This window comes from Chionomys nivalis, chromosome 9 (assembly GCF_950005125.1).
Source record: "Chionomys nivalis chromosome 9, mChiNiv1.1, whole genome shotgun sequence".
Lineage (NCBI taxonomy): Eukaryota > Metazoa > Chordata > Mammalia > Rodentia > Cricetidae > Chionomys > Chionomys nivalis.
This window is the reverse complement of record NC_080094.1, coordinates 9,636,861-9,708,169: the sequence shown is the minus strand read 5'-3', so window position 1 is coordinate 9,708,169 and position 71,309 is coordinate 9,636,861. Positions and strand designations below refer to the sequence as shown.

General features: G+C 48.7%; 1 protein-coding gene across 3 annotated transcripts; it reads right to left on the bottom strand.

Moving 5' to 3' along the window:
- Positions 1-10,636: 10,636 nt before the first annotated feature.
- Positions 10,637-67,008, bottom strand: Zfp64 (ZFP64 zinc finger protein). 3 transcript variants are annotated; one of them, XM_057781821.1, is made up of 9 exons: positions 66,842-67,008; positions 63,079-63,312; positions 53,048-53,209; positions 51,868-51,930; positions 45,642-45,893; positions 19,584-19,733; positions 18,583-18,645; positions 15,594-15,845; positions 10,637-11,795 (listed from the first exon to the last, which is right to left on the bottom strand). In XM_057781821.1, exons 1-9 carry the CDS (start codon positions 66,885-66,887, stop codon positions 11,080-11,082), a joined length of 1,938 nt encoding a protein of 645 aa, XP_057637804.1. In that variant the 5' UTR covers positions 66,888-67,008; the 3' UTR covers positions 10,637-11,079. The 3 variants fall into 3 exon arrangements, with proteins under 3 accessions (XP_057637804.1, XP_057637806.1, XP_057637803.1); XM_057781820.1 differs by lacking the exons at positions 10,637-11,795; positions 15,594-15,845; positions 18,583-18,645; positions 19,584-19,733 and adding an exon at positions 36,987-38,588; XM_057781823.1 differs by lacking the exons at positions 45,642-45,893; positions 51,868-51,930; positions 53,048-53,209; positions 63,079-63,312; positions 66,842-67,008 and adding an exon at positions 26,973-27,136.
- Between the last annotated feature and the right edge of the window lie 4,301 nt (positions 67,009-71,309).

The following is a 71,309-nucleotide window of genomic DNA, read 5'->3' as shown; positions in this document are numbered from 1 at the left end:
GATAGGAGAGAAACGATTTCTGCAAGTTCTCATCTAAAGACCATGTGAACCTGGCCTGTGCCCCCACACCTACACACATAAATGAAAAATGTAAGAACAAATAACCAAATAATTCTGGATTCGGCACTTTTTTTTTTTTAATTTTATGTGCATTGGTGTCACCTTTTTTTTTTTAAATCTTATGTGCATTGGTGTTTTGTCTGCATGTATGTCTCTGTGAGGATCCCTGGGACTGGAGTTACAGTTGTAAACTGCCATGCGGGAGCTGGGAATTGAACCTGGGTCCTCTGGAAGAGCAGCCAGTGCTCTTAACCACTGAGCCATCTTTCCAGCCCCAACATAAGACTTTTAATAACACTTCAGTGCTGGCTGGAGAAGGCTGGTCAAGGAGTTTTTCTATTCCTGATAGCTTGTTCCGGCATTCCTTTCTAAACACAGATAATTTATTTTGGGGATTCCTATAAAATCACCACAATAGGTGATTTACATTCCAGACCTGGAGAAACCCATCCTTCCCTCCCCCACCCCACCTCCCACTCAAACTGTCTTCCAACTCCAGACAGGGAGTTTTACAGATTCAAAAATTAGAAACCCGGGTGAAGTGGGATTCCCCCCAAGCAGTTTCTCCCTCGAGGGTTAGTGCCTCAGAATTTGTGTCATTCCTTAGCTAGCATCGTGCTGAAGCTGAGGAACTTATGGGGTGTGTGCAGAGGATGGCCACTTCTTCCTCCCTGAGGCGTGAACTGTGATAATAGCCACAAATAGTCACGGTTTGGTTGTTGGGTGGATGCAAACTCATGCCAGGTAGTCAAACATTTTCTTGCCTCCTTCCCTACGCAAAAATAAAATAGAGGGCTGGAGAGACGGCTCAGAGGTTAAGAGAGCTGACTGCTGTTCCAGAAGTCCTGAGTTCAATTCCTAGCAAACACATGATGGCTCACAGCCATCTATAATGAGATCTGGTGCCCAGAACACTATATACATAATAAATTAAAAAATAAAATAGAATAAAAAGCTTAAATTAAAATAAAAAAGGAAGAATAAGTCAGAGGAGGATAAAATGAGCAAAAATTAGTTAAACAGATGGCAGAAATGAAGGACACTGAGGTCTTTGCTTCAATGGGGCTGATTTGACTGTGGTGGCTTGAGAGAAAATGGTCCCCAAAGAGAGTGGCATTATTTGGAGGTGTGGCCTTGTTGGAGGAAGGGTGTCACTGTGGGGCTGGGCTTTGAGGTCTCTTTTGCTCAAGCTTCCCTCAGTATGATTGTCAGTTAGGACTTGGAGCTGTTTCTCCAGCACCACATCCACCTGCACACTGTTGTACTCGCCATCATGATGATAACGGACTGGACTTGTGAAACCGTAAGCAAGCCACTCCAACTAATTGTTTTCCTCTATATAAGAGCTGCCACGGTCATAGTATCTCTTCACAGCAATAACAACCCTAACTAAGACACTGACACTCTGTGTTGGGCATACCTCAAGCTGGAAGAGGGGCCCCAATGGGTGCTAGTTAAAACAATTACTTACACTCAGAGGACTGGAATTGTTGAGAGCCATTTTCTTGCTTTTACAAAAAAAAAAATCTGATTTGTTTACTTTTATGTGTGTGATGTTTTGCCTGCAGGTATGTCTGTGCACTGCATGTGTGCCTGGTGCCACAGAGACCAGATGGTGGTGTCAGATCAACTCAAAGGGCGTTGAGGCCAGGTGGGCAATTTAACGAAACCCTGTCAACAAATTAAAAGAAAAAGGAGGCGTGGGGGACACAGCTTAGCGTTGGAGTGCTTGCTGGCAAATGTGAGGACCTGGGTTCAAAGCCTGCATCAGCCACAAAACAAAACCCCCAAGCCCCCACACCCCAAACAAAACTTTCAGAATTCTGGCATTGCTGTAGGTGAGCATGCTGTATTGCCCCACCATATGTGTACCCCAGCTTCTCTTGTGTAACCATAACATATTTGTTAGAATGAAGAAATTAGCATCAGTACAAAAATAAAAACCTGGGGCTGGAGAGGTGGCTCAGTGGTTAAGAACCCTTGCTGCTCTTACAGAGATCCTGAGTTCAATTCCCAGCAACCACATGGAGCCATAGATGGCTGTGAGCCACTATATGAGTGCTGGGATCTGGACCCAGGTCCTCTGGAAGAGCAGCCAGTGTTTTTCATCATCTCTTCAGCCCAAGAGCAGAACTACTATGGTATATTTCTCTGGAGTCTACCCAGAGCCCAAGTGGTAATACTGGGTCCTCAGCGGGGTGGGATGGGGGGTGGGGTAGGTGAGGACCAATAACAACAGTAAGTGACTTATCTGTGTGGCCCATTTATGAAGGTTCAAACAAAGTTCCAGGGCTTCAGAGGACCAGGTGTGCCAGACCAGCTGGCAGAGCAGGTGGGGCACATCAGCACCCTGTCACTTTGTCCACCAGGCAGTAGAGGAAATGGGAGATTTGTCATAACACTGAGTCATTTCCCCCTGTCCCTTCTGACCACCCAGCTCGGTGGCCACTGCCCTTGGAAGCCAAAGCCAAGTTACTTAGTGACACCTTAAGGGGAGGTGGAGTACTGGCAGCTTCCCCACTCAGAGACCCCTCCTCGGGGGCGTGGCCACACCGAAATAAGAGACTAGACTTTGAGTGAGCATCAGGTGATGCCTGAGGAAGCTGTGGCTGTGGCTTAGCAGGCAGAGCCTTTGCCTAGTGTGCTTGAAGCTCTGGTTCCATCTCTAACGCCTTTAATCCCAGCCCTCAGGATGCAGGGGCTAGCCCCGTCTACATAGTGAGTTTCAGGCCAATGAGTGCTATATAGTGAAACTCTTACTCAAAATAAATGCAATAAGAAATCAAGCAGGATCAAACTTTAAGAGATTGCTGGAGGACGGCGGCTTCCCTACCCCCGTCCATCTCCCATCTCCCAAGGCCCCTCCTCCTCCTCCTCCTTCTTCTTCTCCTTCTCCTTCTTCTCCTCCTTCTTCTTCTCCTCCTTCACAACGAGCTCTGTCTGCAGATCTGTCTACTTATTTGATCGTGGTTCCCAGTTCTCACAGCCCTTCCGGATCACTATCTTGTTCCACTGTCAAGATTTACATTTAAATGTGGGAGTCTGAGCAGCCCTGAGAGGTAATCAATGGAAATGGTTCCCTCTTGGCCAATTGCAAGTGGAGTCATCACCGAAAACCAATTGTGCTGGCAGCGTCAGGTCACAGGGAGCACACCCTGTCCCATTAGAGGGGGCAGCATTTGCTGAGTCCTAGGATCTATGGACAAGTGATACTTTATGTCGCTTGAGTGAGTCAAGGGATGTAGGATAAATTCCCAATACTCTTGGTGCAAAAAGCCCAAAATTTTAATAGCATGCCTTTTGGATGGCTACTATAAAATTTTTGCATTCAAGTGGCCAAGTTTCAAATGAGTTGATATTTACAAAGATTACTGTGTTGTTGGTCGAGGGTTGGTGGATTTTACGGCTGTGTGTTGACACCTCATTCAGGACCTAGTAGGATATGGTGGCTCTCATTGTAATTCCAACAGCTGAGAGGCAGAGACAGGAGGATCACAAGTCCAAGGCTAGCCTCATCTACATAGTGAATTCCAGGATAACCTAGACTGTGTCCGACACTCCCATCTCCAACCTCTTCTTACAAAAGAACATGCAGTAATTTGAGGCTTTTTTTTTTTTTTAATAGGGTCTCACTATGAAGAGTCTTGATTTTGGCAATCGTCTTATCTCAGCTTCCTCGGTGCTGAGATTATAGGCATTTACCATCATGACCAGCTGAGATTAAGTTATATGTGTCTGTGTCTATGTGTGTGTGTCTGTTTCTGTGTTTGTGTCTGCCTGTGTGTGGGTGGTGTGCGTGCTTGTGTGTTTGTGCATGTGTGCATGCATGGGTGTGTCTGCACACATGTATGTGTGTGCATACATGCACACGCCAGTGTGTGTAAGTCAGAGGACAACCTGCAGGAGTCGTTGGTCCTCTTCTTAATGCTATGTAGGTCCCCAGGCTCGAATTCGCATCACCAGGCTTGGTGGCAAGTGAACCCACTGAACCATCTGCATGGCCTGAGATTTTAAAATTATCACCACTTAATGCAAAACTGTGGTCCTAGACAGACTGTGTGTGGGGGGAGGCTGTGCCCCAGCCATGCTCACACGTGGAGGTCTGAGGACAGCTTGCAGGAGTGGCTCCTTCCCTTCCATCGTCGGGTTCTGGAGATTTTGATTAGGTCATCAGGTTGGCGGCAGGTGTGTATGTCAGGATGCATGCGAGGGTCAGGAGAATCTGAGGGCTTTGGTTCTCTCCTCCCACTCTGTGGGTCCCAGGTTGTTGGATTGTTGGTGTTGGCAGCAAGCACCTTTACGCAACGAGCTATCTTGCTGTCCCAAGGTCAGAAATTTTAATAAGCTCATCAGTTTGGAGGTACACCCCTCCCCCTTTCTTTCTTTCTTTCTTTCTTTCTTTCTTTCTTTCTTTCTTTCTTTCTTTCTTTCTTTCAAGATGGAGGCCCTATCTAGATAGTCTTGGCTGGCCTGGAACTCGTGGAAATCCTTCTGCTTTGGTTTCCTGGGTGTTGTGATTTAAGGCATGACACCTGGCTCTGAACTAAGAAGCAGTTCATTTTAGCTAATGGGATGGCACACACAGGAGGTCAGCCTGGTCTATAGAGTGAATCTCAGGACAACCAAGCTACACAGAGAAACCCTGTATCCAGAAAGAAAAGAAGGAGGAGGAGGAAGGAGGAGGAGGAGGAAGGAGCAGGAAGGAGGAGGAGGAGAAGGAAGGAGGAGAAAGGAGGAGGAGGAGCCAACTCAGTGTCCCACACTACTGGCCACTCAGCATCCGAAGAGCTTTGTTAAGTCATCTCACCAGAGGCTAAACTAAAAGCTTCCCTGCTGTAACTGACAGCTACGGCCTGCCTCCAGGGAGAAGAAGGAGAAAGTGCTATATTTAGGAGCTAAGGGGTAACAGCCTAAACTAGCCTCCAAGGACCACAACTCCAGCGGCTGCAGACCTAGTCCTTGTCACACACAATTTGATTCCTTGCATTTGTCTGCCGACCTACAGAAGTCACAAGTGCTCACCAATGATACCCAAGTCGTGTTTGCCTCCTGGAGGCGAACAAGTACAGATGGGAGCTGGCGAGATGGCTCAGCTGGCACGGGAGCTTGTCTGTCTCTGTCTGTTCGTGTCTCTGCCTCTCTTTGGGGTCTTGTGGTGGTGGGGGAAGCATGTGTGGACCACCTCATCAGTGTCGAGATCAAAAGACTTGCAAAAGCCAATCTATTCTCTCCTTCCACAGTATGGTTCTAGGGATTGAAATCAGGCCACCAGAGACAGACAGACAGAAAGAGAGAGATAGATGTAGGGGGGAATCAAGGGGGTGTAACAAAAACATTTAAAAAAAAAAGATGGATAACAGCCAAGGAATAAGACCTGAGGGTTGACCTCTGACCTCCAGGGACCTCCAAGTGTATATGCACACACATGTGCACACCTCTCCCCAGGAACAGGCACAGGCATGTGTATGCCCAGACACACAAAGGAGAAGGCCAGTTCCAAGGTTAATAAGCTCACCCTGTCCTCAGAGTGTAGTTGACAGCCTTCACCCAGAGTCTCTTCCAGGCTTTAAGAAGCCACAGAGCTGCCTCCCAACATCCTTTGCAGCACAATGACCATGAGATTGGATGGAGACAAGGAAATACCAGAAAGCAATTTTCTAGGTGTCTTCAAGGGAAAGGGAGCACACGCCATCCTTCCTAGAGTTTACACCCAGGGCCTGGTGTTGAAGGTGTGGACACAGGGAAAAGGCAGATAGAGAGCCCCCAGCCAGGGGCGAAAGCCACCCAGAGGCAGGGTTTCCGACACTCAACCCATTAGCTTATCACAGCAGGTGGCTTCCGGGAAAGCGGAGCAGGGATTCCCAGGGCCTGAGGGAAAGCAGCTGTTAGTCAAAAGGCTCGGATGTTCAACTAGGAGATGAACGCGGCTGGGGCAGAAGGTGCAGCGGAGTGCGGTGACTGACCGCGTTTGGTCATGGGTCACACTGGTGCTTAGGTAGGCCGGGCACTCACACTGAATGTGCTTGACATACACACTCTGCCAAGAAGATATTTTTAAAACGAAGTTTCTTTGGGATTGCTCTGTCACCGCCTACCCAGATCTGTCACTCTAAGTATCGTTACTGCTACTGACCGTAGAGAAGCTCTGGGCAGGGAGAAGAGCATCAGGGAGGGCTGGGTGTTGGCTGAGCCCTGCCTCGGGCGCGTGGTAGAGACGGGGCTGAAATCTCAGTGAATAAGACAAACCTTGTGACACAAACATGTTCAAAGCCAGAACTGGAGGCTCGGAAGATGGCTCAGTTGGGAAAGTGACAGCCAAACAAGCATGGGGATCCTAGCTCTGTCCCTAGAAGCCACATCAAAGAAGCCAGGAGCACATGCAGTGTTGGAGAGACCGCTCAGTGGATCCCTGCCTGCACGCACTCCTCCAAAGGACCCAAATTCAGTTCTCTGGATCCTTGTCAGGGGGCTCACAAATGCCCGAAGCCCCATCCCCAGGAGATCTGATGCCATCTTCTGGCCTGCATGGTGCTGTATGCATGTGACATGAATGTCTCTTCTCTCACATATAAATGAAATGGTGTGTGTGTGGGGGGGGGACAGGACACATTTCTTACTCTGCAGGAGGAACAAGAGCTCAAGACTAATCTCAGGGCTACATAGAAAGTTCAAGGCTGGGCTAAGACAATATCACTGAGGGAAAAAAAAAATGCCAGGAGTGGCAGCACTGGGGGGTGAGGGTTGGGAGGAGCTGGGTCAGAAACAGGAGGATCCCTGGGCTGGATGATCAGCCAGCTTAGCCTATGCGCTGGGCTTCACACCAGTGAGAAACCTTGTCTCAAAGTCTGGATGGCATCTGAGGGAAAAGTAACATCCACGGTTGAACTCTGGTTACACATGTATCAGAGGGAGAGGAAGGAGGGAGGAAAGAGAGAGCGCCAATCCTACATAAGCCAGCTCTACACACTTTATACACAGGAACCCTGTGTACCTTTGCAGAACCCACCTCATCCTAATTTCCAAGCAAATCCTGGGACAGGAGCAAAGTGGTGACTCACGGGACTGCTAGGAAATACTCAAGCTTAGGAAATACTGCTTGGGGCTGGAGAGATGGCCCAGTGCTTAAGGAGCACCACTTGCTGCTCTTTCAGAGAACCTGAGTTTGATTCTCAGCACCCACCCTGAATGGCCTCTAACTGCAGCAATAGAGGATCTGATATCCTCTTCTGGCAACTGTGCTAACGATACACACACTCTCAGGGCTTGGGATGTGGCTTCCTTGGTAGTCTGCTTGCCTAGCATATGCTGAACCCTATAAATTGGCTTGGAGCTGTGTGCCTATAATGCCAGCATTCAGCGGATAGAGGTAGGGGGGATCATGAGCACAAGGTTTTCCTTGGCTACCTAGGGAGTTAGAGGCTGACCTGAGATACATGCTATGTGAGACTGTCTGAGAAAGAAGAGGCAGAGGAGGAAGGGAGGGAGGAGCAGAGAAAGCAGAATCACAAACAACAGACTTGGAGCCTGGGTTGCGGCCCCTCACCTTGGACCTGATGCTAAAGTCTTGGTTCCAGCTCTGGAGCGGATTCTTAGGGGCAGTCAGGGTAACCCAGAGTCAGGGCTTATGTGTCACCTGGTGGTGATGCTACCAAGAGTTGAGGCAACTTCTTTCTTGGACCCCCAAGTGAAGGAGTGAGAGTTTGTGCCCTATGGGCTCCTAGCTCTGCCTGGAAGACTGAGAGAAATAAAGAGAAGAGGAAGCCAGTTTTCCAGCACGCAGCCCGGACCCTAGCTGGCATGAAACAGCCCTTCCCGAAGTGCTTCCAAGACTCTATCTCTCCCCCGCACCATTGAGACAGGGCCTTGCTCTGTAGCCCAGACTGGCCTTTAACTCACGACACTCCTATCCAGTGCTAGGACTGTAGGTACACATCAGTCGGCTCCGGTACCCCAGGCTGGCCTCAGGCTCTCCTAATGAGGACCTTGAACTTCTAATCCTCCTGTCTCCACACCTCCTCATTGCCTTTGCCTGGTGTGTGTGGAGTTCAAGACTAGACCAGGGTTTTGAGCACACTGGGCAAGTGTTCTTCTTCAACTGAGCTATTCTATACCTCCATCTTTTTTAAGTATGTAGCTCAGGCTGGCCTGGACTCTCTTAGCCTGCTGAATGATGGGACTATAGCCTGCAACACCACACCCAACTAAAGGTCCTTTTAAAAATTTATTAAAATAAAAAAAAAAATCAGCAAACTTGACTGTATTTTCTGTCAACCCAATTCATGAACGCCTGTGAGTCTGGCCTCTTCGGTTACATTCTGCAAGCCATTTTTCTGTCGATTTAGCTCAAACGACTGTTCTGGAGGGATCGGGTGGCGGGTAATGACCTGTTTCCATGGCATTTCACTGCATGACTTGCTCATTCTGTCTTGTCACCTTTGGTTGCTTTTGTGTTAAAGCTGTGGCTGCAGACATTGCTCAGAAGTTAAGAGCACTTGTTGGTCTTGCATAGGACCCAAGTTTGGTTCCCAGAACCCACATGGCAGCTCACAATCATCTGTTAACACCAGTTCCAAGGGATCTTTCTGAATGCCTTCTTCTGACCTCCACAGGCACCTGGCACATATGTAGTACACAGACATACATGCGGACAAAACATTATACATAGAAGATGAAATCTAAATTCTGAAGAACAGTGCAGAGCTGAGTGGTTGCAAGGGAGCCTTTGTAGCCCCAAATGCCTAAAACAGGCGACACCTGACCCCAAACTTTCTGCTCCCCTGTGTCCTGTGAATCCAAATTTGCTAAGTAAGCTGGCTGTGGTGGTGGACACCATTAATCCCTGGGGCAGAGGCAGACCTCTGTGAGTTCAAGGTCAGTCTGGTCAGTGTAGTGAGTTCCAGGACAGCCAGAGCTAAGTTGAGAGACCCTGTCTCAAAAACAAAACACAAGATGGGCGGTGGTGGCACACACCTTTAATCCCAGCACTTCGGAGGTAGAGGCAGGCGGATCTCTGAGTTTGAGGCCAGCCTGGGCTACAGAACAAGTTCCAGGACAGGCTCCAAAGCTACACAGAGAAACCTTGTCTCGAAACAAAAAGCAATCCAAACAAACAAAAAAGAACCCCCCCAAAGTCAAACAAAAACCAAATAACAAAACAAAAGCAAAAAACAAGGGGGCTGCAGAGATGATGGCTCAGTGGTTATGAGCACTGGCTGCTCTTCCAAAGGACTTGGGTTCAATGCCCAGCACACATGGCAACTCCAGTTCCAGGGAATCTGACACCCTCACACAGACATACATTCAGGCAGAACACCAATGTGCATAAATAATAAAAATAATTAGATGTTGGGAGCTATGAACCCTCAAATTCTGAATTCCTTGTAAACAGCTTGTTTTCCCCTGATCTGAGTGCCTACAGCTGTTCTGAGCACGAGACCCTCGGGAGTTCCTGATGGCAGAGGAGTGGTTTCTGGTGCGTGGCTATCCCTATATAAGCTGCCCCTGAACACAATAAAGGGGGCATTCTTGGGGCATTCTGGCATCAAGGATGACCTGTGTCTCTGTGTGTTTCTATTTTCAGCCCCTTGCCCGGTTCATGAACTGTACGGTGGCGCGTAGAGTGTAGACAGGCATGGTGCGCCACAATCAGAAAACAAACAAACTTGCTAAGTGGTATCAGGCTAGCTCACCAAGTCCAACTCACATACAATTTCATATTAAACAAGGGCAGCGCTCGAAGAAAACCAGCTGGGGCAGAAAACAGAATTCCAGATGACTAACAGGTGAATCTATAGAGCCCCTGCCTAGAAACCCCTCAGTGAGGAGCTGGGGTGTGGCTCAGTGATAGAGCCTCTGCCTATAATAAACTTGCCTGAGGTCAGAAAAGCAAAACAGTCACTGGCTCTTACCTCAGCTTGGTTGGACAATGGCGATCCTGCCTCCAGGAATCTCAGAATGAGACTGTGTGGGAGCTGTCTCCTCCCACTTTATAATCCTCTCTAGGGCTGGGATTAAAGACACACACCACTGTGATTAAAGGTATGCACCGCCCGTTTCTATGGCAACTAGTGTGACTACTGGGATTAAAGGTGTGTGTCACCACTGCCTAGTCTGTAAGGCTGACCAGTGGGGCTGTTTTACTTTGATCTTCAGGCAAGCTTTATTTATTAAAATACAAATGAAATGCTACTTACATAATCTGGACGCTGGAGCTTTGAGGACAGGTCTGATCGGAGGACTGAGTTAGGGTCCTCTGTATTACATGGAAGACCCCAGTCTTGGTCTGCTCCACTCACCTGGGACATTGTCCAGAACAACCTGGGCCCCAGACTTAACTTTTTTCATTTGCGGTTCAAATTCAGTAACATCCGACGGGAGGCTGTTAGGGCTAGCTTGATCTTTGGCGCCACCATCAGTTCAAACTGCGTCTCGCTTCCACTGGGAGATCCTAGGAGCCTCTGCCATCAGTTACTGACTGGGGTGGGGACAGCCTGTCTAAGGATGATTGTAAAGCCACTCATATCCCTCTATAGAGTTCACTTTTTATTGCAAAAAACACAGAAAAGACACCGCACAAATGTATAAGGCCAACACTAACAGTCATACTCAAGAAAGAGCTTTACCTATACCCTGATGGAGCACCGACTCCTTTCCCCCCACAGCTCAGTTTAGATGCGGTGTTCTGGGTTTGCCAGCTTAATAACTCCGCCAGAGACCAGTCAGTTTCAAACCACAATCCACGCAGAGCAACTCTCCCCAACGGGGCAGAGGCGTGCTTAGTGGCTCCCACCTTCGAATGACCCAAGCCACAGTGCATCATCCAAGGAGGCAGCTGGACCGTGGGCAATCGTCTCTGTGGCCTCCCTTTGGCACCTCTGCCCTCCTGGGTCAGCTGCTCCGCTGCTGGAGGCTGGTTGGGGCTGCCAACTCTAGAGGAGAAGACAAGGGGTCCTCCTCATGGTGTCACCACGAGGGGCTGGCACCAGCGTTGTTCAGATGCCTAAGACCACTCACGCTGCTCTAGAGGTCATGACTGGGCTCCAGGGTGCTCTCCAGCTGCCCCACAGAGACCAGCGGACTGAGCTGCCCCGAAGCAACGCTTTCTGAGGGGAAAGTGACCAAGTTCGAGTTCTTATTCTTACCCCAGTCGCTGTGCTGCTTCCGATGGCACCTCAGAGAGTCGTCCCTGACAAAGGAGGCGCCACACTTGTCACACTGGAAGGCCCTCTGGGTGATAATCTGGGCCACGTGGTGGGGGCCGCTCTCCTGTGGCCCACCCTTGCCCTGCCCCTGCGGGGCCCTGTTCTCCGTCTTGGTCCCTTCCCTGTGCACTTTGTCCATGTGCTTGGCCAGGCTGCTGGGCCGCTTTGTGTCAAAGCTGCAGAAGTCACATTTGAAGGGCCGGTCTTTGCAGTGGACCCTGCTGTGCACGCGCAGGGCGGCCGGGCTGGAGCAGGAGTAGTTGCACTGGGGGCATTTCTCGGGGTGGTCAGCCTGATGCAGTCGGCTGTGCTCCAGCAGGTCCGCCCGGTCCCGGCCCTGGAACGCACAGTGCAGACACTTGAAGGTGTGCTTGATGCGGACGTGCGACTTGAGGTTCGCCTTCATGGTGCAGCGGACATCGCAGAACTCGCATTTGAAAGGCTTCTCCCCCGAGTGAACGATCATGTGGCGCTTCAGATCCGAGCTGATTTTGAACTTGGCGCTACAGAGCCAGCACTGGAAGGGGGTGTCCCCTAGCAATGGAAGGGATGATTACATTAGCGTGGACAGGCAGCAGAGTTCCCACCTATACCAGACCAGGAAACGGCTGGGTCTTTTGAACCGTGCCTTGCAACTTCCCAATGACAACACTTACCATGTTCAATAACTCAGTACCTGTTGCCCGTTTTAAGGATGAAGCAACCGGCACTCAGAAAGCTCGAGTAGCAGGGGCCCAAACTCAGTACCATGCCCCCACCAAGTCCACACTCAATTATACTTGGGTTCTAGAAACGCAATATATGTTGCATATGAGTTCTTCAAATAAGATTTACACACACAGGGCAGGCAAGGCGGCTCAAGTTAAGAGCACTGCTTAGTCATGCAGAAGATCCGTGCTCATGGTAACTCATGGTAACAGAGCATCCACATGGTAACTCACAACCACCTGTAACTCCAGTAGCAGAAACTCGGACGCTCACTTGTGGCCTCCACAAGTACTGCACACATGGTACACATACAAACACGCAGGCAAAATATCCATACACATTAAAAAAAATCTTTTTCAAGATAGGGTTTCTCTGTGTTAAAGTCCTGGCTGTCCTGGAACTCACTATGTAGACCAGACTGGCCTTGAACTCACGGAGATCCATCTGCTTCTGCTTCTTAAGTACTGGGCTTAAAGCCATGCACTTTGCCTGGTTCAGAATGGAATGATCTAAAAAGCTAACACACAAAGGTGGCAGGCACCACGCACTGGGGGCAACCGGTGGAAAAGCCACAGCTTTCCAAGGCGGTGCAGTTGAGAATTTTCTCTGAAGGCCTTGTAGAGGTTTTTGGTAATCATAGGGATGGCTACTTTAGTTGTTATCAGCTACAGAAAAGCCCCTGAGTCATCCTTGCTCATACTCAACAGCCGCGTGCCCATGGCAACGACCTGCTTTCCCAGCAATACCTTCTAAGGAGAACAGGGGCCCACACCAGAACCGAGTTTCTTTTTCTTCTCTTTGCAACAAGTTCCAAATTGTCAGGGTGGTTTTTTATTTATTTTATTTATTTATTTATTTTATTTTTCAAGACAGGGTTTCTCTGTGTAGCCAGTCTGTTTTGTAGACTAGGCTGGCCTTGAACTCAGAGATCTGCCTGCCTCTGCCTCCTGAGTGCTGGAATTAAAGGTGTGTGTCACTGTTTGACTTGCAAGATTCTTTGATTAATTTTCTTCCTAGACTATTCAGAAATAATTCTAATTTCTGGCATTTGATCCTCTTTTTTTTTTTTTTTTAGTTTCTGGGAAGTTTTGTTAAATAACTAGCAACTCTAGTCCCTCCCACCCTTTTATTGGAAACAGACCTTTTTGTCGCAAAATATAACCTGATTGTAGTTCCCCTCCTTCTGCTCCCTCCATTTCCTCTCCACCCTACCCCTTTCATCCAGGTTCTTCCCACTAGAAAACAAACAGGCTTCTAAGGGATAATAATAATACAATGAAACATAATACGATAAAACAAAAACCAACACATTAGAATAGGACAAAACAAAGAGAAGGAAAAGCACCCAAGGGGCGGCACAAGACCCACTGGTTTGCACACTTGGGAATCCCACAGAGACACTTGACTGGAAGCTATGATAGGTGTGTAAATGACCTACAGGGCAAAAAGAGAGATCACTAGGCAGTGGTGGTACCTGTCTTCAATCCCAGCGCTCGGGAGGCAGAAGCAGTGGGATCTCTGTGAGTTCAAGGTCAGCCTGGGCTACAGTGTGAGTTCTAGGACAGCCAAATCTATATAGAGAAATCCTGCAGGTGTGTGTGTGTGTGGCGGTGGCAGGGTGAAAATAAATAAAATGAAATAAACAACAATAAAAAATAAGATAAAATTTAAAAAAAATTGACATGATATTACAAGACAAGGAACCTCCAAAGATGCCACGGAGTTTGTTTTCTGTTGGTCATCTACTGTTGAGTGTGCAGTCTACTCACTGAGATTCACTTGGAGAAAAGAAAATTTTCATTTGCAAGTGGTTCTCAATAGGAGGTAGCTTTGGGTTAGGGACTCTCCCAGCTCTAGGACCCCATCTGGTGCAGCCCCGTGCAGCCCCTCTGCATGCTGTCTAGCTCTCTGTGAGTTCATGTGTGTATTGACCTTGTTGATTTAGAGGGCCTTGTCTTATTGGTGCCCTTACCCCCCACCTAGCAGCATTACCTTTAATTCATGTCTTTTTGTTTTGTCTCCTCATGAACCTTACCTGTATTTCTGCTGGCAATAGAATCAATTTAGCCAAACTCTTCCTAATTCCCCAAGTACTCTGGCTTCCAGGATTCATTGCTGGGCCTAACATATTTCATTTCTTTACTCAATTAAACTCTTGAGTCTTTGAACAGACGACTGTTCCTCTTGTACATGGGATAGTTGTGCTGGCTATAGAATTATATGTTCACTTATCGAGCTGGTTTCAAAGCAGAGAGCCCAAGTACTTCACACCAGAAACACAAAGGGAGGAGATGCCCTAGCTGCTGGTGAAGATGCATGAACAGGTTCAATCAGTTGTATATTTGGAAAAATAAAGCTTTATTAAATTAAAAAAAAAGAATTATACATTCATAGTCAATTACTTTGTGACACAGTGTGGTAATTTGAAAGAAAATGGCACTTAAAGGGAATGGCACTATTAGAAGGTGTGGCTTTGTTGGAGGAAGTGTGTCACTGTGGGGGTGGGCTTTGAGGTCTCCTATGCTCAAGCTATACCCAGTGACACACACAGTTCACTTCCTATTGCCTGCAAATCAAAATACAGAATTCTCAGCTCTTTCTCCAGCACCACGTCTGCCTGTGTTTTGCCTTGCTTCCCACCATGATGCTAATGGACCAAGTCTCTGAAACTATAAGCCACCTAAAGAGTTGCTGTGGTCATGGTGTCTCTTCACAGCCACTGAAACTCTAAGACACAGGATCTCATGTATCCCAGCCTGGCCTTGATCTTCACTCAATTCTGACTGCCAGAGTTGCTTTAATCTCCCGTTTGCTGGGACAACAGCTGTGCACCACCATGCCTGGTTTATGTGGTGCTGGGGATGGACCCCAGGGCTTCACACATTCTAAACAATTGCTCTAACTTGGCTACATTTCCCAGTTCTTTTTTGTTGTTGCTTCTTTGAGACAGGGGTTTCTCTGTGTAGACCAGGCTGGCCTCAGACTCACAGTGATCCACCTGTCTCTGCCTCCCGAGTGCTGGAATGAAAGGTGTTCACCACCACTGCCCGGCTGAACTCAGCTTCAAATGCTAACACATTTCTATGATCTCGCCATCTTCTATGAGTTTATTGAAATGCTCGTATCTCACTGTTAATGCCTCAACCCTCCACCTACTTGTGTGTGTATGGGTGTGCACTATAATGGGTTGGTTTTATCTAGCTAACATTAGTTTTGTGGAGTCCTACCTACCAAGAAGTAAGGGGAAACATTCCAGAACAAGACGCGTATGGTTTGCAAATGCATTCAGTTGGCTCTGCTACATAAATGAGGCCTGCCAGGCAGAGAGTAAACCAAAGCACTAAAAACATCTAGCTGGCCAGTCATTTTTATTTGAGACGCATCCTTTGACACGTGGTTGCTGTGATGGGTAGCCATCCCCACCTGTATTCTATATGGTTACAAAATACAGCCATCACACTGATCTGCTGAAAACTGGTGTTTTGGCAAAGACGGTTGAACAAGTTGCATCGGGTCAGATTCCAAATTCCTGTGCTTCTCCTGGCAACTCATCTCAGTCGCTTGTGTCATAAGGCAGCACCCAATAGAGAAAGTAAAGCAGGGGCTCCTGGGGGAGGGGCTTACCTGTGTGCGAGCGCAGGTGCACGGTGAGCTGGCTGGAGTTGCGGCTGGCGTAGGGGCAGAGCTGGCACTTGTAAGGCCGCTCGTCCGAGTGGATGCGCAGGTGCTTCTTGAGGCTGCTGCTGTCCACAGCTGCATAGTCGCATAGGTGGCACTTGTGTGGCTTCACGCTCGTGTGGCAGCGCATGTGCATAGTCAGGTTGTCCTTCCTGCTGAAGCACTTGTCACAGAACTCACACTTGTGCGGCTTGTCGCCTTCAAAGACATAAGGAGTCAAGGTTATGGGGCTCTTGGTCAGGGCTAGGTCTTAGTTCCTCTTCCCATTACTGCGATACCCAGTGATTACCCTGTGATACTGTGATTACCCTGACAGACCCAACATAAGGGAGAAAGGGTTTGAAGCAGTTGGTCACATTGCAGCCACAATCAGGAAACAGGACCCAATGCCTGCAGCTGCTCAGCCCCTTTCTCTATTTAAACAAGATTCCAGTCAGGGAACTGTGCCACGCAGTCTTCAAATCTCAGTTAACTCCATCAAGGAAATACCCCAGGGCATGCCCAGAGGCCCGTCTCTTAGGTAGTTCTAGATTCTGTTGGGCTTCACAGGGTGGTGGCACAGATTTGAAGCAGCCCCGTCACCATTTCAAGGATCAGACCCTCCCCAGTTTCCTTATCCCCAGCATGCTTATACCAAGCAGTTAAACACCATCAGAGAGTCCACTTCTCTAGGGCCACCCACGGTACTGTGAGCACCGGAGGCCAATCAATTTTGGGTGTAGTTTTCTTCTTCCCACTAGACGGCAGCAGTGCAAACCCCAGCTCATGATGAGTGTTAAGCTATTCTCAGGATACGTCCTGGCCCTGAATTGGTCTCTGTGTTGGCAGAGCCTCCTGGTGCCTGACTGCCTCACCCACTGAGGTGAGGCAGAATCTTCCTTATTACAGAGGAGGAAGGCGAGCCTTCCTTTCAGTCCATCGGCAGCAGAAATCAGCAGAGGTCCAGGAGACTCTGTGATCTCAATGCTGCAAGCTCCAAGGTAGAGCTGGGCAGTGGCCACCATCTCCTGCTCCCCTGGATGCTAGGGCAACACCATTAAATCTCCACTCATTTCGCTAGATCAGAAGGCTCAGCTCCTGGGCCACAGGCAGAGGGGTGCTGTAGCCATCCCCAGCCTCAATCTTGCTTCCCACTGTAGAGATTCATAGATTGAGACCTTGGTCCCAGAGAAGGCAGAGCTCTTAAACTGTGCTCAAAAAGGAAGCAGTTGGATTTCACATAGGAGGTACAGTTCACAGAAAGCAAAAACCAAAATGGTTAAATATACATGCAGGATTTTTTTCTTCAAGGGAAGAAAATGATGGCCTCCTGGTCAGTCGGAAGGCTGAGGTGGATATTGTCTGACGACCTGGGGATCTTTTGCTATTCTATGGAACCAGCCTTTACCCGAATGCCCCAGAGGCTGAGAATTGCGCAGGCCCTAATCCCGAGCTTTGTCTCTCAGAGAATGGAACCCTCCTTATGAACTTTGCACGATCCGTCAACAGACTCCATCTTTATGTTTAGTATAAATTGCTCCTCCCGGGCTGGAGAGGGTGGTTCAGAGGTTAAGAGCATTAACTGCTCTTCCAGAGGTCCTGAGTTCAATTTCCAGTAACCACATGGTGACTCACAACCATCTGTAATGAGATCTGGTGCCCTCTTCTGGCCTACAGGCATACATGCAGACAGAACACTGTATACATAATAAATAAATCTTAAAACAAAATAAATTGCTCCTCCCTGCTGATCCCTGACTGTGTATCAGTCACTAGAGCCCCTTCTCATGGTGACGGTCACAGGTGCTCTGTAGTAGAGGTGTCCTTTGCAAGGGGGTTTCCACGTAACCATCCCTGAAGCTTTAATGTAATCGCTGTCACCTGGAGACTTTTCCCCATAGTTTAAACAATAAACTGCTCGGTTGGGCTCTGCCAGTTTTTGACCTGGCGCCTGCTCATCTCACGTGGATCTGGCTGTGACATTTGCAGGGACACTAACAACTTAAGCCACTCAACTTGGTTTCATTAGCAGCAAATGAACCCACACTCTGGCCCAGAGAGGCACTCAGAAGGGATATACTTTAAAGAGCCAGACAATAGCCGTTTTGGACTTTGGAGCACCAGTCTGTGCCCTCGGGTCCATCACTGTAGAGCCACATTAGCCACAGAGGAGAGCTAGACAAAGGGTCTGGCCGTGGCTGAGACTCCTTGGGTTGAAGATCACACATCCTGTTGCAGAGAGAAGTGTATCCAGCCAATGCAGCTGCGTATAGCTATGAATGTGGACCAACAAAGCACTTAGATTTTACCCCCCTGTAACTGAAGCATGTGGTTCTGGAGTGTGGACTTTATAGACAGTACTCTGCCACTATACCAAAAGGATGAACACGGGGCTGGAGAGATGGCTCAGCGGTTAAGAGCACTGAATGCTTTTCCAGGGGAGCCGGGGTCAATTTCCAGCACTCACATGGCAGCTCACAACTGTCTGACACCCTCACACAGACATACATGCAGGCAAAACACCAATGCACATAAAACAAAAATTAAGGGCTGGAGAGATGGCTTAGAGGTTAAGAGCATTGCCTGCTCTTCCAAAGGTTCTGAGTTCAATTCCCAGCAACCACATGGTGGCTCACAACCATCTGTAATGAGATCTGATGCCCTCTTCTGGCCTGCAGGCATACATGCAGACAGAACACTGTACATAGAATAAATAAATAAATCTTGACACACCAGGAAGTCACAGCCAGATGTTCCTTGGTTTAAGCAGCCCGTGTCCACCCTCTGTATGTGCTGACCAGACTGGTCCTGAAGCAACAACCATCCTCACATCCCTTCCTTCCTGTTCCAAGCTCTAGGCTAGATGCCACCAGCCACAGACACACTCCTGGGTCCCCAACACTTAATCCACTTCCTTGTATTCCCCCCCCCAACTCCTGAGTGAATGGATACGCACCTGTGTGGATTCTCACGTGGCGGTCCAAATCTTTCATGCCGTGAATGGTTTTGAAATGACAACCTGGAAGAGAAGCAAAGCTGGCTCTCAAAATGCCCCAAATTGCCACGGCTTGGCTTTGACGGACGCCCACCCATACTGTCATTTCCTGCTTTCAGTACGGCTGCCAGCGAATGACAGCCCCTGCCAACCCTTCCTCACAGAGCCGCGTGCCAGGTGTTCTGCTCAGCCTGGGTCTAAGGCCAGAGTCTTGCACGAGGCTTAAAGAAAGGGGCTGGCACTTTTGGTGAGCCGAGGGGATAAAGGGCATTTTCATCTTCCTTCTGTCTGGCAGTGTGGCAGTGCTGGGGATGAGACCCAGAACCTTTGGCATCCCAGGTAAGTGCCGTGTGGCTGGGACACACCCTCAGCCCTCATGCATTTCCTTCTTTTCCTTCTTTTTTACAGTATCTGGCTGGACTGAACTCACTACACTCACTAGGTTGTCCTTAAACTTGCAGTAATCCTCCTGCCTCCATCTCCTGAGTGCTGAGATTTCCAAACCCATTCCTTTCGCATTTTAAATAATTTATTATTCTTATGTGTGTTGGTGTTTTTCTTTTTCTTTTTTTGTATGCAATGCTGTCTATGTGAGCATGCCGGGTTCCCTGGAACTGGAGTTGCAGATGGTTGTGAGCTGCCATGTGGGTGCTGGGAATTGAACCCAGGTCCTCTGAAGAGTAGTCAGCGCTCTTAACCACTGAACCATCACTCCAGCCACCTTCTTGAATTTTTGACTTGATGTTTCAACTTAAAATGGGTTTATGGAGACGTGACTCCACCCTCAGTTAAGGAGCAGCTGTGAACGCAGTCTTTGTAGCTCTGGCACTGCAGCGGCGGGACCCGTAAGGACCTACAGGACCCCTGAGGAGGACAGGTGCCAACTGTGATTGACCTGCGGGGACTCCCTGCACTGGGGCTGGGCAGGGAAGGGGCTGCTACCACCAGGCTTGACCCTTTACCTGGGTAGCAGCAGTTAAAGGTCCTCTCTCCGAGGGTGCCCGTTTGTTCCTTTGCTTCTGAGGGTAGCGAGACAGCAGGGGTCTGCTGGGTGTCACTGTCTTCAGCAGCGAGGTCCGATGGTTTCGGGACTTTGTCATCTAGTGCAGAGGCTGCAATGGAGATAGGAAGTTTGACTTGGCTTCTCAGGACGTTGTCATGGTGAATCTGAGAAAAGGGTAGTTTTGGGCCGTTTTCATTTTTTCCAATCTTGCAGAGGACTGGAGTTGGGGTCCCAGCACCCAACTTACAACTGCCTATCCAACTTTAAAGGATCCAACAAACTCTTTGGCCTCCACAGACACCTGCACACCATGCTCATACACTGACACATGGCTACACACGTACTAGAGCTTGGATTAGGACTCAGTTGGTAGAGGATTTGCCCAGCACGCAGGAAGCTGTGGGGTCAGTCCCCATCACTGCACAAACCAGGCCTGGTGGTGCAGGTCTGGGATCCCAGCATTCGGGAGGCAGAGGCAGGCACATCTCTGTGAGTTCGAGGCCAGCCTGGTCTACAGAGCGAGTTCCAGGACAGCCAGTGTGTAGCTCACGATGCCCAACTGCGCTCAATGCGCTACCATACAGTTTGAGCCTCGGGCAAGGGGCTGGAGATTGAAACACAGAAAGACAATACAGACAGAGACACGGACCTCTAGTCACTGGTAAAGAAGCCCCTTATTAAATAGCACCATGGAGGCTTATATACCCAACACAGTCAGGTGGGCCAACAGGTGAAAACCTTATCCTCTGATCCTCAAGGCAACGCAACACGTGCTCGTGAAGCAGAGTTGGTAAACAACTTTGACACAGCTTTCAGTAACTCAAATCAGAAGGAAAGTAAAGATCTCTAGCAGGGAAGAGCAGCTGGAGGCCAGGACTCCAAATGGTCCCAACACCAGGGCTGTCCAGAGAAACCCTATCTCAAAAAACAAGCAAAATTTCAAGATCATCCTTGGTTGCCTAGCTAATCCAAGGCTAGCCTCGGCTCCACATGAACCTGTTTCCAAGAAGAACAAAGAAAAAGAACACGGCATCACGATACCTGAAGATAAATGACCAGTGAGCAGGACACGTCACAAATACACCAAGATCGAATGCCCGGTTGGTTTGTTTGGAGACTGGCTCACGCTATGTGGTCTACCTTAGCCCTGGATTGCCTAACACAAGCCTGGTCTTGAAGTTACAGTGGTTCCCCTGCATCTGATTCCAAGTACTATATGCTCTACAAATTCTCAGACATAGCTTTGTTTCCTTTTTTTTTTTTAAATATTTATTTATTATGTATACAATGTTCTGTCTGTGTGTATGCCTACAGGCCAGAAGAGGGCACCAGACCTCATTACAGATGGTTGTGAGCCACCATGTGGTTGCTGGGAATTGAACTCAGGACCTTTGGAAGAGCAGGAAATGCTTTTAACCGCTGAGCCATCTCTCCAGCCCTTTGTTTTCCTTCTTAAAACTTAACTTGCATGTATGTATGTGTATACCACATGTGTGCAGTGCTGACAGAGGCCAGCAGAGGATGGCAGGTTCCCTGGAACCTCAAACACGCGTAAGCTACCAGGAGGGCAAACAAATGTTCCTAACCACTAAGCCGTCATTCTAGCTGCTAAAGATGTTAATTTTTTTTTTTTTTTTTTTTGAGACAGGGTCTCACTATGTAGTTCTGTCTAGGAACTCACTATGTAGACCAGACTGGCCTTGAACTCACAGAAATCCACCTGCCTCTGCCTACCCTAAAGATGTAGTTTTGTGAACAACTTCCTATTCACCAGTGGGATAATATTTTGTAACAAATAATAAACATGAATTATAAGAAGCAGGGGGAACCCAAGAATTCTTATTAGACACAACAGGACATGGATGATAAGGAAGGGGGCGAGGAGCCCAAGGCTTCTTATAAGACAAACAGAACACTGGTACACCAAGCTGCTTTATTTTTATTTTACATTATGTTGTACGTGTGCACATGCGGGGTTGACATATGCATACACCAGAAGATAACCTGTGGGAGTCGGTTCTCTCCTTCCATCATGTGGGTTCAGGGGATTGAACTTGGACCAGCAGATTGGCAGCCTGTGCCTTTGTGCACAGAGCCATCTGGAGGGTCCATGCAGCAGCTCCCCCTCCCTCTTCCCCCCCAGACAAGGTTTCTCTATAGCTTTGGAGCCTGTCCTGGAACTCGCTCTGTAGACCAGGCTGGCCTTGAACTCACAGAGGTGCACCCCAGGCAGTTCTGCAATGCTTAGGCTCACTTTAATGCTGAGCTGATTTGCTCCAGTTCAACCATGGGTCACAGGCCACGCTGGAGGCATTGTGCTTGCCAGGATAAAGTTCTTCAACAAATTGCTCGAAAGAAGGGAGATGGAGAGAGAAACCAGAGACCTCACAAGCTGAGGACCTGACACATGGCGGGACCTTATCTGGTTCCTGATTCAAACATGCCACGCATGCCACCTGAAATGGTGAAATATCCTGTGTTGACAGATGGGTTTTAGATTAGAGGCGGTGCATGAATGAAGGCGAAGAAGGCATTTAAAGCATCCCAGCGCTTTAGGGATGAACGCTGACATGCTTGCAAGCGGAATGGTACCGTACTTTGGTTCAAACACAGCTGAAGGGAGAGGACACACATGTGGAGGACAAACCTAGCTGGCTCGGAGGAGCTGCCTGCGGGACCTCAGCAGTGGGTCTGCGTGTGTGCTGGGTGCAGCTCTAATATAGCGAAGAGGGGGGAAACATGGCTTTGTGTGGATGTACATGTGTTTGTGTGTGTGCAGGTGTGCACACACGGAAGGCAGAAGTTCAGTCACTTTCGATCTTAGTTTTTGAGACAAAATCCAAGCTCACCAATTTAGATAGACTGGTCGGCCGGTGAGCCCCAGGGATCCATCCTTCTGCCTTCACCTCCCCAGTTCTGGGGTTATAGATGCACCCCACAGACTGGCTTTTACATTGGAGCTGGATGCTGGGGCTAGCCTGAGAAACAGTGAGATCTCCCCTCGAAAAAGAGGACATGGGGACTGGAGAGTTGCTCCGTGGTTAAGGGTATTTGCTGCTCTTGAGGAGGACCCGGGTCTGATTCCCAGCACCCACATGGCCTGGAACTTCAGTCCCAGAGACTCGATGCCCTCTCTTCTGACCTCTGAGGGCACCAGCACCGAATGTGGCACACACACATTGCAGGTACACACGCACACATACACAAAATCAAATCAATAAATCTGAAAAAGAAAAAGAGACTCTGGGTGGCTGGAGAGATGGCTCAGAGGAATAGAGCACTGACTGCTCTTCCAGAGGTCCTGAGTTCAATTCCCAGCAACCACATGGTGGCTCACAACCATTTGTAATAAGATCTGGTGTCCTCTTCTGTACTGCAAGATACATGAAGGAAGAAACCTATATACATAATAAATAAAAATCTTTAAAAAAAAAGAAAAAAAAAGAAAAAGACTCTGTGGAGCTTTGAGAGATGGCTCAGTCAGTAAAATGCTTGCCATGCAAGATGAGGACCTGAGTTCAATCCCCAGAAACCACTTAGAGAAAAAGTTGGAGGGGACGGAGAGATGGCTCAGTGCTTAAGAGCACTAGTTGTTCTTCAAGAGAACACAGGTTTTCTTTTTTCGAGACAGGGTTTCTCTGTAGCTTTGGAGCCTGTCCTGGAACTAGCTCTTGTAGACCAGGCTGGTCTCGAACTCACAGAGATCCGCCTGCCTCTGCCTCCCGAGTGCTGGGATTAAAAGTGTGCGCCACCACCGCCCAGCTGACTCTTAGCACCTTAACAACATCTGTAACTGCAGTTCCCAGCAGTCCGACCTGATGCCCTCTTTGTCCTGTTTCGGCACTGCAAGCACATGATGCACAGATACACACCCATACATATAAGATAAAACGAATACAATCTTAAAAAGAAATAACTGGGTGGTAGTGGTGCACACCTTTAATCCTAGCACTCAGGAGGCAGAGAAATAGGCAGATCTCTGTGAGTTCAAGGCCAGCCTGGCCTACAGAGAGCTTTCCAGGACAGGCACCAAAGCTACAGATACCGTATCTTGAAAAATCAACAAAGAAAAATAGATAAATAATAATCAAGAAAGTTCTGTGCACAGGCATGCACGAGCTTGTAAGCCCAGCTTTGGGAGGCGGAGAGAGAATCCCTAAAGGAAGGACAGCGAAGCTGGTCTCTGGTCCACACATACACACAGGAATCCATGTTTGGAGGCCAAGGCACAATTCTTTTGCTTCCTGAGGACTTCCAGGGTGCCTACGTCAGAAGCAAGTCCACAGCTGGGCACCCTGTCACAGGCATCTGGGTGGATCCTCAGGGGATAAAAGATTAAACAATACCCATTCCATTTTTAATAAGTTCCTGAAAATTACTGAGGGAGGGAGAGGGAGGGAGGGAGTGCTGACAGGTAGTAGCTCCCAGCTGAGTGTGTAGTTGGGCCACCTATAGAAGTCTCCTGGTGGGGGCTACGGCAGAGCTGCTGATATTTTCCCATTTCTAACAAGTTCCCAACTGGTTGGTGGTGATGGTGGTGGTGGTGGTGGTGGTCTGGGCTGACATCAGACAATTTGTGCTTCATGAGAAATGAGGAAAGTGTCTCAGAAATGCTAAAGGTCAAAGGGCTGGAAGTTTTTAGATTATTCAAACCAACCCTTATCTATCCGCTGGCCCTGGGAAGGTAAGCAGTAAATCTTAGCTACTAAACAATTCACACATTAAAAAAAACAAAAAAAAACCCCATGAAATTCGGGAGAAATTCCTATCTTCACAGTAGCCATGTCGGACTAAACACTGAAATCTAAATGAGGTGTTAGACCGTATACAGGGAGCCAGCTAGTGAGTTACAAACTCTGGTTGTCTCTGTAGCTGTGTGGCCCTGAGTTAGTCGCTCACCCTCTCTGTTTCTGCACTCCCACATCTGTAAAAAGGAAATGGTGGCTTCTGCCTCACAGGTCAGCTGCAGGCTAAGTTCACTGTCGCATATTAAAGAACGCTGTGCACAAGCTGGCACATTTCCCATGTAGACTTAAAAAAGAGACAGAAAGGCTGAGGGCTGAGAGGCCAAGCCTCTAGGGTTGTGAGTCACCTCAGCAGGCTAGGCTGGTGGTGTCCCCTGCGGCTGCTTTGTTATTTCACTGATAGAATTGGGCATTTTAAAAAATGCTATTTGTTTATTTATCTACTTACTATTTGTTTCGAGACAGGGTTTCTCTGCGTAGCCCTGGCTGTTCTGGAACGTCCTGGAACTTGCTTTGTAGATCAGGTTGGCCTCAAACTCACAGAGACCTGCCTGCCTCTGCCTCCTGAGTTCTGAGATTAAAGGCATGGACCTCCAACTGCCTGGTTTAGACCAGGCTAATCTTGAATTCAGAGATGCACCTGCCTCTGTCTTCAGAGTGCTGGGATTAAAGCCTTGTGCCACCGCCTGGACAGGGTCTCACTACGCAACCCTGGCTGGCCTGGAACCCCCTATAGAGACCAGGCTAGCCTCAAATTTACAGCCCTCTGCCTGCCTCTGCTGAAAAAAACGCTTGAGGGTTGTGAGGCCTCTGGGCAATTAACAGTGGTTGGACTTTGAGGGAATACAAAGGACCTTTGCTGGGTGACACAGACCTACCAATTACCACCCACCAGTCTTCAGAGGGCACTTTCTGAAGCAAGGGCTAGGAGCCAGGACTCCTGACTGGGAGGTCGGGAAGACGGGGATCTGGGGTCTCCCCCTCCCCACACACAGCCAGCAAACCTTTTGCTGCGAGAGGCAGTAACTCTGCCTCCTACATTGGACTCTGCACTTCTGCCCTGGGTTATTCAGCAGGGAGGGCCCTCTAACTTTACCCAGACTGTGCCAACTGACTGGACTTCACGGTGGCTGGCTTATGGTACCCCTTATTAGGTTTTAGAATATAATCTATTTAGAAGACTTCTTATCAAACTACTCCCCGACCCCTCGGAGAGATGCTCACTGGAACCCTGGCCAATTCACGGGGGGAGAATCTTCCCAGAGATTGATGGGGAATGTGGTTTGAGACCAGAAGAGGACAGAGTACCCACATCCCGGGAAGCCGCAGGTAGGAGGAGACGGGAATAAAGTCCATCTAAAATTCCTCTCCCCACCCCCAAGCTTCAGAAAGAAGGGACAGGAGGAATCTACAAAGTCCAGGGAGCAAGAAAATCAAAGAGAGGTGCCCAAGGAATGCCGAGCCCCACCCTCCCTGGGGGCATGTGCCTGAGGGTGACTGAGGAATTTACAGACGCTTAAAGGCTCCCCTTTCCCTGGCTCTTCAGGAGTAGGGTGTGTGGGAGGGGGAAGACCTAGGGTACTTAGAGGGGAGGTGTCACTTCGCCGCTCCCTACTGGTTCTGGTCCAGGCAACGATGGAGGTGGGTGGGGGAAGCGAGAGCCTCTTGGTTTCAACCATGCTGCCCCCCCCTTCACTGCTCCACGCACTTCCCAGGGGTATCATGTCCTTTACCAGGCTCCAGCCTCTCAGACCCCCCCCCCCCGCCCCCGTTCACTCACACTCCCTTAACACATCCTTCAGGTCCTTGGAAGATCCCCTCTCCGAGAGGTGGATAGCCACTTGAAACCCGTCTCACCCTGCCCGTAAAGGCTTCTCTGTTTTGTCGTCTTCGGGTGGAGAAGAGCTAGCCAGTATCTTGTCCTTGGATTCAGTTTCGTCCCTCGGGCTCTAAGCACCCCTCCACCTCCACCCCCACCCCCGCGGCCAGTGTGGGAAGCGAACCCGCAGCTCTCAGCGCTTTCCCGGAGATGGCAGTCGACCCGCAGAGGGTATAATCGACAAGCGCTCATAATTCACAAAGACCCGCACACGCGCCCAGGTTTGTCTGGGGACTGGAGCTGGAAGCTTTGCACACCATCGCGCGCACCTCCCCACCCGCTTCCAGTTCTGACATCTGCAGGGCTCAAGCGACAGGGACTTCCGAGCAACTGTCTCCAAGTCCCAAGACTGGAGCTGGAAGCTTCGCGCACCATTCTAAGTACTCCCTCATCTGACACTAACGGGGCACAGGGTCAGGGATATTAGCGCAGCTGTCCTCGGTTACTTGGGCTGGAGTTGGAAGCGTCTTGCACCATTTCACGCACCCCAACCTTCCCCTGCCTAGATATGAGACCCACAGGGAGGTCCAGGGACTGGGGGTTGTTGGAGGACATCAGAGCAGCAGTCCCCAAGTCCAGGACTGCGGCTGGAAGCTTCGAGCACGATTCCGCGCGCCCCTTCCTCCGTCCAGACCCGACAGCCACAGAGTTCCCGGGGTGAGGTGTACATCAGAGAAACTGGGGACGTCGGAACCACCGTCCCTGGCGTCCGTTGGCTACTCACCCGGCTCCCCGGCTACGCGCGGGACCGCTCTGCCGGGCTCGTTGCACTCGGGCTGCGGTTCCAGAGAGCACAGGTGCTGAGGCTTGGCTTGCTTGCGCCGCGACATGGCGCGGAAATGAGGCTCCCGGCGGGTCCCCAAGAGTGGCCTCCTGAAGAGCGCGAGTTTCCAGACTTCGGAGGCACACCCCCCCACAGGCCGGATCGCGCATGTCCCGGCCCCGCCGCCTGTCAGCCCGGTAGGACGATTTATCAAGTGTCCTGACAGTCGCTTGGCTGGCAGCCAGAACCTCAGGGGTCTCGGGAACCCCGCTCCCACGCATGAGCTCCGGCTCCACCCCGGCCCCGCCACACCAGAATCTGCATTTTAACAAGCTCCCCAGGTGATGCGCGCGCACGCTCAGGTCGGAGAAACCCTGTCTGCATTTTAACGAGATCCCAGGTGATTCGTTGACTCATTAAAATTGCAGAAGCGCCAGCCCTCTTCCCACTTTAATGCGCTCCCTGAGTCGCTGGGGAGCTCGTTAAAATGCAGATTCTGACTCGGTGAGTCTGGGGTGGGGCCCGAACGTCTGTATTTCTAATGAGCTCCCACGTGAGGCCGTGGCCGCTGCCACGCGGGCTGGAGAGCTTTTACATTCCCTCTTAATTAGTCCAGCCTGGGACCGCGGTCCTGGGCTATTTCTCACAAAAGCTAGCAGGGATTTTCTCATGCACAGGCGAAGGTGGAGAAGGAGCTGGGTACGTGGTGCGTCCTTTCACCTGTGCATCCGGGTATACAATTTAAGGACAGGGTGCCTCTAATTTGCAGGGTGCACTCTTTTCTCTGCAGTCTTTTTTTTTTTTTTTTTTTTTTAAAGTAGCTGTGGGCTGTCGAGATGGCTCAGCGGGCAAAACCGCTTGCCACCAAACCTGATGACTGAGTTGTTCCACAGGGTGGTAGGAGAGAACTCATCCCTGTAAGATGTCCTTTGGCCTCCACAAATGGGACAGCACACAGAGACACAAACACAAATACATGCAGTAACAAATTAAAAGGTAGATTCTGAAAGTCCTGGGTTCAGGAGGAGAGCCCTGCAACTTGTACTCTTATTCTGTCCCGCGTTTCTGCCCCGGGACTCAGGGTCTAGGACCACACAGGAGGGGCCTTTGGGGCCAGCCAGGGCGCAGGCCCCACCCACTGGGTGACTGAGGCGCGGTACGGTCCCGGGGGTTTTGGCTAATTGACATTTCGTGCTCAGACTAGCTGGGACCTTGTGGAGATCCGAGGGGGACCCCTCCTTCCACCTTCTGAACGACGTCCAACAAGGATCGGGAAAGCCACCTAAGTCCCCCTCAAGGTGTTTACTTTCTTCACACTGGGAAGTTACTTAAAACAGGGCTGTGCCCCAAGCCTGCCCAAACTTGAGAATCACGTGGTGGCCAAAGCTCAGAAAGACCCAGCCGCGCTCAGCAGCGAATTCTGCGGTGGGGACCTGAGACTCAGTATTTTTAAATCAAGGCAAATGAGACAAGGAAAGGAGGCTTTATGGGTTCAGAGGGCTTAGCAGCAGGGGATGCGGCGCGCGTGTATTTGGCACTGGCTGGGCTGGCTTTCTTAAACTTCCTTACGGTTTCCTGGGTGTCAGTCTTCCCAGGTATGTGTAAGCAATGCTGGGTGAACTCACTTAAGTTTAAACCCTAAACATAATTTAATAAAAGTTTTCTTTGTTATATGTGTGCAGCTATACCTCTGCTGAACCATTTAAATTTTTTTTTTAAGATTTATTTATTAGCCGGGCGATGGTGGCGCACGCCTTTAATCCCAGCACTCGGGAGGCAGAGGCAGGCGGATCTCTGTGAGTTCGAGACCAGCCTGGTCTACAAGAGCTAGTTCCAGGACAGGTTCCAAAGCCACAGAGAAACCCTGTTTCGAAAAACCAAGAAAAAAAAAAAAGTTGAAAAAAAAGATTTATTTATTAAGCATACAATGTACTGCTGGCAAGGAAGGCACCAGATCTCATTACAGATGGTTGTGAGCCACCATGTGGTTGCTGGGAATTGAACTCGGGACCTCTGGAAGAGCAACCAGTGCTCTTACCCTCTGAGCCATCTCTCCAGCCCTAAATTTTTTTTTTTTAAAGATTTTCTTTTTAAATTCTGTGTATGTGTGTGCATGTCTTGCACGTGTCTCCAGAGGCATTGGTTTCCCTGGTTACAGGGAGTCCTGAGCTGTGACTGAGCCCTGGTCCTCTGCACTGCTGAGCTGCTATCTATCTCATCCACACTCTTTACAGTCTGGTGTGATGGCCTGTGCCTTTGTTTAATCCCAGCACTTGGGTGGCAGAGGCAGGAGGATCTCTGTGTGTTCAAGGCCAGCCTGTCTACACGGTGAGTTCTAGGCCAGCTAGGGCTGTGTGTGTGTGTGTGTGTGTGTGTGTATGTATGTAGGCTAGAAGCAAACCTGTAGGAGTTAGTTCTCTCCTTCTTCCATGAGGGTTCCTGGACTCCAACTCAAGTTGTCAGGGCGGTGTCTAATCCCCCTTACCTGCTGAGCCATCCCCCTGTCCCACAAGCAGACAGATTTGAAAACACACACTGTGCTCTGGATTAGTCTCTCCCAGGACTATCTCAGGATCAAAAATCCTCAGGACAGAAATCCCCTCAGGAAACTTGGAAAAAGGGTTAATTAAGAGTGACATTGGGAGACACTTGATTCTGTGTTATACCTGGGCAATGGGCAAGCCCATTTCCTGCCCAGACTTCTCACAGGACCCAGGAGTCCCCTTCTCATCTTTAGTGCATACTATCTGTGAAGATCCCTCTTCTTTTTTCTGGTTTTTCGAGATAGGATTATTTCTCTATACAGCCCTGGATGTCCTAGAACTTGCTGTGTAGACCAGGCTGGCCTCGAACTCTCTAACTCAGATAGGCCTGCCTCTGCCTCCGGAGTGCTGGGATTAACAGCAGGTGCCGTCATGCTGGGCTAGATATTGCGAATATTGTCGGTGTTTATCCACTTGACTACTGTAGGATGATAGTGGTGTGAGAACGCCATGATTTATTCACTTGCTCCCTGGGCAGCTGTACGTCTGCCAGGCCTGAGCTAGTGTGGACTGGGTTGCCAGCGTGCAAGATCATCCCCAGAAGTGTCCTGGTTTCTCTCGAGTGGATGCAAGCACCACCCTAGGATGCCAGGAGAGAGAATGAGAAAATGATCACACCAGTGCCCCCACCCCAGCAAGGGAGAGGAGACCACGGCCCAACACAGCCTTCCACACACAGTGTTCCCAACTGTCTCACTTCTGTTAACTGTACTGATGAAAATGGTCACTCATAGCATCGTAATTTGCATTTTCCCTGTGTATATGATTCCAAGAAAGAATAAGATGAAAATTGAAGCACAGTTAATAAAAACTCAGAGAGAAAAATTGGCATTCAACCTGAAGGCCAGAAAAGTAAAACAGCCAGGCACTGGCTCTTTCGTTGCAGAGGAACTTGGGGTGACTGTCCAGGCAGCCAGCTGTTTTGTCATTACTCACAGTTTTTGGAAGTCACTTGCTTGCACCTCCTGCTTACTCAATTAATATTTTTCCTTCTTGGGTCTCTGAGGAAGTTGAAGATTAGATAGTTATAGTTTTCCTTGTTTATCTGATGCAGAAAGCAAGTTATGATAGAAAGTAAATTAGGTACAAGACTTTGGACCCACAACATAGGATAAATATGGAGTATTTTCTCTAAATTTGTCAAATGCAAATGGACTAGACATTTTTGATGTATTTATTGCCTGTATATATTGTATATAGTTATTGTACTTAATGTATATGATTTTTCTTATATTAGTTATAACCTTTTTATTTTAGATGGAAAGGGGAAATGTAGTGGCATTTCAATTGTATTTTAATAAATCTTGCCTTAAGATCAGAGAGTAAAACAGCCCCACTGGTCAGTCTTACAGACCAGGTAGTGGTAACACACACCTTTAACCCAGTAGCTACACTAGTTGCCATAGAAACCATCCAGTGCATGCCTTTAATCCTGGTAGTGCATACCTTTAATGTCAACCCTAGTGAGGATTATAAAACGGGAGGAGACAGCTCTCAACCACAGTCTCATTATGATATTCCTGGAGGCATGATCGCCATTTTCAGGACTAAGGTTAAGGTAAGAGCCAGTGGCTGCTGTTTTACTTTTCAGGTTGAATGCCAATTTCTCTCTCGAGTTTTTATTAATCATGCATCAGGAAATTATATTTTCCACCAATAAAATGGCAGAACTGATTATTATTTATTTGTTTATTGAGACAGGGTCTCACTATGCAGCCCTGGCAGGCCTGGCACTCACAACCTGCACCAGGCTCACTTGGATTGAACTCACTGAGATCTGTCTACCTCTGCCTCCTGAGTGCCAAGATTAAAGTTCCCTTTCATTTCTCAGTGGCCAGTCCACTTAGGCATGTATAGGTCATGCTGAGGGCACCACCCGGACTGGGGAGATGGCTCAGCAGCTAAGAGCACCTGCCACTTTTCCGGAGGACCTGGATTCGATTCCCAGCACCCAGTGATGACTCTGCTTCCAGAGGATCTAATGGCATCTTCTGGCCTCCTTGGGTACCAGGAATGTGGTGCATGGACACGTGCAAGGGACACAACCATACACATCAAATAAAGATAAAAAATTTAAAGGCATGTGCCACCATATCCAGCATTTAGTTTTAAAAGGATGCTATACTATTTTATAAAGTCTATCTAAAGTTCTAGCCAGTTTGTCTGTCTGTCTGTCTGCCTTCCTTCTCTTCTCCCTCTGTTCTTTCTGACAGGGTCTCCTATGTAGCCCAGCCACCCTCCTACCTCAGTGCTCAGGGCTGGGGTTTCGAGCCTGCTTGACATCTGGTCAAAGCTCTAGTTCTACTTTTATTACTAAACTTTATTACTGAGTTTATTACCAAGTTTTAATGACTTGATTTCAAGGATCATTACTAAAAATTATAGAAAACGAACCGCAGGGCCCATGCTCAGGAGCCATGGTTGTTACCTTTCACCCAGTTTTCCTATCAACTGGTTTTTGTTTGTTTAAATCTAGCCGATAATTCTGAGTGTGTATGTGTGTGTGGTATGTCTGAACATATGTGTCCAGGTCACACATGCCCAGAGGCTTGAGGAGAACACCAGGTGTCCTGAGCTGTCTGTCGCTTTTGCTCTCATTGAACCTGAAGTCAGGCTGGCAGGCAGCAAGCCCCGGCATTCCGCTCTTGTTTCCTCTCTCCTCTCCCAGATGATGGAGATACAGGCTTGTCCATGGACCATGCTCATTTTTACACAGACACTTAGACCCAAGCTAGGTCCTCTGCTTGTGCAGCAATCACCCTGGCCTGCAGCTGATAAATTTTGATTCTCCTGAGGCTGGAGTTACAGGCAATGGGGAGCAGCATACTATGGGTCCTGGGAACTGAACTTGGGTCCTCTGTAATAGCTGCCTCTTCGGGCTTTACATTTTTCAACAATTTAAACAATAAAATTTGGCTTACATGTAAAAATGATAACCATGCCATTTCAGGACAACCCCTGGCTCCGAACAAATGACAAAGCCTAACCCGCCTTTGAGACTCCCTCCTGTCTCGAGGCGTGGCACATTCTTGGATTCGGCAAACCCATCACCTCTCCCTCCTCTGCCAGCCTCTTCCACTACTTCTGATTTTTTTTTTGTAAGCTTCACTTATGAATTTCATCACCTAAATGATATGGTGCACAGTCTTGCCTTCTTCATTGAGTGTTTTCCGTGCCTGGAATCTGGAAGCGTGTGATTCAGCATGTTACCACAGGTAGCTGCGTCTGTTTTCATTCCCCCGTAATCCAGCGTGTGAGCACACCACACTGCGCCTTGCTCTGCCAAAGGACACTCTCTGGCATGGTAATTATGAGCAATGCAGGTATGTACATTCCTGCACGGATTCTCGGTCCATGCATAGACGCTTCTCCATACCCTGAATCTGCCCTGAACCAGCTCCCCGGGTGGCTCAAACAAGAGAAGCAGAGATCAGAATCTGCTCTATAACAAGGTCCCCAGAGTGTCACGTGGGCTTTATCGGTTCACACTCTCATCCATACGTTATTTTAAATAAAGAAGAAATAGTTGGGGGGCCGGACCGACAAGGTAGTTAGGGGCTTTGTAAAAGTCTTTGCCCTTCAAGTGTGACACACTGAGTTCAATCGTCAGAAAACCCACAGTGGAAGGAGAGAACCAACCCCACAAAGGTGTCCTCTGACCTGCACACACACACTGTGGCATGCAGGTACCCCACACTCCCACATAATAATAAAGAATTTTATAAAGTGGCTGCCTGGGCTGGCCTGCAGCACAGTTGGTACAGCACTTGTCTGGCATGCACAAAGCCCTGGTTCCACCCCTAGCATGGAAGGAACTGGTGCCTCACAGCTCTTCTCTCTGCACTCAGGAGATGGAGGCAGTGGGGATCACGAGTTCAAGGCTATCCTTGGCTACACAGAGAATCCAAAGCCAACCTGGGCTACCTGAGACCCTGTCTCAAAAATAAACAAACACTGCCAGTTCCATACAGCACAGCCTTAAAGAGACAGAAAGTCATATTCTTGGCTGACAAGGAAAAAAGTGGGGAGCAGGCATGAGGGGCTTGTGGGGTCGGCTCGACATGATCTAATTGCCCTCTCCTCCTCTGCCCTGTCTGTTGCAGTATGGTGTTTGTTTATCTTCAAAATCCTATGTTGGAAGGGACGTGATTAGGTCATGAGGTTGGGGTCCTACTAGATGGATTAGTGTCCTTCTACAGGAGACCCTATGGGCGGTGGGTACAGTCAAGGTACATTGTGTAAGTGCATGACATTTTCAAGGAATAAATAAAAATATCATTTAAAACAAATAAGAGACACCAGGAACACCCAATGAGGACAAAGCTGGAAGATGTATTTGTGAGAAAAGTCTTTCCCACATGTTGACCTCCACCCTGGCACTTCAACCTCAGACTTCTTAGTCTCTAGGATTATAAGAAAGGATTTGTTGCTGTTTGTGAGCTACCTGGTCCTCTGCACTTTATTACGGTATCTAAACAGACTAAGGTGCCCTGGTGAACCCAAGGCAGGCCCCTTGGCTGGTTTGGGAAGGTGACCTAATCACTCTTGGCTTGAGGGAACACAAGGGTGGTACAGCAGAGGTTTGCTCATGCTTCTGAGGACGGAAAGTCAGCACTTACATAAGCTCAGGATGGCTTGAAAACCCATTTTACCTGTATTTATATTTCCAGACTTTGGCTCCCGCCCTCTTCTGGCCTCCAAGGGTACTGCATACACACGGTACACAGATGTGCATGCCGTCAAAACACATATACACATAAAACAAAAGTGAATAAATATTTAAGAAAAAAATATGAACAACAAAACCCAAATGAAAACCAAACCAGGGCGGGCAAGGTGGCTCAGTAGGTCAGGCACTTGCTGCCGAGCTTCGTAACTTGACCGGATTTTTCCCTTTGTCGGAGGGAGGGACCTGACTCCTGCAAATTGTCCTCTGACGTGACCACTGGGTGCTGAGACACATGGGAAGCGCCCCACCTACTTACACACAAAATAATTACAAACCCCACATATTTTCTAAGTCGCATTCTCAGACCCAAACCATTAACATTAGGGAGCAGAACCAAAATCCTTTCCCAAATTTGAACTACTTAAAAACTAAGGAACATGGCTTTAGCTCCCGGATTTCATTTCCTTCTAACAACTCCCTAAAACAAACAGCAAGATAGCCGGAAGTTAGGAGAAGGGTACGGCATTTACGTCTCCGGATATGAGATGTTAGGGCAAGGGTACGGCATTTACGTTTCCGGGTATGAGACATTAGGCGAAGGGTACAGCATTTACATTCCGGGTATGAGACATTAGGCGAAGGGTACGGCATTTACGTTCCGGGTATGAAACATTAGGCGAAGGGTACGGCGTTTATATCTCCGGATATGAAACATTAGGCGAAGGGTACAGCATTTACGTTCCGGGTATGAGACATTAGGCGAAGGGTACGGCATTTACGTTCCGGGTATGAAACATTATACGGCATTTATGTCCCCGGGTATGAGACATTAGGCGAAGGGTACGGCATTTACGTTCCGGGTATGAGACGTAAGGAGACGGATACCGGATTTACGTCTCCGGGTATAAGACGTTAAGTGAAGGGTGCGTACGTCTCCGGGTATGAATGTGGGGGAAGTGGGCCGATGGGTTTCTAATCTTGTGCACTATGAGATTGCCTGTATTTTACATACATTAGAATAGGTAAGTCATTATTATTGCTCATATAAAAATAGAGAACTCTGACGAAGAGCGAAGACCCAGAAGTAATAATTATGCTCAGGTCACGGTGGTGGCACACCCATTTAATCCCAGCACTCGGGAGGCAGAGGCAGGTGGATCTCTGTGAGTTCGAGACGAGCCTGGTTTACAGAAAAACTCTGTCTTGAAAAACCAGAAAAAAAAAAAAAAAAAACGTGCTCAGCTATCAATAACCCAGAAAACATAGGAAGGAGACAAGCCCAGCTCTAAGGCTCGCCAGGGGACTCGAACTTTGCATTTAAGGGTGTGTTATCCTGTCTCCCCCATCCCCCAGCTTGGTCTTCGACTTGTTACCTGCTTGAAGTTAACCCTGAATTTGTGATCCTCCAACCTTTAATTCCAGACCACTGAGACCATGAGCTCACAAGTGCTACCGTGGGGTGGGTGTGGGAACGGAGCCCAGATCTTCTTGCATGTTAGGCAAGCACACTATTGACTTAGCCCAGAACCATAAAGTTTCAAACACCACTGTGTTCTGTATTTCCCCAGTTTATTACCGCAAACAAATCATCTCTTCATATAAAAGTGAGGTGGTTGCGTGACCACTTACCCCCACCCCCCAGAGGGTTTCTCGGAGCGCTGGGATTAAAGGTGTGTACCATCATCGCCTGACCCCTAAGTTTTTTGTTTGTTTGTTTTTTAATAGTGACCGACAGTCCTACCCTGGAAACCAGAGACACCATTCCTACTTTTAACATCTTTGGTCTTTCTGGCTTGATCTTTGGCGCCACCTAGTGAACAAACGTCATTTCAATTCAAAAGGGAAATTTGAATTTCTCAGTGTGGCTCATGCTTCTCAACAACGTAATGCTTCTCTCATTTAGACCCTGAGCAGTGATAGACATTTAAGAAACCACATCTTGGAAAACCCAGTCAAACATTACTAGGATCCCACACCCTGTTTACATCTAAACAGAAATGTCAGGACCGTCATGAGGTTTGCAATTTCAAAACAGAGTTGGGCTGGAGCCACACGTGGCGAGCAGCACACAGGCCTGTAATCCCAGGAGGCAGAAGGCCAATCCTCTGGGTCTTGAATTTGAGGCTAGCCTGGGCTACAGAGTGAGACCTTGTCACAAAAACAAAAATAAAGGCGAAGAAGTTTGGGTCACTTGAGACATGGAATGTATTAGACGCAGCTGAAGGAGGGAAGTATTTAAGAGAAGACCCCAGACCCCAGCTGTGCCAAGTCCCCCACCATGACAGAAGAGTCTGCAGGGCTGGGGAGATGATCACAGAGAGTATGTGCACGGATTCAAGTTTCCTTCCCAGAACCCAGGCCAGCTCATAATCACTGGTAACTCCGGCTCCAGGGGGATCTGATGCCCTTTCTGGCCCCTGTGGGTACCCACTCTCATGCACGCACATGCACGCACGTGCACACACACACACACACACGAATCTTTACAAAATAAGTTAAACTTCACAATCCTATACCTATGTGGAGCTGCAACAAACTATCACTAGGGAATATATTTTAGCCAGGCGTTAGGACACTGATCCTTTCGGATCCTCGTCTCCAACACTCTTGTTAGAAATGGGTGACACAGACTTGGATCTATGGAGGAACAAATAGGGATCCATGCACTACACAAGTACTCGGGATTCTGTATGTGTCTGTAATTCCAGAAGGGGCTCCCGAGAAGCTAAGTACCATCACCTACTATACAAACCGAGTGCAATGGAAACCCCAAATCCAAACACCTTTATTCCAGTTGGAGAATCAAATCTGGAAGATGGAAAATCGAACGGTTAACAAACAAACAAACACATCCAGTCCCTCCCGCAGTGAGCTCCGACTCCTATTGGAATCAGCAGTGGCAACCTTTAAGACAATGTAACAGCTTGAAGGAGGAATCAGGATGGTCTCCATGTTGTTTCTCTGTTAAAAAATTACATAAACCATATAAAATACAATTACGAGGAGCCAAGGGCCTCTCACAACATTCTTCTTGTAGTTTCTCTGATAGCAACCCTCCCCTCCAGAATGTTCTGGATATCTGAAGTACTTAGTCTGGTATAGAATCAGCCGGGCAGAGCAGGGCAGGGTGTGTGGTCCCATGGACGATGGAATAAGTCTGCTTGGGCAGTTCTTGCTGAGAGGAGAATATAGAAGGTGCTGTGGTGGCCACTGTGATGCTCTGGCCTCCGTCGCTCACCACGGTCACTTCTGCAGTTCCCTCCTGAATCAGAGCGTTAAGGCCTTCCAAATCCGAGCAAGTGATGCCCGAACTGGCAATGAACGTCTGGTTTCCTGTGCCTTCCTGGGTCCCAGCTGGGGTGGTGGGGATCAGACTCTGCTGCAGGGTGGTCCCCGCGGTCTGGTCATGGGTGGTCAGCAGAACGGTTGGCTGACTCAGGGCCCCTGCTTCGCCAGGACACCCAGAAGGCTGAGGAGTGGCGATGAGACTGACCTGGCGTAGGATCTGCAGGCGGCCATTCCCCGGGAGCTCCTCTGGGGTCTGGGCTACCAGGGTGGGGGGCACGATGTTGACAGCAGCTGCAGCCGCTTGGACGATAGTGTTAGTCTGAGGTACCTGATGCCCCACGATGATCTTGACCCTCCCCTCACTGAACTGAGATACCTGGCTGGTCTGGAGGGGGACCTGGAGATGCTCCACAGTGAGGGGCGCAGCCGGCTGCTTGCTGGGGTCAAGATGAAGCTGCACGACCGTCACATCCGAGTTCTTACTGTCGTGGTACTCACTGTGCTGCCTCTTGTGGCTGCGGAGCGAGTCCTCTCGCATGAAAGAGGCGTCGCATATGTCACAGTGGAACGTCTTCTTGGCATCCAGCTTGGTCACCTGCCGGCTGCTCTGCCTGCCGGTGTCCTTCCTCTCGGGGGCCTCGGTCTTGAGCATGTCCGCGTGGAACTTCTTCATATGTTTGCTCAGGTTACTGGGTTGCTTGGTGTCGAAGCTGCAGTAGTTGCACTTGAACGGGCGCTCAGTGCAATGAATGCGCTCGTGCACACGCAGCGCAGCCTTGCTGGAACAGGAGTAGCTGCATTCCGGGCACTTTTCCGGGTGCTCCGATTGGTGCAAGCGGCTGTGCTTCCGCAGAGTTGATTTGCTGTCCCCCAGGAAGTCGCAGTGCGGACACTTGAAGTTGTTGCCGCTGTGTTTGATGCGGATGTGCGACTTGAGGTTCCCCTTCATGGTACAGCGGACATTGCAGAACTCGCATTTGAATGGCTTCTCCCCCGAGTGCACGCGCATGTGCCTTTTCAAGTCGGAGCTGATTTTGAACTTGGCACTACAGAGCCAGCACTGGAAGGGGGCGTCCCCTGTCAACACAAGGTGAGTTTCCATAAGAACAGGTTAAAAACGACAACAAGGATCCCCCCGAAGCACACACCAGAAAATGGCTTATAGCAAGGCAGGAGGCTGGCCCCTCCTCACCGCAGTTCCCAGCAGCCCTTGGGATTCTTTTAGGTACCCAAACCGGGTCATCACTGTGATGCCAGCACAGATCCACCACTAGAAAACCCAAACGTGGGGACAAAGAGCCATTTAAATGTCTTGAATAGGATCTGCATTAATCCCAGTACCTGGGACGCAGAGACAGGAGGATCTCTGTGAGTTGGAGACCAGTGGGTCTATGGAGTAAGTTTCAGGACCAAGCTGGCCCCCAACTCACAGAGATCTGCCTGTTCTGCCTCCCTAGTGCTGGGATTAAAGGCAAGCACTATTATATCCTACACCTGGCTTCCTTTATAATTGTTAATTTTTTCTTATAATCATTTTTAAAAAATGATTTTATTTCTAATTTTACATACACCTTCATAGCCTACTTAGAAGCTGACAGCTCCATGGCTCTGCATCCTTCTGGATTTGGACTGAAATGAGTGCCGTCCCAGACCTATGAACACATTTCCAATGGGTCAGCACCAGGCTGCATTCCTGAGCACCCCTTCCCACCCGCCACGCTGCGGATAGTTCTTGCAGATTTTCATGAATAGAGATGTGTTTATTGCACAAGATTTACTCTTCCCTTACTGTGCTCTCTACTTGGGAAGAAACTGCAGAATCCAGCTGCTTGATTTTTTTGTTTTTAATTTGTATTTGCTGAGAGATGAATGGGGAGAGTGTAATTGCAAACATCGAAGTGGTTGGGACACCCCAAACTCATTTACTCGATGGATGCCAGGTCCAAATTGGTGTAGGCAGCAATCATCAAACAAGCGGCCTGCTCTTGAATAGTGTGTGTTTCCATGTGTGCTGCGAGTGTGTGTGTGTGTGTGTGTGGATCTAAGGACAACCTTGGGAGTCACTCTCAGGAATGCTGCCCACCTTTGAAACATGGTCTCTCATTGGAGTTCACAAACTGGACCAGGCTGGCCACTGAGCCCCAGGGATCCACCTGTCTCTGCTAGCCCAGGGCTGGGATCACAACCTTCCACCATGGCTGCCATTGGTATGTGAAATCTGGGAGCCGAGCTCTTATGAGCCTAGGCGCTTCCCCAGCACAGTGATGATGGTTTAGGCAAGTGAGCTCACAGTGGTGCAGAGTTTTAGGTTGATTCAGGATGGCTGGAGCCACGGCAAGCACACTACAGGGTGAGACTGTCCCTATTGGCAACACCCCTACAAGGCAGGAGCCATTGTTGACATTGGTCTGAGCACTACTCTACAAATGAGTGGGGCCCCGAGCCCGCGTAACTCACTCGTGCTACCAAGCCAGACTGACTGCGGAGCAAGGCGACGAGTCGCTCAACTCCTGCAAGCCCTGCGCAGTCTCAGTTACGCACCCTGCACCCTCTGAAGACTGCGATCAGGCTTCACTCATTGGTAGGTGGCCAATGACGTCATCCTGAGCTGCCTAAGGCATTCAACTAGAGGCTGCAGGGGTCAGTTTAACATAATCACAGGAAACCAAGATGCCTGAACAAAACAACAAAAACTTTACATGGTTGATTACCCTTACCATTAGGTGTGCTAACTCCTGAACCGGAAGAGGGAAGCTCCAGGCTGTGGCCTGAACCCTGGCCACTGGTGGTTTTATAAATAAAGCTTATTGGATCAGGGCCAGCCATTCTCCTGTGCCGAAGACTGAGCCCAGGTCTCAGCCATGTTAGGGCAATGCAGCTGTTTACATCTGTTTACACCAGTTTACTGTCACATGGCCACTTTCCTGGTTAGTTTTATTGGCTCAACCCAGAGTCACCCGAGACCTTCACCTGAAGACCTGCTAAGCTTGTCTTGATTGAGAATGGATCTGTTGGGCATCCCTGTCCCTAGGTGAACCTGAAATGTACAGGAAAATTAGCAGAGAACAATCCGGAGAGCGAGCCAGCCTCCCTCGTGACTTCTGCTTCTGTTCCTGCCCTGACTTTCCTCAGTGACAGGCTGGGACCTGGGAACTGTGAGCCCTTTCTTCTCTCAAGTTGCCTCGGGTCATAACATTAATCACAGCAACAGAAGGAAAATGAAAACAGCCACGCGTGGATGAGTGGCTGTGCCAGTGGCTGCTTGGTCCTTAAAGCCCCAGGCATTCCTAAGTAGTCTTTTTAATTTATGCAAATACAGGGTGTACGATGTGGGTTCCAAAGATCAGCCTCAAGCTCGGCTCCTTAGGAGCTGTCTACTTGGTGTTTCTGTTTTCCAGACAAGGTTTCTGTGTAGCTGGCTGTCCTGGAACTCGCTCTGTAGACCAGGCTGGCTTTGAACTCGGAGAGCCACCTTCCTCTGTCTCCCAAGTGCTCTGATTCAAGGGGTGGGCTACCACTGCCAGACCCTCCTTTGTGTTTTTTAAGGCAGCGTCTCTTACTGGCCTGGGCCCAACCAGTAGGTTAGGCTAGCTGCCAGTGAGCCTTTGGAGTCCTCCTGCCTCTGCCCGCAGTCCAGGACTACGTGTCTGCTCTGCCACTATGGCCAGCAGTGCTTGAGTGCTAAACACAGACTGAACCATATCCCGGGCTCCCAAATGGGTTTTCAGTAAACATTAGCATCCCCCCTGCCTTCAAACAATGCCGCCCCCTTGCGGCAGTTTGTAAAACTCACAGAACCCTTCTACAGGAAGTTTCAAACGCACAAAATAAAATAAAACCAGGAATACAGAAGAAACCAATTACATTAAGACGGCCATTAAAACCACCGAAAGAATAGTAGCGAGCCACATGTGCCTTAGCAGCGATTCCATCGCCACCTAGCGGCGGGTTTTGGAATTACAGCAGCTTCTAGACGGTCGTTCCAAATTATTTTTGCTCAACTGCTTTGCCGGCTTTGAAACCCGGTGAGTCCCCTGGGTGACAAGTTCATAGAATTTGCTCAGAGTGGAATAACAGATATTTCCTTTTGTTCTCTCCATCAATTGCATTAGTGACGAAATCCAGGGGAAAAAACCCAACAACTCAGAACCAAATCTTATAGCTAGGTCGCAGAGCTAACAACTCTTTTCTAGAGATTGTGATTTTTTTGGGACAGGGGCTCTTGTAGCCCAGGCTAGCCTCTAACTCCCTATGTAGCTGAATTTAAATTTCTGTTTTTGCCTCCCCCCAAGTGCCGGGATTACAGACGTACACCACCGTGCCCCGACTATTCTTTCTTTAATCCCACATGTTTTTAAAATGATTTATTTTGTGTGTATAGGTATTTTGTCTGCATGCATGTTTGTGCACCACTTGTGTGCCAATTATGTGTCGTCTCCACGGAGTATACATTTTGTTGAGTTACAGTGTTATTTCACCTGCCTGTCCGTCATTTGTTTAGTAGGGGGTTGTTGAGATAGGGTGTCATGTAGCCCAGGATGGCCTTAAACTGGTTACATATCTGAGGATGACCCTGAACTACTTGATCCTCCCGCCTCTACTTCCGAAGTGCTGGGATGACAGAAAACAAGGCCCGCTAGGCACTTTGGAACGGCTCTGTCTTTGGGAATGTCTTGCTCACACATCATGAGAAGGTCACTCCTTGCTAGCCCGCTGGTCCCAGGAGAATGACGACAGACGGACAGATGGACAGACGTGTGGTGCAGAGGCGGATCACTCCAGCCCAGGGCACAGTGACGTTCGTCACAGTCAGCAGCTTCTTAGACTGAAAGCCCAGCTGGGGACAGAGAGTTACCTACAGGGGCCTCAGCTGCTCCCCAGCACAAGAATGGAGGATATTGCTGTGTGTGGAGGTTTGGGGGAGGGTAGGTTATTAGGGACGTAGAGAGCCCAAATCTTCAGCATGGGTTTGGGAATCAAGCCGCAAAAATGGTAGTTCACATTGACAGCAGACATCCAGATGCAGGCACTAAAGTTATTCAATCCGCACACTGGTAAACAGACACCCAGCAGCTCGAGCTTGGAGAGTGCTATGATTGGTCCCAGAAGGGAGTTCACTTAAAGAGCCCAGTGGGTTCCAAGCAGAGTGTGGAAGGAAAGGCAAGGATTTTCTAGACATAATCTGTTGTCAGCATCCTTGGAAGTCATTTTCTACTAGCTCTTTAAAAAATTTACTTTAGTCAGGAATGGTGGCACACGCCTTTAATCTCAGCATTTGGGAGGCAGAGGCAGGTGGATCTCCATGGTGAAACCTTGTTTCCACACAAAACAGAACACTGAAGTTTTTACTTATGTACACGTGTCTGTGTGTACATGGAAACGTGTGTGTGTGTGTGTAACTACGGAGTCTAGACAAGGGCTGTGGATCCCCTGAAGCTGGAGTATAGGTGGCCAGTTGTAAGCTGCCTGATGTGGATGCTAGACTTTGGTCCTCTGGGAGAGTAGCAAGCACCCTTAACCACTGAGTCATCTCTCCAGAGCCTCCAGCTAACTTTTTATAATTTATTTACTTTTATTTATGTGCATTGGCGTTTTGCCTGCGTGAGGGTGTCAGATCTTGGAGTTACAGACAGTTGTGAGCTGCCATGTAGGTGCTGGAAATTGAACCCAGATCCTCTGGAAGAGCAGTCAGTGCTCTTAATAGCTGAGCTATCTCTCTAGTCCCCCTCCAACTATCTTTTAAAGTTAGACAAAGGCATGGGGACCAGGATCATGTCCAAGGATATAACCTCTGAACGAGAACCAAATGAGAAAGGGAAACCCTAGTGTAAGACTCTGTGTTCACCTCCAAAGGGATTACCCTGGCGCCAGGAGCCTCCCAGCTCCCCCAGTGTCAGAGGAAGGAATGTCTACAACTGAGTCTAGAGAGGCAGGATGCCCGCCCCACAACTAGTTTTAAATTGTACAAATAAATGGGAAACTTAAAGTTTTGTTTTCTTCTTCTTTGGGACAGGGTTTCTCTATGTAGCCCTGGCTGTCCTCGAACTCAGATCCACCTGGCCTCTGCCTCCTAAGTGCTGGGATTAAAGGTGTGCCCCTGCACCACCATTCCCAGCTCAGGGAACTCAAGTTTTAAAGGCAGATCCACACAAGGGGTACCAGTCTCCACTAAAACAAAAAGGAAAAAGATCCTCCCTGGCCTTTGCATACATGTGCACCCCCTTCTGTGGGCAGCATGCATGTGTACCTATGCACCCCCTTCTGCAGGTAGCATGCATGTGTACCCACACACCCCCTTCTGCGGGCAGCAAGCAGGAATGGCAGACTTGGGATGCCAAGTCTTTAGAAGTGGTCCAGAATATAGCCTGAGAAGATGTCCCAAGTGGGCAGGGTTATGAGCCAGAACTAGACACTACTCGTCGCCAACCAAGCCTGAACAAAGGGATCTGGGGGAATATGCCAAGAGAGATTTTAGACATGTGTGGGACCAGGCACAGATAAAGCTCTCATTCTCACCATTCCCCAAACGGGATTGCTGTCACTGTTGGGGCTCCAGTATGCCACAACCAGACTTATTCTTTCTGACCTGAGGGCCCTCATTCAGTCCCCATCTCTTGGTGTGATCCTATGGCTGGATGAGATTTATGGGGGTCCTGGATATGGTGTGAATGTCAGAGATGAGCCTGATGGTGGGGACAAAGGTGGTCGTGGTCGTGGTGACTGTCTGTACGAATGGTACTAAACCTTCATTCCTCTCCTGTCCCTGTCCCTTGCCATGTAATCTGGTGGTGGCCGTCCCATGGGTGAGCTCGAGCCCATCCCTGACACCAGATCCAGCCTGTGACTTGCCTTAGGTGCCAACGTGTTGCCTGTGGACACATGCAATCCGAGGCTTCAGTGGGCTTCCACATTGGGCTTGCCTGCCTGTTCCTGTGTGGCAACCATGACGAAGCCAAGCCTGGGTGTTAGGGGCTGTGGACCCCCAGACTCTGAATTTCCTGTAAACAACTTGTTTTCCAATGCTTGCAGCTGCTCTGAGCAAAACAACTTGTTTTCCTGTGTTTGCAGCTGCTCTGAGCACGAGACCCTCACGAGTTCCTTATGGCAGGGTAGTGATTTCTGGTGGGTTTGGCTGGGGCATGGCTATCAGTTAAGGATCCCTATATAAGCTGCCCTGGAGCACAATAAAGGGGGCATTCTTGTTTCAAGAATGACCCGTGTCTCTGTCTGTGTGCATATGTGTTTAATCTCCAGCCCCTTTCCTGGCTCGCGGACCGTCCCATAGTGCAGGCGCTACACCTGGGCTAGCCCCAGGCCTGAGAGCAGGGTCAGAGAAAAATGGGGTACAGTCTGATCACCCCAGGTGAGACCAATGCACAGCCGCCAAGCCCACACCCAGCGGCTCCCAGGCAGAGGTAGGCAGAAGCCTTTTCACACACGTGGTTAAGCTAAGCCAACACCAACATCAACGCCTGTGGACCTGAAGGACCACACAATATACCTGCTGCAGTACACCGTGGAGACAGGGTGATGGCTGCTAAGAAGCGCTACCGAGGATGCAAACCAGGGCCTCTGATGGGCCAGGCAAGAGTTACCTCAGAGCCATAACCCGGCCCTTGCTGCATGCTTCCCCATTAAGGCGCGCTAGTCTGAACACAGTGCAACATTTAAGAATGGCTTTACTGTTTGTATCTATTTCATGGAATATAGTCCCTCAGCCCTGCACATATGAGTTCCATAAAAACACAAAGAAGGTGATGGACTGCCACACAGCTGCTCCTGTGTTACGGGGACAGGTTCTTTCACGCAGGTGAGAAGGCAAAGGCAAAAGGAAGGAGGGTCGGCCACCCCAGCGCCTTTAAAACTGTTTCCTTGAGACAGGGTCCCACGTAGCCCAGGCTATCCCTATACTCTGGACACAGCCAAAGATGACCTGATCCTCCTTGCTGTCACTTCTCCGGTGCTGGGTTACAGGTGTGTGCCACCACGCATGTTAAGCGGTGCTGGGGATGCAGCCCTGTGCACGCCAGGCAAGTGCTCTAACCCACCAGCCCCAGCTCCTCTCTTTCCCAGCTGCCCACGGACGGCAGGTGCCCGCGCTGGGGTTAGAGGCGGCGCGGCGTGACTTACCCGTGTGCGAGCGCAGGTGCACGGTGAGCTGGCTGGAGTTGCGGCTGGCGTAGGGGCAGATCTGGCACTTGAAGGGCCGCTCGTCCGAGTGGATGCGCAGATGCTTGTTGAGGCTGCTGCTGTCGGCCGCTGCGTAGTCGCACGTCTTGCACTTGTAGGGCTTGACGCCCGTGTGGCAGCGCATGTGCGTTTTCAGCTTGTCCTTCCGGCTGAAGCACTTCCCGCACACCTCGCACTTGTGGGGTTTGTCACCTTTGGGTGCACAGCAAGCCGTGGCGGGAAACAAGATTGAGACGTTAACGTTTACTCCCGACACCTTCGGGGAGGATCAACCTGCAGGCCCCGGGGTGGAGTGGTGGCTCTGCTGTGTGGCTTTTTAAGAGATTTCAAACTTTTTTCCCCAAGATGATTAGGAATTCCTTATTAGCTAAAAAGTACACAGCAACTAAAAAATAAACAAAATAGTTTGCTGTTTCTGGACAGGGATTCTTGTAGCCCAGGCTGGCCTTGAACTTGCCCCACCTCCAATTTCTAGGTGCTGGTGTTAGAGGCATGCCTCACTATGCCAGGCTTTAAAACAAGAATGTTGAAGACTTTCTGCTTACCTTTTGGCTATTTCTGACCCCTTTACTCGATGTTCCCCGTGTTTTACAACTTTTATAAACATTCTATTTAGGGCCAAGCACTCATCCACCAAACTTGTATTATGTTATTAATTTTGATTATTGTGCTTTTTTCTTTTTGAGACAGAATCTCACTATGTAGCCTTGGAACATGCTCTGTAGACCAGGCTAGCCTAGAACTCACAGAGATCTGTCTCCCTCTGCTTCCCAAGAGCTGGGGTTAAAGTTGCGCATCACCATACCTGACTTAGCATATTTTTTTAAAATATTTATTTATTTATTTATTTATTTATTTATTTATTTATTTATGATGTATACAATGTTCTGTCTGTGTGTATGCCTGCAGGCCAGAAGAGGGCACCAGATCTCATTACACATGGTTGTGAGCCACCATGTGGTTGCTGGGAGTTGAACTCAGGACCTCTGGAAGAGCAGCCAGTGCTCTCAACCTCTGAGTCCTCTCTCCAGCCCCAGCATATTTTCTTTTACTGCCTTTTTTGATATGTAAATCAATCCAATATTAAAGTATTACTTTATTCTACAGACACAGACGCGCTGAGGACATGAGTGTAATGTGAAAGAGCCATCTCTCTTCCATCCGTTCCTTTTTTACAGTCTTGGGCCCGCGTGGCCCGCCTTTTCCACTGCCCTCTTCCTCATCTTGGCGTAGGTGCTGTTTAGGTCTCTCTGCTAAAGCAGTTTAGTCTGACCCTTGATGGCAGATATCAGCATGTAAGCAACGGCTCACTTCTGATCTGGAGGGTTCCTATTTATTAAGTGCATGCATGTTGATATTTCTGTGTGGGCTTGTGCATACCGTGGCATGTGAGGTCAGAGGGCAACCTGCACAAGTTGGCTCTCTCCCTCTACCATGTGGGTCTTGGGAATTGAACTCATTTATAATGTCTTCAGGCTTGTCAGCAAGCGCCTTTACCCACTGAACCACCTCACCAGCGCAGAGGTGCATGTGTGCATGTACGTGCGTGTGTGTGTTTACGTGTGGTTAGGGAATAAGCTAGGGTCTCGGGGTTGCTAGGCAAGTGTTCTATAACTGGGCTACGTACAGCCTCACCTCTTTTTAATTAATTAATTAGTTTTTGTAGATGTGTGTATTTAGTACAAAAACCTGTGCCAGCTAGTGTCTTCTTTTTTATCTGCGGCAGTTTCGTGCATCCCAGGTTGGCTCTGGACTTGCCAAGAAGCCAATTGTGATCCTGAACTTCAGCCTCTGCCTAAACAGTATTGGGACTACGAGCGTGCGCCAGGACTCGCTGATGCCATCCTGGGGACGGAACCCAGAGCTTCGTGCATGTCAGGCGAGTGCCCTACCACCCGAGCCACGTCCCTAGCCCTTGCACTGATTCAGACCCTTCACGCTCTATTGTACTGTCTGTGGACTTCACTTCCTCCTCTTCACAAAGCTGGGACCAAAATCCAGGGCTCCCTGGCTTTTCGAGCAGATTCTGTTCCACTCCCTGTTGACTTCGTTTGGCTCATGTAGTCCTTTCTGTCATTTCCACACCATTAAGCAGCTGAGGTTGAGAGATTTTACTTTATGGATGGGCTATAAATTACTGAATCAGTTCCCCAGTCACACACACACACACACACACACACACACACACACACACACACACCTGCACAAAGACATGCAAATGTTGAGATGGCTCTAGGGGTTATAGGTTACAGGCATCTGCCATCAAGTTTGGTGATCCAAGTTTAATTCCTGGGAATCACACGTGGCAGGAAAGAACAGATTATGATAGTTGACCTCTGACCTCCACACGGATAAAGCAGTGGGCATATGAGCATGTGTGTACACACATATACATACATGCAAACAATAAAGTTTAAAAATAATAAGGACACACATTATTAAGTGGGGACAAGAATATCATATTTGCTTAATAAGAGAAAATAAGTGTGGTCTGGAGCTGGGCATAGTAGCACACGCCTTTAATCCCAGGGAGGCAGAGGCAGGCTGAGCTCTGTGAGTATGAGGTCAGCCTGGTTTATATAGTGAGCTTTAGGACATTAATAGCTATATACTGAGACCCTGTCTCCAAACAATAAAATAAATACAATAAAATAATTTGTTAGTCTGTCGTAGGCCTTATATCTGCATGCAAAAAATTCAAAATATTGCAGCATGGACTACAAAGGTTGGTGACTTTGAGGTATATTAGGAAGTAACATGTTCTAAGTAGGGACTTTTACTCTTACCTTGTCTTTTGTTTGTCTTATCTTTCTGCTTTTTTGGGTTTGTTTTGCTTTTTGGAGACGGGCTCTCTTTATATAGGCCTGGCTGTCCTGAAACTTGCTCTGTAGACCAGTCTGGTCTTGAACTCACTGAGATTCGCCTGCCTCTGCCTCCCGAGTGCTGGGATTACAGTTGTGAGTCAGCACACCAGTGAGATTTTCACTTTCCACTCTGTAGATCAAGTATGTATAGAGCTCCGTGCTGACAGTGTGCCAAAGCTGATCGTGTCAGAGTAAGGTTGGCACATCTGAACACATCCATGAAGACATGGCTCAGAGGTTAAGAGCACTGCCTGTTCTTCCAGAGGTCCTGAGTTCAATTCCTGACAACCACATGGTGGGTTACGACCATTTATAATGAGATCTGGTGCCCTCTTCTGGCATGCAGGCATACAGGCAGGCAGAACACTGTATACATAATAATAACAATAAAAAAAAATCTTAAAAAACACATCCTCAATCCCAGCAGTTGGGAGGCAGAGGCAGGCAAATCTCTGTGAGTTCAAGCCCAGCCTGGTCTACAGAGCTAGTTCCAGGACAGGCTCCAAAGTTATAGAGAAACCCTGTCTCGAAAAAAATTACATCTGACAATTTCTTAAAGATGATCATTTTGTTGAGCTAGGGATATAACTCAGTTGGTAGACCACTTGTCTTGCAAGCACAAGGCCCAGGGTTTGACCCTCAACACTGCAGAAACAAAGTCATTTTACTGAGATCAAGCTCATCTCTCTGCACCGTCTGCTGCCTGGTGTTGTCTGTGCCCTCTGGATTGTGAGTTTGCACTAGCGTACTGCCTGTTGGTGACGCAGAGGCTGGTTTTCAACAGCTCTGCCAGGTAGGAACCACATGGGGTGCTCGCCACCAACCCTAACCACCCTCCTTAAAAGAGGCCAGCAAGGACACCCTCAGGTCACCCACCCTGCTGTGCGGCGGTGTCTTCAGATGACACACAGGCACGGATCTAAGATTGCTGCAGCAAGCGATGGCTCATCCTCACTGTCAACTTAGGAGAAACCTAGGAGACACCTCTGGGCGTGTCTGTGAAGGGGTCTGTGAAGGGGTCTGTAGAGAAGTCTCACTGGATGGGCATGGCACCATCCTTGGGCTGCGGTCCTGAGCTGAATAACGAGAAAGTGAGCTGAGCATCGGGGTTTATCTTTCTGCTTCCTGACTGTGGCTGCTGTGTGACCAGCTGCTTCCTGCCTGTGGGTACCATGTGACCAGCGGCCTCATGATCCTGCCACCATGGACTGGACACCGTCAAGCCATGAGCCAAAATAAACTTCAATCCCTTCCTTCCTTCCTTCCTTCCTTCCTTCCTTCCTTCCTTCCTTCCTTCCTTCCTTCCTTCCTTCCTCCCTCCCTCCCTCCCTCCCTCCCTCCCTCCCTCCCTCCCTCCCTCCTTCCTTTCCTCCCTCCTTCTCTTCCTCCTTCTCTTCCTCCTTCCCCACCTTCCTTCCTTCCAGTGGCATTGGTTGGACATCCTACAGCAACAATAAAGTAACCAATATGTCTTCACTTATACTCTGACCCAGTTTCCCCAGTTGTCACTGATAATGTGTGCAATTTACTCAATGAAACCCTAACCTGCGCAGCCCACATGGCGGGGGGGAGTCACTATTTATGAAAGTTAATATTTGGGTAATTAGAATAAGTCCATGTGACTTGGCAGTGTGAGGCCCAGCGGACAGGACAGTGACCCCAGTGCCACTCATGGGTCACAGCTGATAGCCATTAGCTGTTTGAGCTTTCAAAGGGCTGAGGCTGCCCGATAGAATGTGAGAAGGCCCATTGCTTCCTTGCTTCTCTATGCTTCCCTTTGGAATTTACGCCTCTGGGTCACTTGACCGGGAACCTCTCAGATTTCCTCTAAAGTCGCCTGGCAGCAATTCTTTCTCTATCTGCAACATCTGGAAACCATAACAGCACACAAGCTGGCTTCTGTAGCCACAGAACCCTGCAACTGTGCATTCAAATGGCTGCGGAGCAAATGATATTTGAAGCATAAGCAATAACTGCACTGAGAAGACAGAGACTGTGGGGCTGGCATTCTGGTGGGAAGGGTCAGTCCTCCGCAGTGCAGTGGGTACCCGGAGGGCGAATGTGGGCACTATGCAGAACATCCTTAGCTTCTGGCATCTCTGGGAATGGGGGCTCCCTGACAGCAATCTGGGGGGTCTAAAGGATGACTGTATCAAGAAAATTAAAATACCTCCACTTAATTCTCCTTTTTCTAAGCATTGATGTTTTTCTCTCCTTTAAAAATTTGGTTACATTAAAAATTGTGTGTGGTGTGTGTGTGGTATGAGCGCACGCATGTGTTCACACTTGAGCATGTGGATCACAAAGTGCACATGGAAGTCAGAGGACAATGTTCTAAAGTTCCCAAACTGGTTCTCTGCTTCCACCACATGGGTCCTAGGGACTGAACACAGGTCATCAGGCTTGGTGGCAAGCTCCTTTTCCTGCTGAGCCATCCTCTGGCCCTTTCTGCTGTTCTAAAGCAAACCACCTCAGGTTCCCCTTTCCATGCTTTGTGTTGCGAGTAAAGAAAGCAGCTGTGGGAAAGCCGCTGTCCCTGGCCAGGTGTGGTGGGGAGCACTTATGACCCCAGTGAGGCAGGGGTATGGAGAATTAGAAGCAAGCCCAGGCTATATAATGAGTTTTAGTCTAGCCTGAGCTACATAGTGAGATCTTTTCTAAACAATCAACATCAACAACAAATCAAATGACCGACGGAAACAATGCTCGCGTATCCTCCGGTTTGACCCCAGCCAGCCCTGGACACAAAAAACAAACAAACACTCTCCTTTCTCTTTACTAACGTGGTGCCATACATGACACATGTCCCACTTGAATACCATCTGCATCTGATGCGGATTAACCACGGTACGTCAGTTCTCACACGGATGGCTCACGTGGCCACGGCAGTTCCTGGCCTCTGGCTCAGTGCTCACGTTCTCCACTGCTGTTTTGGTTTTCATTTTTTTTGGAGCGGGGGGGTGGGCACAGACAGGATTTCTCTGTGTAACAAACAGCCCTGACTGTCCTGGAACTCACTCTGTAGCTGGCCTCAAACTCAGAGATCCGCCTGCCTCTGCCTCCCAAGTGCTGGGATTAAAGGCGTGCGCCACCACTGCCTGGTTTACTGCTGGGTTTTGATTGCTTTAGATATGTTTCTGTCATAATCACGTGTACAAACTGTATATTTATTTACTTTGTACTTGTGTTCCTTTGACCTCTGTGAGGCTTGGGCCTTGTCACATGTCTGACATCTCTGGGTCCCCAGCTTCTCCTGGGTGGGTGTTCAAGGGTACCCTACCTAGTGAATGACGTCACTTTACCTGTGTGGATTTTCAGGTGGCGCTCCATGTCCTTCATGCCGTAGGCAGTCTTGAACTGGCAACCTGAAAAAGCCAACGGAAGAGTCCAGAGAAAACCGAAGTGGTCAACTTGCCACACCATGGAGAGGTGGCCAGCAACACAGGAAAGACACTGACAACACATACCAGACACAGTACAGTATTGATCTGACACAAACCAAAATCAAAGGAGGCCGGGCAGTGGTGGCGCACGCCTTTAATCCCAGCACTTGGGTGGCAGAAGCAGGCGGATCTCTGTGAGTTCGAGACCAGCCTGGTCTACAGAGTGAGTTCCAGGACAGCCAGGGCTATTACACAGAGAAACCCTGTCTTGAAAGCCCCCCCCAAAAAAACAAAACAAAACAAAACAAAACCCAAACCCCCCAAAACCCTAAAAACCAAAAGAATCAGCAGAATAATGACGCATGGACTCATACTTTACAACAGCGGTTCTCAACCTGTGGGTCAGGACCTCCTTGATACCCTGCATATCAGATATTTACATGATTCATAACAGTAGCGAAAATTATAGTTATAAGGTAGCAGAGAGTTAGTTTTATGGCTGGGGGTCACTGCCACATGAGGAACTGCATTAAATAAAAGATGGTAGTGTTAGGAAGGCTAAGAACCACTGCTTTACGACATGGTCCATGGGCTAGAAAGACAGTCATCAGGCAGACAAATGCTTGACTCTCTTGTTCACAGAAGACTGAAGATTCATAAGAACCAGAGTAACTAGGACTGGAAATGGTGTGCAGCAGTTAGCGCACAGGCCGCTCTTCCGGAGGACCCAGGTTTGGCGCCCAGCCCCCACATGGAAGCTCACAACCACCTGTGACTCTAGTTCCAGAGGGTTCCACGCCCTCTTCTGGGCATCAGACACACGTGGTGGGAGGAGGGTATAGGCTTATACACAGGTGTAGACTTACACTCATAAACCTTAAGGAATAATAAGAATTCACCAAGAAGCTGGGCACTGTGGCTCAGGCCTTTACTTCCAACAGGTGGGAGGCTGAGGCAGGAGAATCATGAGTTCGAGGCCCACCAAAGCGGTATAGTGAATTCCAGGTCTGGTTGAGCTACAGTCAGGACCCAGCCTCCCCCCATTAAAACAAACCTTATGAACCCTGTCTGTCCTTGCGGTGCCCAGAGCCTCCTTTACCTGGATAGCAGCAGCCCAGTCTCTTCTGCCCAAGGGACGTGGTGGGCTTCTTGGCACGTGTCTTGGCGGGGAGCGAGATCACGGTGGCTGTCTGGTTTTCGTTGCTCTCCGTGGGCAGATAAGTTTGATAGCCATGTTCAAAGACGAATTCTGGAGCTGAAACTAAAGGGCCCAGTGCTTATTAATTTTCATGACGCAGAGCGATGACGTAACTCAATCCAGCTAATGCGGCACGAGAGAAACAAGAATCTCTTACTCAAAAATCAAGTGTGTGAGGTGTAGGGTTGGCTCAATGGGTAAGAGCACTGGCTGCTCTCCCAGAGGACTCAGGTTCAATCCCCAACACCCACACAGTGGCTTACAACTGTCTGTAACTCTAGTTCCAGGGGATCTGAGGCCCTCTTCTGGTCTCATTGATACCAGGCACGCATGGGCTACATAGACAAATGGAGGGAAAATACTCACATACATTAAAAAATCCTTTAAAAATTGGTTAATTTCGGTATGTGATGGTTTTTATTTGCACTTTTTTAAACTATTAATATTAATTAAAAAAAAATCAAGTGGCTGGGTGGTGTGGCGCACACCTTTAATCCCAGCACTTAGGGAGCAGGAGCAGAGGCAGGTGGATCTCTCTGAGTTCCAGGTCAGCCCGGTCTACACAGGGAATACCAGACAGCCAGAGCTACAAACCTGCCTTAACCCTCACACTACAAATAAAAACAAGTGCTTTTGAAGGTGGTGGCAAAAAGTCTTTAATTTCAGCACTTAAGAGTTCAAGGCCAGCCTAGTCTATATAGTGAGTCCCAGACTGCCTGAGCTACACGATGAGACCCAGTCTCAACAAAGTGACCATCCAACCACAACCACAACACAAATGCTGGTCCAGGGCTCTAAAACACCAGTCAAGACAGGGTCTCACCTAACTCAGGCTGGCCTCCAAATCACTATGTAGCTGAGGTTGGTTTTGAGCTCCTATACACTTGGATTACAAGTAGGTAGCAATATTTCATTTGTATTTTAATAAATAAAGCTTGCCTGAAGATCAGAGTGTAAAACAGCCCTACTGATCAGCCTTACAGATCAGGCAATGGTGACACACCTTTAATCCCAGTAGCTACACTAGTTGCCACAGAAACTGGGCGGCAGTGGTGCACACCTTTAATCCCACCCCTAAAGAGGAATATAAGATGGGAGGAGACAGCTCTCACACACAGTCTCATTCTGAGATTCCTGGAGGCAGGATCGCCATTTTGGACTGAGGTGGGAGCCAGTGGCTGGCTGTTTTGCTTTTCTCACCTTCAGGTTGAACCCCAGTTTTTGTCTCTGGGTTTTTATTAATCATGCTACAGGTTTACACCACCACCCCTAGTTCTGGACTTTTTTCTTTTTGACGTTAAAGATTGCCCTTATTTATTTGTGTGTGGGGGTATCTGCGGAAGACAGAGGACATCACTAAAAGCTGGAGTTACAGGTGTCTGCAAGACACCTGACTTGTCATGTGGCGCTGGGATCCGAACTCTGATTCCTATGAATTTAGCAACAAGTCCTCTTAAAGTGCCGAGCCATCTCCGCAGCCCCAGCTTCAGACCTCTTGAACGAGCAATGAGTGTCCCTAAAACTGATGCCATGTAGGCATCGTTAACTGCAGGCAGATGTCCAAGGCACTCTCCTAAGAGTCTGAGAGTCCTAAAAATCCAGGACTTCTCTCAAAACTCGGGCATCCATGACATCTCACTGCAATTTAGAGGTAAAAGAACCAAAAAAAAAAAAAAAAAAAAAGTAAAGACAGAAGAAAACAAAAAGATCCTGAATGAGATCATTAAAAAGATAAGGGAGGAAGTCTTGAATTTTTCTGCTTATAATTTTTTGTGCCCATTTTGTGAATGATGTTCTTGGTTTTAGCATTTACCCATGGGAGGCCTGGTTCCAAGCGAAGGTGATCTATGTTCACCGGGACAGGCAATGTGGAGAGGTTCCATCTTTAACACTTTATTTCCAGAATATATTGATCTGAATCAACTCAGACCTGCCATCATAACCTAGCTCTATTTGCCATAGGCCGTTTTCTTCTAAGACCAAAGGCCCAGCTAAATGAGAAACACAGCAGATAAATCCCAGCATAGGGCAGCTGGTAAAAATACTTCACCTTAGCTGGGCGGTGGTGGCGCAGGCCTTCAGTCCCAGCACTCAGGAGGCAGAAGCAGGCGGATCTCTGTGTGTTTGAGGCCAGTCTGGTCTATAGAGCGTGTTCCAGGACAGTCAGGTTTACACACAGAGAAACACTGTCTTGAAAAACCAAAACACTTCACCTCAGAAACCATCTAGGTCATTGAAAATGAAACCCGAGAAACTGTCACAGTCAGGAAGGATCTAAGAAGATGTCGCAATACAGAGCGGTGTGTGTCCAAAACCAGCACTGTTAAAGATTTATTTGTATTTTATGTGCATGAGTATTTTACTTGCATGTATGTCTGTGCCTGGTACCATTGCAGGTCATTGGATCCCCTGGAGTTAGAATTACAGATGGTTGTGAACCACCATGTGGGTGCTGGGAACTGAACCCTAGTCCTTTGCAAGAGCAGCAAGTGCTGCTCTAACCACTGAGAAACCCCTCCAGCCTCTTAGACATTGATTTTAACATGTGGTTTCCTCCTCCTTAGGATGGTTTTCTTGAAGGGTAGCTGGCCTGGCTTGGTTTTTGTCTTGGAGTCATGCCTCCTTATCAAGGTCCTCACCTTCACTTCAGGTGCCAACAGCATCCCATTCTGGGTTCCTCACCGGGAAAACCCAATTACCTTTATGGAGTCCACTTCCACCTCCACTCCTGACACCATCTGGGGAGGCATGGTTTCAGCTGAACCCCAACAGTGGCCAGGGGATCTCTTTAAGAAGATCACGAGGGGGCCAGAGATGGCTCAGTGGTTAAGAACACTGGCTGCTTGGGCAGAGGACCTGGGTTTGGTTTTCGTCAGCCACATGGTGGCCCACGACCATTCGTAACTCCATTTCCAGGGGTTTGCACACAGTATAAATGCATAGAGGCACACATATGTGCACATAAATAAATGACATATAAATAAAAATCCTGCTAAAATAAACTGTGTGCAGCCATCACCTCCCAGCACACACCTCCTCTTCAGCTATCACGATTTGTAAACACACACTCTAATCTCTGCCCGAGAGTCCAGGTCCGCTCACCGGCACCTTTCTGGAGTCTTCATGACGCTGTCACTGATTTACGACAGATGACACCCAGGCTCAGTTCCCCCTTTTCTCAGTGGGGAACTGTCGTGGAGGTCTGGCCACTGAAGGTCAGCTGTGGAGTTCTGACACCCACTGTTCCATCTCGACACCCAGTCTCTCTGAGCGGCCCACTTGCCTGTGTGCTCGTGGCTAGAAAAGGCACTGATTATTGAGAGCGCAGCGGGCTCTTCCGTAGGAGCTTGGAAGATAAGGCTGTTGAGAGCAGTGCAGACGATGGGGGTCTGGCTTGTGAAGCTTCAGAGAGGAGCAAAGACTTTACCGGGCCTTTTGTGGGATGATTTTGTGGTTCTGGTTAGCAGGGCTGCAGAATCAGCTGGGATTGATAAGAGACCAGAACCATTAAGGAAAGCGAAACCTTTGCTTTGCTGGGATACTCGATGCTGGAGCTGCAAATCCAGCAGTGATTAAGAAGAGATCAGCTGGGCGGGGATGGCATATGCCTTAATCCCTGAGCTCCGAAGACAGAGGCAGGTAGATCTCTGAGTTCAAGGCCAGTCTGGTTTACTAAGTGAGTTCCAGGACAGCCAGGGCCACACAGAAAAATCCTGTCTCAAAAAGCCAAAAAAAAAAAAAAAAAGAAAAAGAAAAAAAAAAATCAGCATCACTGAGGTAAGAACTTCTAGGAAGTGTTCCCTCAGGGTCAGTACACAGAAGCTGTGTTCCACAGCGGCCAAGGTTATACCTCGTGCTGACCGCTGAATTTGGTAGCTTTAAGAGTCACGCAGGTGCTGTTGGTTTCGAAGGTGTGCAGGGGTCATGGAGAGCGGCTGAGGCTTGGCACCGTGTGGCAGGGCTGGAGTCCCTGAAAAGAGCTCAGGAAAGGCTACTGGTGAAAGCATGGTCCTGCTACAGCATGCGACCCCAGCAGTTTGGAGATGCTGGTACCCGGGATGGCCACCAAGAAGAGCAGCAGCAGTGGAGCGGAGTCAGCCTGAGCCCAGAAGACAAGCTGTGTGTGCTGCAGGGGGCGGAGCTGGAGAAGTGACCCAAGCCCCTTGGAGGAGCCCAGAAGATGGTGAGTGGATCCCAGATAATTGGGCACTGAGTTTCTTACACTGTTGGAGTTTGGTTTTGCTTTGTGCAGATTGCAACTGTGCCCTGGTTCTTCCCTCCTGAAGAAACTTAATTTTGATTTTTTTTTTCTTTCCCGAGACCAGGTGGGCCTCGAGCTCAGAGATCCACCTGCCTCCAGCCTCCTGGGCCTCTGCCTCTTTAAATGCTGGGATTAAAGATGTGGGCCACCACTGCCCTGCTTAAGTTTGATTTTTATAGGAGCCCACAGCTGAAAGACTTTGAACTTTTATTTAAAAATGTTGGGATTTTTAAAGAGACTGAACTTTTAATGTGTTTGAATTTTTGAAGTTATTTATGTTTTATATTGAGATATTAATATTAATGAGTCATCTTGAGGATAAACGATAAAGGAAAGGCTTTAACGGAAAAGCAATGTTTGTGTGTCAAGCTGACAGGGGTCAGTGGTACTGGCAAGTTTTATGTCAACTTGACACAAGCTAGCGTCATCAGAGAGAAGGGAGCCTCACTTAAGAAAATGCTTCTATAAGATTGGGCTGAAGGCAAGCCAGCGGGGCATTTTCTTAATTAGTGGATGACGGGACGGGACAGCCCATCATGGGAAGTGTCACCTCTGGGATGGTGACCCTAAGTTCTATAACAGTGGTTCTCAACATTCCCAATGCTGCAATGCTTTAATACAGTTCATGTTGTGGCCCCTCAGTCTGCCCCAGCCCCGCAACTGTCAACCACATTCCGAGGGATTGGTTTGGGCCTATGCTGCTACAAGACCTTGGAGTCATGATTCGAGCATCTTCTCTCTCATTCTGAGGCTGCTCTTTCTTCCTCTCGTGGCCAGTGCTGCTCTCTGAATGTCAAGATTAGATGCAGATGGGAGCATGGGGGTGGGCAAGTGGAACCCAGCGGGGACAGCCAGGCACAGCTGGGGTCATTCTGAGGATGGTGCTAATCACAGGAGATCCACGTGGTCCAGAGGCAGAGTCACAGGCCAAAAAGAATCTGCTCAAGTATGAGCTGGGAGGCTTCACCTCTGAGTCTTATTTTCATTCTTTTCTTTCTTCTTCCTTTCCTCTCCTCTCCTTTCCTTCCTTCTCCCTCCTTCCATTCTATTTTATTTATATGTGTATGTGTGCTATCACACATATGGAGAGGTCTGATGATAATCTGTAGAAATTTTTTTTTCCTTCCACCATGTGGGTCCACAGGATTAAATTCAGGTTGTCAGGCTTGACAGTGGGTGTGCCTTTACCTATAGAGCCATTTTGCTGGCTCTGGCCTCAGTTGTTTTTCTTTGGTCTAGGGAATGGGCCTTTTTCTTCCTATCTTGGGGTGGCTGTGAGGGTTAGAGCTGAGGTATGGAAAGCTACTAATCCACCGGTCATTTTCCACGTGGCTCCATGACTCCTGGACAGCAAGGAACTGTCGAGAGAAGGTCTGGCTTCATCAAGGGCCATCTCAGAATGAGGGCATGGGAGCCATCAGAAATCGTCACTGACATGGGAAGGTCCGAGGCCTTGGGTCAAGTGAGTGACTCTCCAACCTGCCAGAGCCGTGGGTCCCCCAGGGAGCTTCTTCAGTGACGCTGGAGTCTCCACCCCAGAAATCCTGTCTCAGAACTGACAGCTAATGGAGCAGCTAAGTCCAAAGTGGTGGTGGGGGTGAAAGGGGAGTCCAGATGAATGTGGCAGAAAGGCAAGCAGGATCCTGATTGGTTGTCTGGAGAGGGGCAGCTGAGTTGGGCAGAGGGAGCCAGACACTTGAGGTTGGCACATCAGCCAGTCGCCACTTTATCTGTTAGACTCACGGACCCCAGCAGCCATCCCTGCCCTCTAGTGGACCATTAACAACAGAGTTCCTGTGCCAGCCCAGGCATGAAGCTGTGGTCAGAGCTATCAGATGGTTGTGGGATGTGAGACTTCGGTGTCTCTGGACAGGAGATGTCTCCCCAAGCTGGATACCAAGAGAACCCCACGCCTGGCCTGAAACCAGAGTGGCAATTCTAGGCAGAGACACCACCTGCCAGGGCTCTAGGGTGCTAAGAAATGGGGTTCACTGGAAAAACTGCAAGGAAAAATGTGTGCACCCTGGCTGTATATATGGAGGGTGTGTGCGCGAAGGAGGTCAGAGCCGTGTGTGTAGACTGTCACCAGCTGCCATCAGCCGGGCAGAGCTGGGAAAGGCATTTCCAGCAGAAGCAGTAGAGAAACTAAAGGCTCAGAAGTCAGTGTGGTGAACACCTCGGGCAGAGTGGGGTTCAAAGCTTTCCACGCAACAGAATCCCTCGGAATTTGTCTTATAACTCTTCCTGGGGCTTTGTGTTTGCAGTCAGGAAGCTCAGCTCTCTTCAGGGAGATGCCCATAAGGAAAAGGACGAAGCACTCATTCCAGGACAGCCCTGGATCTGTGGGTTCTCCTGGACCCATTTCTTCCCCACAGGCAGTTTCTCCTTATCTAGCTGAGACCCAAGAAGGTGGCAGCAGGCCACCTGAAAAGCGACTTCTTTCTCTTTCTTTCTTTTCTTTTTTTTTTTGGGGGGGGGGGGCAGGATTTCTCTGTATAGCAGCCCTGGTTGTCCTGGACCAGGCTGGCCTCAAACTCAGATCTGCCTGCCTCTGCCTCCTGAGTGCTGAGCACTGTGTGGTTTCTAGTCTCCATATTTTCTTGACTACTTCCTTTAAGGGTTAGTTTATTATCCTATCCTAAAATCTCTCCAGACACATATTTTGGAAGCATTAAAAATACTCAAGAAAGCCGGGCAGTGGTGGCAGGCGCCTTTAATCCCAGCACTCGGGAGGCAGAGGCAGGTGGATCTTTGAGTTCCAGGACTGGTTCCATAGCTACAGAGAAACCCTGTCCCGAAAAATCAAAAACAAGCAAACAAAAAACCTCAAGAAATTCTGCTTATTGTCCAAAACGGTTTTATGTGTGTATGTGTGGGCCTGGGTGTAGTACGCGGGCCATTTTCGGCACGTGTGTGGGCTGGAGTATAGTGTATGTGCCATGATCAGGCATGTGCATGGACCTGAGTGTGGTATGTGTGCCATGTTCAGGCATGTGCATGGACCTGAGTGTAGTATGTGTGCCATGTTCAGGCATGTGCATGGACATGAGTGTAGTATGTGTGCCATGTTCAGGCATGTGCATGGACATGAGTGTAGTATGTGTGCCATGTTCAGGCATGTGCACATGCTCTCAGAGTCAGGGGGAGGGAACTTGATCCCCCAGAACTAGTTACAGACGTTTTGAGCTGCCATGTGGGTGCTGAGAACTGAACCCTGGTCCTCTGCAAGAGCAGCCAGTGCTCTTAACCACTGAGTTGTCTCTCCAGCCTCAGGTCTCAAATCTTAGACAGCACACGAATAATTTATAAAAGTGAGAAGCTGGCTGACCCTCACTCCAGTAGAACATTTGGGCTGTTGAGATGGCTCAGTTGGTAAAGGTGTTTGCTGCCAAGTCTGACCACCTGAGTTCGATTCCCAGCGCTCACCTGGTAGAGAGAATCAACTCTAAAGTTGCTGGCACACACGCACAAATAAACATAATTTAACCTAATTAGGAAAATTCATCTCTCTCTCTCTCTCTCTCTCTCTCTCTCTCTCTCTCTCTCTCTCTCTCTCTCTCTCTCTCTCTTTTTGCAACTAAAATATCAAAACACAGAACTGGCTGGACCCAAAGAAGAGCTGCTTTGTGGGTGGTTTTTCCAGTTTACCACAGTCTGTGCCAGGCCCTAACGCCCCCCCCCCCAGGCTCTCATCGATTTTGCTTTCCTGTAACAGTGTAATTAGATTTGCACACACCTGCCCTGCTCTCACACCGACACGGCCCCTCTTTCTGAGGCTCAGGCACTTTGCACTGTATGGTGTCTGACATGGTTTTACCCACCTCTCTCCTGAACGCCACACATAAAACTGGCTTTGTCCACAGTAAAAACTGTAATGAACACCCTTCATCTGCCATCAAGCTGTACAGGATAAACACCGAGAGACTGACCCATTACAAGTATTTAGGTATAGTCCATTAATTAGTTCTTCCTCATTTATTTATGTGTGTGCGTTATGTAGGCACATGTACACACACCCTAGTGTGTATGTACGGAGGTCAGAAGACCACCCTGGGAGAGCACTCTTTCTTTTTGCCAAGATCAAACTCAAGTCCCCAGGCCGTTAGCAGCGCCTTTACCCTCTGGGCCATTTCTTCTGCCTAGTGTTCCGGTAAATTTTAAAACAGAGATTTAAATTTTAAGCGTTAAAATCTGAAAGCTATCACAGGACTATCCAGGATGTAGGAATTTGCATGCTCATAGCGTGCACGCCCGGTTTTAGCCTGCTTTGCTCTCCTCCTTCAGGGACCACGCCCCCATGTGTTCATCACACCCTTCAGCTGTCCTCTACTGACTTTCCCACTGGCTTCTGGTCCTCTGCTCTTGTTGGTTTTTAGACGTTCTTTATATAGGAAGGCTGTTTATATGCGTAAGCTGCAAACTTTTTCTCAACACAAGGTCTCATTTTTAGACCCTGTATTTCTGGAGAGAAAAATAAGTAGCGTCATTGCAGCTACATTCATAATTCCCTCCCTCTGGGGAGGGCAGTCCAATCACCAAGAAATGTATTATTTAATTCCCGGAGCACCCAGCATCTCGGAGAGTGGTACCTTACTTTTTTTGGTTGTTTAGACAGGGTTTCTCTGTGTACCTGTTGTCTTGGAACTCACTCTGTAGACCACGCTTGAACTCACAGAGATCCGCCTGCTTCTACCTCCCTAGTGTGTTGTAAGGCGCTGCTTTACCCAAAATAATTACACGGAAACTGTATTATTTTAAACACTGCCTGGCCCATTATCTCTAGCCTCTTACTGGCTAACTCTCATATCTTGACTAACCCATTTCTAATAATCTGTGTGGTGGCTTACCAGGAAAGATTTAGCATGTCTGACCTGGCAGCTGGCTCCATGGCAGTCTGACCAACTATGCTTTCTTTCTCCCAGCATTCTGTTCTGTCTACTCTACCTATCTAAATCCTGCCCTATCAAAAAGCCAAGGCAGTTTCTTTATTAACCAATGAAAGTAAGAAATAGACAGATGACCCTCCTCCATCACTAGTGCTGGGATTAAAGGCATGTGCCACCACCACCTGGCTATTTTGTTTTTTAATCTCTAAACGAACATCTGTGTCTCCCCAAAACCAGCCAAACCAAGCCAAGATAAGACCCCGACATTCTTTACGCTCATCTATCACACAAACAATGCCAACGCAGGGCTCGTGTGCATACCCACCCCAAATATCTGCGGATTTCTGCTTCTCAGTACCAAGAGGTTTGGCTTAGAAACCTGGGCTTTGTCTGTCTACTTACACACGGGACATTTCTCACAATGCACACTCACGGTTTAAACCTAAAAGCCTCCAAACCTTCCCAGCAGTGCTGGTTAAAAATAATGCATTGGCCGGGCGGTGGTGGCGCACGCCTTTAATCCCAGCACTAGGAAGGCAGAGGCAGGCGGATCTCTGGGAGTTCAAGGCCAGCCTGATCTACAAGAGCTAGTTCCAGGACAGGCACCAAAGCTACAGAGAAACCCTGTCTTGAAAAACCAAAAAAAAAAAAAAAAAAAAAAATGCGTTGGTGATTGAGGGGCTAGGACCTGGGCAGGCCATCCATCCAAACAGGGCCCACGGTGTGTGTGTGTGTGTGCAGCCAGCCACCTCTGTCCATCCTTCCCCTCCCCCGCCCGGCTGTACCTGTGATGGTCTGTGTCTCCGAACTGATGGTCCTTGTGGTGGTCTGGGTAGCAGGCACTGTCTCCTCCGACACAAACTGGACCGTGCTGGGGGCTGTCACCGGCGTGCTGGTCAGCTGGCAGCCGCTCTGCTTGTGAGCTACGAAGGCATCCAGGTTGCTGAACTGCTGCTTACAGATACCGCAGATGTGGATGTCTGGCGTCAGCTCTACCAGGACCGTGGTGCCTCCGGGGACTCCATGGGACAAAGGAAAAATCACAGATTAATTTCAGACCAGTGTCACGGCAGGAGGCTGACATGGTCATGTCCTTCCTTCTTTCTTGGAAACCTACTCCAAATTCTGTTGTAGCAGCTGTGTCCCCAGATGGGAGCCACGGTCTGTGACGCAGCACTGCTCACGGGCACCACCGAGGGCTTGGGGTTTGTGTTTTACAAGGGAGTTCTTTCAGAGCTGGGGAGACAGTCCGCAGACGGCTTGCCCCGCAAGCATGAGGCCCCGAGTCCAAACCCCAGAGCCCGTGTAAAGAGCTGGGTGTGGGGTGTGAGTTTGTTTCTCAGCACAGGGGAGGAGGCAGGGGGATCCCCACGCTTGCTGGCTAGGTGGCCAACCAAGCCTACTTGGCAAGTGTCTCAAAACACAAGGAATGGGGGTTGGAGAAATGGCTCAGAGGTTAAGAGCACTGACTGCTCTTCCAGAGGTCCTGAGTTCAATTCCCAGGAACCACATGGTGGCTCACAACCATCTGTACTGAGATCCGGCGCCCTCCTCTGGCGGGCGGGCATACATCGAGGCAGAATGTTGTATACATAATAAATAAATAAATAAACAAAACCACGAGGAATGGTACCTGAGGAACAACATCAGAGATTGTCTTCTGGCCTCCACATATGCGCACACACAAGGATGTATACCAGTGTATCCACAAACACACAACCACTAAAAGACAAAGTTAATTTGATGTGTAGGACTGCCTAGCCCTTCCCAGGGACTGAGGCCAAGTCCTGCCCCAATAGGAAGGTCACTATGGAAACTTCCCCCATCACAACACACAGTCCCAAACATCTCATCACCTACAAACCCACTAGTTCACAATGGTGCTCCCTGACAGATGTGCAGACTCCTCCAGCACACACATCACAAAGGGAGCAAGGCTAGCTGTGGCTTCCTCTTCCTAAAGATGCTGATGCAGATGCAATGTTCACATATCAGCAGACACTTTATAACTATGAAGAAAATGCCAAAATCCCTGATTCTTGCTCCCACTTCCCTGGTCTCTGAATGCAACCCCAGAATAGATCAATTGGGGTGGTATAGTTCATGTTTCTGCCACTTGCAGAATAAATTCATTCTTAACTAACAGGGACATCATTTTTTTTTTTTTTTATAGCAATGAGAGAGAGTTAGTAACTGTATTGAGAGCTTCAAAACAACTAGCATGGTACCTGATACTATATTAGAAGGTAATATAGCTTCACATGCAGTACAGTGGGTAGAGGGCTCGCCTTGCATATCTGAGGCCCCAAGTTCAAACCCCAGCACCTTAAAAATGGCGTGGTTGATGGAGGCACACAGGCCAGTAATGCAATCTCAGCCACTAGAGAGGTGGAGGCTGGAGGGCTGGGTCTTAAGACTCCTCGTGGGCCTTGGCCAGTTTGAAACACCTAGACCCTGTCTCAGAACAATAGCAAAAGAAAGCACTAGATAAACGTTTGTTAAACAAGATAACAATTGGGCTGGAGAGATGGCTCAGTGGTTAAAAAGCACTGGCTGCTCTTCCAGAGGTCCTGAGTTCAATTCCCACATGGTGTTTCACAACCATCTAGATAATGGAATCTGATGCCCTCTTCTGGCAAGATAACAATTAATTAGTAAGTCTCAATACGAGAAATTTAATTTTTATCCTTAAATTTTTCCTTTGCGGAGTTGTAGGGATGGCTCTGCAGTTTTACTGCTCATGGAGCATCTGAGTTCAGAACCCAGAACCCACACTCGTTAGCACACAACCAGCAACGTTGGCTCCAGGGGAATCTGACCTCCACGAGCACTGGTTCTGAAAACCACATACCCATTCCTATGTACACACACAATTAAAAACAGAAATAAAAACTTAATAATTTTCTCTTGCATTATAATAAAACTTACACAGAATAAAATCTGGAATAGTAAGGACTGGCAGAAAAACCCCTCATAATATTTTCCACTTGTACTCTCATGGACATTACAAACACATTTTCTATTTATGCTTAGAAATTCATTTTTCCCACTGTATTGTGAAGCTAATCTTTCCCCTATATAATACCAAGCATGAAAATTCTTTATACATGTAATTGTTTAGTGGGAACATGTCACTCCATGGTATCCATGTATCATATAATAATGCTGTAACTAGTCAAGTTAAATATTGCAAGACTACATTTGTAGAACACAGTGCCCGTACCATGCAATTTTCTGAAAATTATAAGCTATTTCTGTCGAGTCTCCTTCAGGACTAAGACGAGGCGTTTGCCTGAGGTGTCCTGTGGTAGACGTCCCAGGGAAACTGATGCTGGGGGTTGGGACACTTTAGAAGTCACCTTGCAGAATGCCTGAGAAATCAACAGATGACAGGAACAAGGCCTTCCTCCTCTGCACTGCTGCAGCCAGGTGACCACAGGGACAGCCCCAGTACTAGGGAAATGGTGAGAATGAAGCCATATTTGCTCAGCTAAGGTTGTCTTCGAGGTGGACTAGTATTAGTGTCCAGGAGGAAGCAGTTTCCGGTACTAAGTTATGCTTCTGGTACTCACGAAAGGAGCAAGTCACTACGGGGACTTTTCTTAGCATCTTTAAAGTGCCACTATTAACATTGACTTTAGCCCTGGGTTTTCAGTCTGCAAAATGAGGAGGGCAAGACAGGTCTCTCCTTAGGGCCACCAAAGAGGAAAAGGGCTAATGCCTGTAAGGGGGCCCAATTCCAACTCCAAACTAGGTCACGTGGTGAGGTCGTCCCTTTTAAAGTGCATGGTACCCGGAGACACTGAGACACGATGGGGTGGGGACTGGGGTTCAGTGAAACCTCTCCGTTTTATACGTCATGTTGGGCACATGCAGGCAAGTTTGGGAACCAATGGCTCTAAGAACAGCAGTTAGCAAACTGGGTCAGGTGTCTGCAAACCGGGGCCAGGGCTTTTCAAACTTCCGGTGCTTCAGGGAAGACCTCAGATTCTGGCCCCACCCCCGGAGACCTGGGGGGGCGGACCCAGCCGCCTTGTTTTAAACACATGCTGGCCCTCCAGGTGGTGGCCTCGGTTCAGTCCCTGGCCCATACTTTGGGAAACAAAGGCATACGGACATACTAAGAACTTATAGGGGGTAAAATAAAAGCCAGGAATGATAGAGAACACGAAACTCAGAGCAAGCCACGACAACCTGGTCCCCCCCCCCCCACCCGGAGTTCTGGGGAGAGCTTTACAAACCTGTCCACAGTGCTCTGACTTGAGCCACCGAGGCAGAAGTTTCACTACCTGTCTGCCCGGGTCACCCCACTTTTTTTTTCCGCTACACCCCAAACTCTGCCAGGCGGGAGGGGAAGGTGGTGATGGTCTCTGCAAGGCATGGCCTTCCCGGACCATGCCTCCCCGGGGGTGTTACAGGGGTTCTGCTCCCAGCCCAGCCTCTCTCAGGGCCGGAGATGAGGGTATGCAAGGTGCGCCGTCACCCGGATCCCAGATACCCGGGGCCTGCTCGCCCGGCCAGCACTAGCTGCATCCACCCAGCACTTACTTTGCACCGACCCTGAGAAGCTGTCGCCCTCGCCGCTCGCGTTCATGGCCTCAGACCTGAGGTGCCGTTTCTGGGAGCCCCCGGGTCGCCATACATGTTTCAAAGACTTCACTCTTGCATTTTTCTCCCCCGCACAAGCCCCCAATCCTGCCTGTCTGCTTCCAACTCTGAGGCGGGGACGGATGTACAGTCCGCGCCACTTCCGCTGCCTAGAGGGCGCTGGCCCGGTGCGCCCAGCCCGGTTCCCATATTGTGCTCTCCCGGGGACGCAAGGAGGGACCTGAGACCCCGGGTCCAGATTCCACCACTTCACCCTAGGCACTCTGGGGGCTCTGTGGCCACCCTGCACCTTTGCGCCTCGCTCTCCTTGGGATCCTCATTCTGCCAGGAGATTGTGGGGTCCTCTTAAAACCACCACGGAGCCTGTATTCATATGTAAAAGCAAAGGGCCTTTATTCAAACTAAAGCTTAGACTCTCAGTCTGTTCAATGCAATGGTTGAAAACAGAGAGTCTCAAGGCTGGGCAGAGTAGGTTTTTTACCACAGTAGAAGTTGGGGTGAGGGGATTTCCAGTGTTCAGGACCTCGATTGATTGACATTTATCTAGGGGTCTTGACAAAAGAGGAATAATTGAGACCCGGGATCGGGGACATCTTGTGATCTTATCTAATGTTCAGAATGTTGGGGACATCCCTTTAGATGCTGGCCCTCCCTGGCTGGTGTCAGTTTATGGCTTTCCCCGGAACCCAGTGTTGTCTGCCAGTAAACTGAAACTCAGATGTGACTGGACTTTGTAATGTCACTGGTTTTTGAATTTCGCACCTTTTTCCAGCTGTGTCTTTTTTCTAACTGTCACTGTTTTTGCACTAACTTGGCCACTCCAGCCTCCAATATGTTTGATTCAGCCCATACTAGGGTGGCCGTTCACAGTTCTGCCAATGTTCAAGGATTCAAGGTAGGAGATTTGGCTGATTTTCTTCCCTCTCCTCTGGTGCCTGTGACCTTGCATGGTTTGTGGAAAAGTATGGGTGGTTGGATGGTGTGAATATATAGTATGAAGGCTTCTTTGGAAGGTGAATGGATGAAGGTGTGAATTGTTGAAGACCATTTTGGACAAAAATACCACTTACTAGGGTAGAAAACATAACTAACATGACTACAATCTTGACTATTATGATGACTATCTAGTAACCTATATTTCTAAATTATACATTACATTTTTAAAATAAACTACACAATCACACCTTAATCAAGATCAGAAATACATATACATATAACAAAATTGACCTTAAATTTGTATTAATAAACCAAGATCCATACCAATGCAAATCTCTATGGCATATCCCCCTTTAAATGTAAAGAAACATTTACAAACAATATTTGGGAATGGTAAATCCCACAACAGGAGAGTATTGGGAGGGGGAGTTTCAGTAAATACTAAAGTCATCTGTGTTTAATTTTCCATATACTTTTATACCCCAATGCAACAGGGGGAAACAGACAAAAGATAGCTTTAACATGATGCAAAGGACAACTAGAACAGCTACTTGCTTCTAAACTTGAGACATCAACTCATTAGCATTCTGTTGAGTAGGCCTTGAACCCACCCTAGGCCAAGTATCCTGAAGGCTGCCACTCCCAAGGTCAAACCTCCTATTTCAAAAGAAGGAGCAGAAGTATGCTTGAATATCCTGACTCTTGGTCAGGGGGTGTGGGGGCGTGGGGGCGTGGATATACCTGCATGGGCCATCTTAATGTCAAAAGGACCAAGTAACCACACCCTAGGTCAGGATGTGTAGCCACACTTGTTGTCAACAGCTTTGAACAAACTCTGACCTTCAGACAAGGTGGAAATAGGCTCACATTTTTGGGCCTCCACAGTGAATACACAGTGTGAAGACTGCCTTGGAAGGTGAATGAAGGTGTGAACACACAGTGTGAAGGCTGCCTTGGAAGGTGAATGAAGGTGTGAACACACTGTGTGAAGGCTGCCTTGGAAGGTGAATGAAGGTGTGAACACACAGTGTAAAGGCTGTTTTTGAAGGTGAATGAAGGTGAGAACACACTGTGTGAAGACTGCCTTGGAAGGTGAATGAAGATGTGAACACACAGTGTAAAGGCTGTTTTTGAAGGTGAATGAAGGTGTGAACACACAGTGTAAAGGCTGTCTTGGAAAGTGAATGAAGGTGTGAACACACAGCATGAAGGCTATTTTTGAAGGTGAATGAAGGTGTGAACACACAGTGTGAAGGCTGTTTTTGAAGGTGAATGAAGGTGTGAACACACAGTGTAAAGGCTGCCTTGGAAGATGAATGAAGGTGTGAACACACATTGTGAAGACTGCCTTGGAAGGTTGATTGCAGTGGTTTGAATCGGAAGTTCTTCCAGCCTGTTTCCCCTCTCCTCTTCACTCACATTTTGAGTGTTTGGTCCTCAGTTTGGTTCTGACTAGTATTGTTATTTTGGGAGATTGTGGACCCTCTGGAAAATGAGGCCCAGTTGGAAGAAGTAGACCACTGGGGGCAGACCTCTCAGATGGTACAACACAGCCCAGGCTTCCATAGTCCTGCTACCATGGAAAGAACACAACAGAGCACACCTACAGTGCCTTCTCCACCGTGACAGACAGTAAACCCTCTGAAATCCTGAGAGAAGCAATCTTCTGGAAGTTGCTTCGTGAGGCATTCAGTCACAGCAATGAGAACGTCAACTGACGTAATAACTAAGGAAGCAAACCTTTGTTCTGGGGAAGTATTGTTTCCCTTCTCAGTAAAGAGCAGAACCACTATAGGACAGCACAGGAGCGCCAGAGTCCATTTAAAGTTGATAACAGTTGTTGTTTTCCACTTTTAACTAAATTTGATTATATATATGTGTGTGTGTGTGTGTGTGTTTTGCCTGCATGCCTGTCTGTGCTACATGCATGCCTGGTGCCCAAGGAGTCCAGAAGGCAGCTTCAGTGTCAGAGTTCCTGGAGCTGGAATTACAGATGGTTGTGAGCCACTGTGTGGGTGCTAGGAATCGAATCTGGGTCCTCTGAAAGAGTAGCCAGGACTCTTAACTGCTGAGATGGCTCAGCCGGTAAAATAGCTGCTGTTTTTACACTCCCCATGTTCTTCTAAACAAAGGCTAACAGTGATGGCTAGTGTGGCCAAATAGCCGTCTAAGGTACAATCTCGGTTGACCACGTCTGGGGGGCAGCTGGGTGGGTGACCTCTGTTCTGCATCTCAGGGAACCCATGTTTATCTCTGCTTTCCAGGCTTCTGGCTTCCTGCTGTGTCTGTCTAATGGGGAGAATGGAGAAGTCTGAGGATTGATCCTCTATCATCCCTTTATCTGGTCTCCGTGGCCGTGTCCCCCCTGTAGTCCAGGATGGGTCCCCTCGTGGTCCACAGTGGCCTCATCTCTGCCAGGTGACTCACTCTGAAATCACCACCCTTCCCTTTTGTTCCCCCTCTTCTCCCGCCCCTGCTTTCCAGGGGAGAGAGGGCAGTGGCTTCCAGGTTTCATTTACCCTTCACATCAACACATTGTTCTTGACTTTTCCATTCTTGTCACTAGCTCTCAGTTCTCAGTCTTCTGACGACTGCCACTCTCTGAGTGGCTTCTCTTTCCTGCTGGGCCCCGAGGGACACAGCTGGAGGAGAGCAAGGCACACTGGAATTTTCATTTTGTGTTTGCATCTTGATCACGCCACAGGTGGTCCTGCCTGCGTGGATGCCTCACACTCTCCCAGGGAACTTGCTGAGGCCACACATGTTTGGGTGCCACCCAGATGTGCTGGAACTGTGGTCCGGGCATGTACAGAGCAGAGATATGCCCCAGGTGACTCTCGCTGGAGTCTCAGACAGGGACAAAGGGGGGGGGGGGGAAATTCCCATCCTAAAATGGATTCTCTAATGTTTAACAATGACTTGTAATCTTTTACATTAAGGTAACTGTCAGTGAAGACACAACTTGAAACGTTAGACTTACAAAGGCCTTATGCAAATTCAGGATTTTTTTTTTTTTTTTTAGCAAATACTACAAGGCAAAGACATCCCCCTGTGTTTTTTTTTGTTTTTTTTTTGTTTGTTTTTTGCATGACAATGAGACCAGGGAATCACTTCCTGGTGATTCTAGGCTTGCTTCAAGAATTCAAAAAAAAGTTTAGTGCTGTGGGATCCTATATGCTGTGAATATGTATTGTTCTCATTGGTTGATAAATAAAGCTGCTTTGGCCTATGGCAAGGCAGGATAGAGTTAGGCTGAAAATCCAAGCAGCAATACAGGTGAAGAAGGGCAGAGTCTGGGAGATGCCATCCAACTGCCCAAGGAACAACACACCAGCAGACCAGTAACACCAAGTTACAAATCCATTAAAGTATCAGAGATGGTTCCAGGTGTGATACCGTAGGAATAACCCTTTCTTAGTTCTGAACTAGGAGAACAGAAGAGGCACCACGTGTTCACACTTAAATCTACTTT

Coding starts and splice junctions, on each gene's coding strand:
- Zfp64 (XM_057781820.1), bottom strand. CDS start 66,887: ATGAACGCGAGCGGCGAGGGCGACAGCTTCTCAGGGTCGGTGCAAA. Junction 45,894..51,867: donor CCACCTGAAAATCCACACAG/GTAAAGTGACGT, acceptor GTGCACCCAAAG/GTGACAAACCCCACAAGTGC. Junction 38,589..45,641: donor GCACCTGCGCTCGCACACGG/GTAAGTCACGCC, acceptor TTGTGTTGACAG/GGGACGCCCCCTTCCAGTGC.